The 72,089-nt window shown below is 43.0% G+C and overlaps 1 protein-coding gene and 1 pseudogene across 4 annotated transcripts in view; one reads left to right on the forward strand and one right to left on the reverse strand.

Annotated features, from left to right (window-relative positions):
• The first annotated feature begins 917 nt into the window (after positions 1-917).
• Positions 918-35,999, forward strand: LOC311146989 (NPC intracellular cholesterol transporter 1-like; annotated as a pseudogene). The gene is made up of 23 exons (XR_014615610.1): positions 918-930; positions 1,076-1,155; positions 22,604-22,710; positions 22,937-23,097; positions 23,346-23,513; positions 24,064-24,486; positions 24,636-25,006; positions 25,332-25,559; positions 25,828-25,928; positions 26,351-26,450; positions 26,659-26,848; positions 27,355-27,469; positions 27,709-27,836; positions 28,340-28,473; positions 28,560-28,677; positions 28,803-28,993; positions 30,428-30,546; positions 30,870-30,999; positions 31,255-31,433; positions 33,985-34,207; positions 34,405-34,518; positions 35,282-35,423; positions 35,918-35,999. The product of XR_014615610.1 is annotated as an NPC intracellular cholesterol transporter 1-like (transcript).
• Positions 36,000-49,586: 13,587 nt separating this feature from the next.
• Positions 49,587-72,089, reverse strand: part of LOC311146728 (CDK5 and ABL1 enzyme substrate 1-like) — a gene marked incomplete at both ends in the record, with an annotated part of 32,555 nt that continues 10,052 nt past the window's right edge. For 2 of the 3 annotated variants that reach the window (XM_084183290.1, XM_084183288.1), the window contains 9 exons: positions 49,587-49,727; positions 51,512-51,719; positions 52,526-52,632; positions 55,675-55,781; positions 56,440-56,599; positions 56,782-56,887; positions 63,403-63,480; positions 64,949-65,041; positions 65,406-65,477. In XM_084183290.1, the coding sequence (XP_084039416.1) occupies positions 49,587-49,727; positions 51,512-51,719; positions 52,526-52,632; positions 55,675-55,781; positions 56,440-56,599; positions 56,782-56,887; positions 63,403-63,480; positions 64,949-65,041; positions 65,406-65,477 (1,072 nt within the window). The remainder of the gene's footprint in view (positions 49,728-51,511; positions 51,720-52,525; positions 52,633-55,674; positions 55,782-56,439; positions 56,600-56,781; positions 56,888-63,402; positions 63,481-64,948; positions 65,042-65,405; positions 65,478-72,089) is intronic. The other variant, XM_084183289.1, reaches the window with a different exon arrangement.

Here is a 72,089-nt window from a genome sequence, read left to right on the forward strand (position 1 = left end):
TGTTTTTCAGCGGTAGGAACTGGGAGATTAGTCAGGATCGAGGTAAAGATGAACGGAGCAAAGTACAGAGAGATCCTTGATGAAAACCTGCTCCAGAGCGCTCAGGACCTCAGACTGGGGCGAAGGTTCACCTTCCAACAGTACAACGACCCTAAGCACACAGCCAAGACAACGCAGGAGTGGCTTCTGGACAAGTCTCTGAATGTCCTTGAGTGGCCCAGCCAGAGGCCGGACTTGAACCCGATCGAATATCTCTGGAAAGACCTGAAAATAGCTGTGCAGCATCCAACCTGACAGAGCTTGAGAGGATCTGCAGAGAAGAATGGGAGAAACTCCCCAAATATAGGTGTTCCAAGCTTGTAGCGTCATACCCAAGAAGACTCAAGGCTGTAATCGCTGCAAAAGGTGCTTCAACAAAGTACTTAGTAAAGGGTCTGAATACTTATTTAAATGTGATATTTCATTTTTATTTTATTTATAAATTAGCAAAAATGTCTAAAAAACTGTTTTTGCTTTGTCATTATAGGGTATTGTGCGTAGATTGATGAGCGGGAAAAACAATTTAATCAATTTTAGAATAAGGCTGTAACCTAACAAAATGTGGAAAAAGTCAAGGGGTCTGAATACTTTCAGAAGGCACTGTATATATCACAGAAGGTTGGCAGTACCTTAATTGAGGAGGACGGGCTCGTGGTAATGGCTGGACCGGAATGAGTGGAATAGTATCAAATATATCAAACACATGGTTTCCCTGTGCAGAAACCAATGGGATGCTCGAGGGGGTGTGTTCATGAAGGAACCAATGGGATGCTCGAGCGGGGGCGTTCAAACTTCGCAGGAATGTCCACATGCAGGAACGCCCCGAATTGCAGGATGCATATGCAAGCTGTTGGTCAAAGTCAAGAAAACGTTGCACAATGTTACTAGCTGGTGCTCGCACTATTAAATCCTGGCTGTGGCAGCAATGTGCCAAACGGTTGTTCTCCAGTCACCAATGCCATAACGAAGAACACCGAACACTGACGGCGAAATGCCGAAGCTTGTTATGGAATGCCAGTAAAGTATTTTTGAGTAGAGGATAGGCTCTTATCAGAAAGAAGCTATTTATTTTTGTTTTACCTCTTCATAATTTTGACAGAGGAACATTATAAATGGGTAAGTCAACCTACGTGTTAAATAACTTTCTGGACAGGAGACTTTTAGCTAGTTGAGCTAACTAATCTCTTCTTGTTGTGTATCTTTAGCTTGCTGTCAATCACCGGTAGGTAACGTTAGCTAGCTAAAGTGTGTCAAGCGAGCTAAATCAGTATCAAAAAGCTAAGCCAGTCCTGTTCATTTTTAGCCAGTGCGGGTGGTGTTTGTTCAGCGTAAAGTTGGCTTGATAGGTAGTGTAGTGTTAGTTAGATAACATCTATCAACCAGCATCATTTGGCCAGTTAACTATCTTGCCAGCTAACGTTAGCTACACCTAATTTGCATAATTGGCCATGTGCATGTAATTGCGATGGAGCTGTAGGAGAGAGGAATAACGTTGTGGGAGAGACAAAAAGTGAGTAAAAAACACCCTACATTTACATCCCGCCCTGAATGTAAGCTAGGGCGAGATCAGCCAGCGGCGGCTTCCCGCATGCGCAATTCATTTGCAGTCTGGACGCGGAGGGGTGAACATCTCCTGCTCTGACTGCAGCTGGGAGGGACTGCCGCGCGAGGACTGGGCCGCCTGTGGGTGCTTTGGGCCCACGGGTGGGGCCCACGGCAGTACCCGCTGCTCATTGAGAAGAGTAAGAACGATACGTGCTTTCACGTCAGTCTCCAATAACACCAGAAAAAGTTGCTAGATTTGTCGCTAGACGCTTTTTTGAAAATGTGTCGCTAGAGGGGTCTGAATACTCGCTAAATATAGTGACAAAGTCGCTAATTTGGCAACTCTGGTTCTAGCTAGTTAACCCATACATTGCGAAATATTTAGCGTCACTGTCTCACGAAACTGCAGCAAGATAAAGGAAATTACCACTTTTGTTCTTCACAATCACAAATCTAATATTTGCGTGACATGGGCTTACATGTAAAATATTCGGACTCGAGAAGTGAGGTAAGATCTTTAAAGCCACAGATATGCATCCTCCATCTCCTGCTCCAATAAAACACTTTTATTGCTAAAAAAAATACAATACAATCCACACTAAAACAAACCCAACCCCAAGCAATTGTATGTCATGTTTTGATCAGATTTGCTCTCGTGGAATGGAATTCAATAGCCTATTGTCAAAATTGTCAACTGCTGTCTTTGTACTCGCGTATTAATTTGCATCCCCGAGATAAGCAAGGGGTGTATTCATTAGTCAGATTCCGTTGCAAAACGTTTGGTCTGTTCAAAACGTTTTGCAACAGAAACCTTTTACCGTTCATTCTAGGAAGAACAAAACGGAAAGAAACTGGAGGAACCTAGCTACATTTGTCCAATAGAAACTCTTGATTTCATTGCAAAACGTTTTCCATTTGGAGTAAACGGTTTCTGTTGCAAAACGTTTTACATTTACATTTACATTTACATTTTAGTCATTTAGCAGACGCTCTTATCCAGAGCGACTTACAGGAGCAATTAGGGTTAAGTGCCTTGCTCAAGGGCACATTTACGTCATTTAGCAGACGCTCTTATCCAGAGCGACTCACAAATTGGTGCATTCACCCTATAGCCAGTGGGATAACCACTTTACAATTTTTTTTTTGGGGGGGGGGGGTAGAAGGATTACTTTATCCTATCCCAGGTATTCCTTAAAGAGGTGGGGTTTCAAATGTCTCCGGAAGGTGGTGAGTGACTCCGCTGTCCTGGCGTCGTGAGGGAGCTTGTTCCACCATTGGGGTGCCAGAGCAGCGAACAGTTTTGACTGGGCTGAGCGGGAACTATGCTTCCGCAGAGGAAGGGGAGCCAGCAGGCCAGAGGTGGATGAACGCAATGCCCTCGTTTGGGTGTAGGGACTGATCAGAGCCCGAAGGTACAGAGGTGCCGTTCCCCTCACTGCTCCATAGGCAAGCACCATGGTCTTGTAACGGATGCGAGCTTCAACTGGAAGCCAGTGGAGTGTGCGGAGGAGGGGGGTGACGTGAGAGAACTTGGGAAGGTTGAACACCAGACGGGCTGCGGCATTCTGGATGAGTTGTAGGGGTTTAATGGCACAGGCAGGGAGGCCAGCCAACAGCGAGTTGCAGTAATCCAGACGGGAGATGACAAGTGCCTGGATTAGGACCTGTGCCGCTTCCTGTGTAAGGCAGGGTCGTACTCTCCGAATGTTGTAGAGCATGAACCTGCAGGAGCGGGTCACCGCCTTGATGTTAGCGGAGAACGACAGGGTGTTGTCCAGGGTCACGCCAAGGCTCTTCGCACTCTGGGAGGAGGACACAACGGAGTTGTCAACCGTGATGGCGAGATCATGGAACGGGCAGTCCTTCCCCGGGAGGAAGAGCAGCTCCGTCTTGCCAGGGTTCAGCTTGAGGTGGTGATCCGTCATCCATACTGATATGTCTGCCAGACATGCAGAGATGCGATTCGCCACCTGGTTATCAGAAGGGGGAAAGGAGAAGATTAGTTGTGTATCGTCAGCGTAGCAATGATAGGAGAGGCCATGTGAGGATATGACAGAGCCAAGTGACTTGGTGTATAGGGAGAAAAGGAGAGGGCCTAGAACTGAGCCCTGGGGGACACCAGTGGTGAGAGCACGTGGTGCGGAGACAGCTTCTCGCCACGCCACTTGGTAGGAGCGGCCGGTCAGGTAGGACACAATCCAGGAGTGAGCCGCGCCGGAGATGCCCAGCTCGGAGAGGGTGGAGAGGAGGATCTGATGGTTCACAGTATCAAAGGCAGCAGACAGGTCTAGAAGGACAAGAGCAGAGGAGAGAGAGTTAGCTTTAGCAGTGCGGAGAGCCTCCGTGACACAGAGAAGAGCAGTCTCAGTTGAATGACCAGTCCTGAAACCTGACTGGTTTGGATCAAGAAGGTCATTCTGAGAGAGATAGCAAGAGAGTTGGCTAAAGACGGCACGCTCAATAGTTTTGGAAAGAAAAGAAAGAAGGGATACTGGTCTGTAGTTGTTGACATCAGTGGGATCGAGTGTTGGTTTTTTGAGAAGGGGAGCAACTCTCGCTCTCTTGAAGACGGAAGGGACATGGCCAGCGGTCAAGGATGAGTTGATCAGCGAGGTGAGGTAGGGGAGAAGGTCACCGGAGATGGTCTGGAGAAGAGAGGAGGGGATGGGGTCAAGCGGGCAGGTTGTTGGGCGGCCTGCAGTCACAAGTCGCAGGATTTTATCTGGAGAGAGAGGGGAGAAAGAAGTCAAAGCATAGGGTAGGGCAGTGTGAGTAGGACCAGCAGTGTCATTAGACTTAACAAACGAGGATCGGATGTCGTCAACCTTCTTTTCAAAGTGGTTGACAAAGTCATCCACAGAGAGAGAGGGGGGGGGGGGGGGGGATTCAGGAGGGAGGAAAATGTGGCAAAGAGCTTCCTAGGGTTAGAGGCAGATGCTTGGAATTTAGAGTGGTAGAAAGTGGCCTTAGCAGCAGAAACAGATGAAGAAAATGTAGAGAGGAGGGAGTGAAAAGATGCCAGGTCGGCAGGGAGTTTAGTTTTCTTCCATTTCCGCTCCGCTGCCCGGAGCTCTGTTCTGTGAGCTCGCAATGAGTCATCAAGCCACGGAGCTGGAGGGGAGGACCGAGCCGGCCGGGAGGATAGGGGACACAGAGAGTCAAAGGATGCAGAAAGGGAGGAGAGGAGGGTTGAGGAGGCAGAATCAGGAGATTGGAGGGAGAAGGATTGAGCAGAGGGAAGAGATGATAGGATGGAAGAGGAGAGAGTAGTGGGAGAGAGAGAGCGAAGGTTGCGGCGGCGCATTACCATCTGTGTAGGGGCAGAGTGAGTAGTGTTGGAGGAGAGCGAGAGAGAAAAGGAAACAAAGTAGTGGTCGGAGACATGGAGGGGAGTTGCAGTGAGATTAGTAGAAGAGCAGCATCTAGTAAAGATGAGGTCAAGCGTATTGCCTGCCTTGTGAGTAGGGGGGGACGGTGAGAGGGTGAGGTCAAAAGAGGAGAGGAGTGGAAAGAAGGAGGCAGAGAGAAATGAGTCAAATGTGGACATAGGGAGGTTGAAATCCCCCAAAACTGTGAGGGGTGAGCCATCCTCAGGAAAGGAACTTATCAAGGCGTCAAGCTCATTGATGAACTCTCCAAGGGAACCTGGAGGGCGATAGATGACAAGGATATTAAGCTTAAATGGGCTAGTGACTGTGACAGCATGGAATTCAAATGAGGAGATAGACAGGTGGGTTAGGGGAAAAATTGAGAATGTCCACTTGGGAGAGATGAGGATTCCTGTGCCGCCACCCCTCTGACCAGATGCTCTCGGGGTATGCGAGAACACATGGTCAGACGAGGAGAGAGCAGTAGGAGTAGCAGTGTTTTCAGTGGTAATCCATGTTTCCGTCAGCGCCAGGAAGTCGAGGGACTGGAGGTTAGCATAGGCGGGGATGAAGTCAGCTTTGTTGGCAGCAGAACGGCAGTTCCAGAGGCTGCCTGAGACCTGGAACTCCAGGTGTGGGGTGCGTGCAGGGACCACCAGGTTAGAGAGGCAGCAGCCACGCGGTGTGAGGCGTTTGTGTAGCCTGTGCAGAGAGGAGAGAACAGGGATAGGCAGAGGCATAGTTGACAGGCTGTAGCAAATGGCTACAATAATGCAGAGGAGATCGGAATGAAATGAACTAAACATCTGGGAGAGGAGAGAGCAGGGCCTCCCTCACCAAAACTTCCACCTCAGAAACTATAATTGTTTCACTGAACCACCCGAACAAAAACTCTCCCAACTTCCACCTTTAGAAATCAGAATTGTTGTGAACCACAGCGGTCCAATGTTTAAAGGAATAGACTCAACCCACTTTATTCAGCTAGCTAACTATGACACCATAGCTAACTAGCATGCTAGCATCCAATAACACACAGTTTAGCACCAACACTTGGTCACAACAAACCACCAATAGTGTGTTAACACACTAAGCAGATAATTCGTGTCCGTGTCTAGTTCCTTTCAAAACGCAGCAATAATTAAACGATGGCTAGCTTAGCACAAATATATTGTATTTAGCTGCCACAGTACAGCACACAATGGCTACTGTGTTGACTCTGTTCGAAAAACGGCTAGCTAGCTAGCTTCGTGCTACACCCGGCACCGCCGAAGACAATGCCAACCTACAGTAACTACCCACAACAGCCCACGATGCCTAACTATGACACCATAGCTAACTAGCATGCTAGCATCCAATAACACACAGTTTAGCACCAATACTTGGTTACAACAAACTACCTATAGTGTGTTAACACACTAAACAGATCATTCGTGTCCGTGTCTAGTTCCTTTCATAACGCAGCAATGATTAGACGTTGGCTAGCTAGCACAAGTATATTGTATTTAGCTACTACAGTACAGTTAGCTGGTCGTGTTGGCTAGCTAGCAATGGCCACTGTGTTGACTTTGTTTGAAGAACGGCTAGCTAGCTAGCTTCGTGCTACACCTGGCACCGCCGTAAACAATACTTACCTACAATAATTACCTACAGAAACCTACAATAACTACCTAAATAACTACCTAAATAAACTACCTACAATACCTAACTACAACTACCTACCTACGATCTAAATACATGGTTTAAGCTTTACTCAACACCATATCCCCTCATTAGTACGTGTATAAGTGTTCCCTCTGCCCCCTTGTCTTTTGCTACAGAATCAGCTTAATGAATACACCCCAGGACTCCACATTCCTACAGTCAAATAATTTCCCATACACTTCACAACACACGCAGCAAAAGGGCAATTAAGTTTAAGATGTGGAAACAGTGCTTAATGGGGTAGCAATAGAAACATTTTGGATACTGAAAATGAAAACTACTGGAGTTTCTCTTCTGAATTCCCCTCTTCAACCAGACATTTTAATGACATTAGTCAGCCTGCTAAGTGTCTGGCCATCCTCCTCAAAGTGGTTTGTGGCGGATGGCGGTGGCCTTCAACTTCATCCCACATTGAAACACAAGGCCTATGTGTCAGAACAGACAGAGGCTAGGAGGAGGACGGCCAACATCTGGTCACAGAAAAGGCAGAAAATAAGTGGATTAAAGTCCACAAACACACCCCAAAAGCATGTGCAATAACTTATGATACATGTTGGAAGTCATTTGACAGTAGCTTACACATAGTAAGTTCAGTCTGGTTTGTCTTAGAATTAATCTTACTGAGATTCACTTGAAACCCCTGACAGTGAAAATTAGGGAACCAACCAAGTCTCATTCAGGTGAGATGAGACACATTCAAAAGAACAGGGCACCAAAGGGCACATGGTGTATTGTGCATTATCAGTCAGTACAACAAAGAGACAAACTTGTGCTAGGAAGTCAACCATCAAAATGGTAAATCAAATTTGCAAGAGAGACCACAGCACATGATTTCCAGATGTTAAGGTTTTATTTTGGGACCTGAAACACAGAGGGCCTCGCGAGGTGCATAGTAGACTAATATTACATTCAGATGTGGTACAGAGAAAATAGTAAAATTAACACAAAGGTGCAGTATATGTCGGCTCACTTCTGCTTTAATTTAGCAAGAATATCATTTGGGTTTCAGCTGTCTTTAGCATTGAAAAAAAAGCACAGAGTGCCTCCGTGATATTCCTTGACTTTTACACAGTAGGGCAATTCCACAGAAACAGAATTCCCCTGAACGCAAATAGTCCGGGTGGCCATTTGATTAATTGTTAAGCAGTCTTATGGCTTGGGGGTAGAAGCTGTTAAGGAGCCTTTTGGACCTAGACTTGGCGCTCCGGTACCGCTTGCCGTGCGGTAGCAGAGAGAACAGTCTATGACTTGGAATTACGATGAAATCAGTTTGTTTTTATGTGACCATGTTTTCTAAAATCTCTGTTAAATATCTGCTTCAAATTATAATGATTCAAAGATGTCTGCAGAATAATCAGGAGTCAGCTATGACATGATACCTTGAGTTTGAAATAATCTATTTTGGTTATTGAACTACAGTACATTATACTGTACTCTACTCTAGTGTGATGTACTGAAATATACTCCACTTTTTACTGTTTTGTACTCTACTGTGCTTCACTATACTGTACTGTGCTGACCTGTGAAACATACACTACCGGTCAAAAGTTTTAGAACACCTACTCATTCAAGGGTTTTTCTTTATTTTTACTATTTTCTACATTGTAGAATAATAGTGAAGACATCAAAACTATGAAATAACACATATGGAATCATGTAGTAACTAAAAAAGTGTTCAAAATATATATTTATATTTGAGATTCTTCAAATAGCCACCCTTTGCCTTGATGACAGCTTTCACACTTTTGGCATTCTCTCAACCAGTTTCACCTGGAATGTTTTTCCAACGGTCTTGAAGGAGTTCCCACATATGCTGAGCACTTGTTGACTGCTTTTCCTTTACTATGTGGTCCGACTCATCCCAAACCATCTCAATTCGGTTGAGGTCGGCTGATTGTGGAGGCCAGGTCATCTGATGCAGCACTCCATCACTCTCCTTCTTGGTAAAATAGCCCTTACACAGCCTAGAGGTGTGTTGGGTCATTGTCCTGTTGAAAAGCAAATGATAGTCCCACTAAGCCCAAACCAGATGGGATGGCGAATCGCTGCAGAATGCTGTGGTAGCCATGCTGGTTAAGTGTGCCTTGAATTCTAAATAAATCACAGACAGTGTTACCATCAAAGCACCCCCACGCCATAACACCTCCTCCTGGTGGGAAATACACATGCAGAGGTCAGCCGTTCACCCACGCCACATCACGTCTAATGCCCATTGCTCTTGTTTCTTGGCCCAAGCAAGTCTCTTCTTTTTGGTGTCCTTTAGTAGTGCTTTCTTTGCAGCAATTCAACCATGAAGGCCTGATTTCAAGCAGTCTCTTCTGAACAGTTGCTGTTGAGATGTGTCTATTACTTGAACTCTGTGAAGCATTTATTTGGGCTGTAATCTGAGGTGCAGTTAACTCTAATGAACTTATCCTCTGCAGCAGAGGTAACTCTGGTTCTTCCTTTCCTGTGGCGGTCCTTATGAGAGCCAGTTTCACCATTGCTCTTGATGGTTTTTGCAACTGCATTTAAAGAAACTTTCAAAGTTCTTGACAGTTTCCAGATTGACTGACCTTCACGTTTTACAGTAATGATGGACTGTCATTTCTCTTTGCTTATTTGAACTGTTCTTGCCATAATATGGACTTGGTCTTTTACCAAATAGGGCTATCTTCTGTATACCACCCCTACCTTGTCACAACACAACTGATTGGCTCAAATGCATTAAGTAAATTTAACTTTTAACAAGGCACACCTGTTAATTGAAATGCATTCCAGCTGGTTGAGAGAATGCCAAGAGTGTGCAAAGCTTGCAAGGCAAAGGGTGGCTACTTTGAAGAATCTCAAATAGAAAATATATTTTGATTTGTTTAACACCTTTTTTGATTACTACATTATTTAATATGTGTTATTATTTAATATGTGTTATTTCATAGTTTTGATGTCTTCACTATTATTCTATTGTAGAAAATAGTAAAAATAAAGAAAAACCCTTGAATGAGTAGGTGTGTCCAAACTTTTGACTGGTACTGTATGTCACTCAGTTCAGTGCTTCTTAGTTCCATGTATCAAACAGTTATTTCAGTTATATTCAAACCAGGAAAAGCTGGAGCATCCCTTCTTTATTACAGACCCATAGATTTAATAAATTGTGACAATAAAATAATAACAAAGCTCATAAGCAATAGAATGGCAAAAGTCTTACCAGACCTGATACATATTAAAACATAGACACTTACAAAAAATACAAGAACATGTTTCAGTTTAATACACACAAAAAAACAAGATATAGATTTTTAAATAACGGCTGTTGATGCCGAAAAGGCTTTTGACCATCTTGAATGGCCTTTTCTATTCAACATTTTGGAATCTTTCAACTTTCCAGCTGAAAATAATACATTTAATAAAAATATTATATAAATGTCCTAAAGCAAAAATATACACGAATAATACATTATTTGATGAAATTGCTTTAGAAAGGGGCACAGACATGGATGTCCTCTCTCCCCCCTCCTGTTTGCACTGGCAATTGAATCACTTGCAAAAATAATTAGACAGGACTCGAACGTAACAGGTGTCAGTATTGGTAAACATGAATATAAACCTATTTGCAGATCTCCTGATATACCTGACCAATCTTGGAAACTGAAAAAAATATCTGAATACTCTCAAGATAATCTCAGGATATAAAATGAATGTGAAAAAAAAAGGAATGAATGGCGATAAGAAAAACCATAACCCGATCCTTTAAATGGACCACAAAAATATTAAATACTTACACTAAAGAGGAACAATGGGTACATATTGAAGATGCGCAAGCTCATCCCCAGAATCTTTTTACATGTCTATTTTCTAAGAATAAAGCTAAGAACTAGTGTTGTCACGATACCAACATTTTACTAACAATACTATACCAGGCCAAGTATCACAATACAGAGTAGTATCGCGATACCACAAAAAAAAACAGTTGCCTAGCGTCCTGTTCGCCCCATCCCCCGGACGCTTGTTCCCGTTTTCTAAACGTTCTGCATATGTGCTACTCAAAAACTGGTCACTGAAATTCACACTTCTACTCAATACAACACATTGAATTTAACTTCACACTGTTGTGTGTGTGTGTGTGTGTGTGTGTGTGTGTGAGAGAGAGAGAGAGAATCTGCATGTCATTGTGGCAGTAAGGGGATAACACTTCTTTACCCTTCAGTTAACACAGACATACACTCTCTCTCTTCCTCACACACTCCCTCTTCCTCTCTCTCAAACAAACACACCTCTCTCTCGCTCCCACAAACACATACACACACTGCTCCCAACTTTTAAAACGTTAGGCACCAAACAGAATTTATGGAGCATCAAAAATAAATTGATTTTTTAAATATAATTTAGGCTTACATTAGGCCTATATGAATCCTACCTTTGAAGCACATCTCATGAGTAGCATACCCTTTTCCTTGCTTCCTATACCAAACAAATTTGCCTAGACCTACTGTCAAGTTACCAGGTTGTAACTAGCTAGGTAACATGACTGAACAGCTTTGTTTGTTATCAAACCAATAATTAGCGACCCAGGATTACTGCATTACTGTGGCGTACTGCATTAGCATCGAACAGCCCCCGCGATATGCAACTTTCAGTCAGGAACCAATATACACAATCAGTTAGGAAAGCAAAGGCTAGCTTTTTCAAACAGAAATTTGCAACCTGTATCACTAACTCCAAAACGTTTTGGGACACTGTAAAGTCCATGGAGAATAAGAGCACCTCCTCCCAGCTACCCACTGCACTGAGGCTAGGAAACACTGTCACCACCGATAAATCTACGATAATTGAGAATTTCAATAAGCATTTTGCTACGGCTGGCCATGCTCTCCACCTGGCTACCCCTACCCCGGCCACCAGCTCTGCACCCTCCGCTGCAACTTGCCCATGCCCCCCCCCCCCGCTTCTCCTTCACACAAATTCAGACAGCTGATGTTCTGAAAGAGCTGCACAATCTGGACCCCTACAAATCAGCTGGGCTAGACAATCTGGACCCTTTCTTTCTAAAATTAGCCGCCGAAATTGTTGCAACCCCTATTACTAGCCTGCTCAACGTCTCTTTCGTATCGTCTGAGATCCCCAGAGATTGGAAAGCTGCCACGGTCATCCCCCTCTTCAAAGGGGTTGACACTCTAGATCCAAACTGTTAGAGACCTATATCCATCCTGCCCTGCCTTTCGAAAGTATTTGAAAGCCAAGTTAACAAACAGATCACCGACCATTTCGAATCCCACCGTACCTTCTCCGCTATGCAATCTGGTTTCCGAGCTGGTCATGGGTGCATCACAGCCACGCTCAAGGTCCTAAACGATATAATAACCGCGATCGATAAAAGACAGTACTGTGCAGCCGTCTTCATCGACCTGGCCAAGGCTTTTGACTCTGTCAATCACCGCATTCTTATTGGCAGACTAAATAGCCTTGGTTTCTCAAATGACTGCCTCGCCTGGTTCACCAACTACTTCTCAGATAGAGTTCAATGTGTCAAATCGGAGGGCCTGTTGTCTGGACCTCTGTCAGTCTCTATGGGGGTGCTACAGGGTTCAAATCTCGGGCCGACTCTATTCTCTGTGTATATCAATGATGTCGTTCTTGCTGCTGGTGACTCTCAGATCCACTTCTACGCAGACGACACCATTTTGTATACATCTGGCCCTTCATTGGACACTGTGTTAACAAACCTCCAAACGAGCTTCAATGCCATACAGCACTCCTTCCGTGGCCTCCAACTGTTCTTAAACGCTAGTAAAACTAAATGCATGCTCTTCAATCGAACGCTGCCTGCACCCACCCGCCCGACTAGAATCACTACTCTCGGCGGGTCTGACTTAGAATATGTGGACAACTACAAATACCTAGGTGTCTGGTTAGACCGTAAATTCTCCTTCCAGACTCACATTAAGCATCTCCAATCCAAAGTTAAATCTAGAATCGGCTTCCTATTTCGCAACAAAGCCTTCTTCACTCATGCTGCTAAACATGCCCTCGTAAAACTGACTATCCTACCGATCCTTGACTTCGGCGATGTCATTTACAAAATAGCTTCCAACACTCTACTCAGCAAATTGGATGTAGTCTATCACAGTGCCATCCGTTTTGTCACCAAAGCCCCATATACTACCCACCATTGTGACCTGTACGCTCTCGTTGACTGGCCCTCACTACATATTCGTCGCCAAACCCACTGTGTTGGTGCTGTCATCTTCAGGACAGGAATACCGGCTTACTTAACGGAGGAATAAACACACATGTTCATCGTTGGTGTTTCAACCAGAACGCGGGAAAAATGCCCATTCTTTATTTTCGCACATGCGCAGTTGTACATCTCTCATAGGGCATAACTGTACCAGTGGAAGAACACAATTTATAACATATTAGTCTATATGTTAACACCCCCACTTGCTCTTATACTGTACAAGTCGTATTCAACCTAACTATCAACACATTTAGCTTACAGTTATACATCTCACAAATGTCAGTTTACATTCCAAACATATAACCCAATAATTTTTCAAAACATCCTTCACACAAATTCAGACAGCTGATGTTTTGAAAGCGCTGCAAAATCTGGACCCCTACAAATCAGCTGGGCTAGACAATCTGGACCCTTTCTTTCTAAAACTAGCCGCCGAAATTGTCGCTACCCCTATTACTAGTCTGTTCAACCTCTCTTTCATAACGTCTGAGATCCCCAGAGATTGGAAAGCTGCCGCGGTCATCCCCCTCTTCAAAGGGGGTGACACTAGATCCAAATTGCTACAGACCTATATCCATCCTGCCCTGCCTTTCGAAAGTATTCGAAAGCCAAGTTAACAAACAGATAATCGACCATTTCGAATACCACCGTACCTTCTCCGCTATGCAATCCGGTTTCCGAGCTGGTCACGGGTGCACTTCAGCCACGCTCAAGGTCCTAAACGATATTATAACCGCGATTGATAATAGACAGTACTGTGCAGCCGTCTTCATCGACCTGGCCAAGGCTTTCGACTCTGTCAACCACCGCATTCTTATTGGCAGACTAATTAGCCTTGGTTTCTCAAATGACTGCCTCGCCTGGTTCACCAACTACCAACAACAATCCTTCAGTAGCCTCCAACTGCTCTTAAACACTAGTAAAACTAAATGCATGCTTTTCAATCGAACGCTGCTGGCACCAGCCCACCCGACTAGAATCACCACTCTCGACGGGTCTGACCTAGAGTATGTGGACAACTACAAATACCTAGGTGTCTGGTTAGACTGTAAACTCAACTTCCAGACTAACATAAAGAATCTCCAATCCAAAGTTAAATCTAGAATCGGCTTCCTATTTCGCAACAAAGCCTCCTTCACTCATGCTGCCAAACATGCCCTTGTAAAACTGACTATCCTACCGATCCTTGACTTCGGCGATGTCATTTACAAAATAGCCTCCAACACTCTACTCAGCAAGTTGGATGTAGTCTATCACAGTGCCATCCGTTTTGTCTCCAAAGCCCCATACACTACCCACCACTGTGACCTGTACGCTCTTGTTGGCTGGTCCTCACTACATGTTCGTCGTCAAACCCACTGGCTCCAGGCCATCTATAAATCACTGCTAGGCAAATCCCCGCTTTATCTTAGCTCATTGGTCACCATAGCAGCACCCACCCGTAGTCTGCGCTCCAGCAGGTATATCTCACTGGTCATTCCCATAGCCAACACCTCCTTTGGCCGCCATTCCTTCCAGTTCTCTGCTGCCAATGACTGGAACGAATTGCAAAAATCTCTGAAGCTGGAGACTCTTATCTCCCTCAATAACTTTAAGCATCAGTTGTCAGAGCACCTTACCGATCACTGCACCTGTACACAGCCCATCTGAAATTAGCCCACCCAACTACCTCATCCCTATATTGTTATTTATTTTGCTCTTTTGCACCCCAGTATCTCTATTTGCACATAATCTCTTGCACATCTAGCATTCCAGTGTTAATACTATTGTAATTATTCTGCACTATAGCCTATTTACTGCCTTACCTCCATAACTTGCTACATTTGCACACACTGTATATATATTTTCTGTTGTATTTCTGACTTGTTTTTTACCCCATATGTAACTCTGTGTTGTTTTTTTATTGCACTACTATGCTTTATCTTGGCCAGGTCGCAGTTGTAAATGAGAACCTGTTCTCAACTGGCTTACCTGGTTAAATAAAGGTGAAATAAAAATAAAATAAAATAAAATCTGCAACCATGTCTGCCGTTGGACAATATTCAATACTTATTTTGCCATCACTGAGTGCAGATCGAATGAAATGATATCTGATGTCAACATGTTTACATCTCTGACGACATACTGGGTTCTTTGACAGAGCAATTGCACCTTGGTTATCTTCAAAGATTGTTACTGGTGCATATTGGCACTCACTATCCATCTGGCCCAATAACTGTACAAGGTACAAACTTTCTTGTGTAGTAGCAGCCAGTGCCATGTACTCTGCTTCACATGTAGATAAAGCTACTGTTGGCTGCTTCTTAGACCTCCATGAAATAACAGGTCCACATTTAGTTAAACTAAAACAATACCCTGTTATGCTTCGTCTGTCACTTTGATCTGCTGCCCAATCAGCATCACTATATGCTACGAGGTTGAGTTTTTCCACCCCCTTTTTGTAACACAACTCCTGATTCATTGTCCCCTTCAAGTACCTCAACACATGTTTAGCTGTTATCCAGTGTTGCTCTTTTGGTTCTGATAGGTATTGTGACAGCTTGCTGACAATCCAACTGATATCCGGTCTTGTACATGTCATAACATATATCAAGCTGCCTATCACTTCACGATACCTTTTTGAATCAATAGGTTCACCATCACCATCAAAGTTTGTTTTTTGTTCACACGGTGTTGACCTTGTTTTACAGTCTGACATACCAAACCTTTCCAGTATCTTGGTTATGTACCTTGTTTGGCTCATCTTTATTTTCCCTTCACTTTGTGTAAAATCAATGCCTAGGAAATGTCTAAGCCTCCCAAGATCTTTCATCTTAAATTTTTCACTTAACATTTCTTTTACACTTGTGAGTGAGTCACTATCACTAGCAGCGATAATTAGATCATCGACCCAAATTATCAAAATGATCCTTTCTGTTGCAGTTTGTTTGTTGTAAACACAGTGATCAGCTGGGTTCTGTGTAAAACCATTTTCACTAAGGTGATCATGCAACATTTTGTTCCAGTTCCTTCCTGACTGTTTCAGGCCGTACAGTGACTTGTTCAGTTTGCAGACTAGTTGCTCACCTGTATCTGACCTGACTTCAAAACCCTCTGGTTGCTCCATGTACACTTCACAGTCAATAGGAGCATGTAGATATGCTGTTTTGACATCCATCTGATGTAACTCTAAGTCATACTGAGCTGCTAGCTGCATCAAACAACGTACTGATGTCATATTTGCAGATGGAGAAAAAGTCTCCTTATAGTCTATTCCTGCCACTTGACTATATCCCTTTGCAACATATCTTGCCTTGTATGTCTCAGTCTCATCTGAATTGTTTTTGACCGCATAGACCCACCTGCCCCCCACTGCATTTTTACCCTCTGGCAGTGTGGTCAATGTGAATGTATCATTTTCCCTAAGGGAATCCATCTCCTCCTTCATAGCAGTAGCCCAAATCTCTGATTTTGGTGAAATCATTGCTTCTTTGAAGGTTTGTGGTGCATTGCACATTACTCTGTAGCAGTAGTCAACACTAGGTGGTATCTGGTCATCACACTTCACTTTACACTCATAGTCTTTTAAGTACTGGGGCTTCTTCCTCTCTCTGTCTGGATAGCGTGGACTCTGACTATCTGAAGTCTCGATTTGCACATCTTGTGTCTCTTCGGAATTTTGATCTGCCATCTTGGCTTTTGGCATGGGGGATTGAAATCTCTCCCCATGAAGATCATCACTCATTTCCAAATCTGTCTGAGTTTGGCGTTCGACTACACCTTTTGTAACGAACTTGACTAATCTGTTTTTAAGAACTTTTCCAGTGTCTGGGTAGTAGACTAGGTATGCTGGACTATTTTTATCATACCCGACAAAAATACCCTTTTCACATCTTGAGTCCAACTTTTTCTTGTTCTGTCTGTATGCATGCATAGCAAACAGATCCAAATTCTTTCATCTTTGAAAGATCAGGCTTTCTCCCAGTAAACATGTAGTGTGGAGTCTGTCCTACACGCTTATTGTAACACCTATTGCGAATTACTGCAGCAGTCATTACAGCATATGTCCACAATTTCTTTGGTAGGTTGCTCTCAAGTAGCATGCATCTTGCCATTTCAAACAGTGTTCTCCAATTTCTCTCAGCGGTCCCATTTTGATGGGGTGAGTAAGGGGCTGAAGTTTCATGTCTTATGGCATTCTTACTGAGCAGTGACTGGAACTCTTTGGCTGTGTACTCTGTGCCATTATCTGACCTGACAGCAATAAACTTCTCAGTAGCTTTTACAGTATCACTTTTTGCTTTTAGGAAATACACAAAAACTGCCCCTGAATAATCATCCGTAAATGCTAGAGTATATCTGAACCCATCTTTCGCCTCTGGCTCAATAGGGCCAGCCAAATCAGTGTGCACAAGCTCAAGAGCTGCTTTTGCCTTTTCATCAGGCTCTCTGTTTCTGCTCTGAACAAATTTTCCCTGTGTGCAGATTTCACAGTTGAGGGTAGATTTGTCAATCTTACCTGTGATTTTCATTCCCTCTGTCACATTTTCTAACTTTGACACTTTCTCAAAATTACAGTGGCCAAGAATTTTGTGCCATGTGTGAATATCATAGCACCCATGACATCCATCATCATTTTCATCACTTACAGTGTTAAGATAGTAAAGTCTATCGTACTCCTCGATGTCAAAAGTGGTACCGTTCTTGTGGATGAGCTTGTTACACCCCTGTCGAAAGTTGACTGAAGCTCCGTTGGCTGTCGCTGCTTTAACAGAGAAAATGTCCTGTGGAAACGACGACATGTATAGCGCCTTCGTCAGCGTTGTTTTCACCCGACGACCCGTGTTGTCTCTCAGGTAAACCTCCGCTGCACCTCTCCTCTCCGCGACACCATTCGTTCTTGTTCCGTCAGCCAGCTCCACGGAATGTTTTTCCGGTTTGAAAGTCTCGTCAAACTCCTTAAACTTCCCGATGTCCGTGACTATATGTGACGTTGCTCCCGTATCAACCATCAGCCCTTTTTGTTTCAGTCCACGAACCTGACAGTCACTTATTTTGAATGCAAATGTGTGGCCTTCAGCATCTTTTGCTTGTTTCACATTGTCTCTTCTTTTTTGTCTGCAATTTGCGTCAGTATGAGTGGAGCTCTTGCAAAAACTACACCACTGTCTCCGTTCTCTGCGCTCTCCAGTAACGGTACATTCCCGGGCCTTGTGCCCTTTCTGGCCACAGTTGAAGCAGGTTATCTCGGTCCCTTTATCTCTTCCTCTTGGCCAGCTAACTTTAATGTTACTTGCCTTCATCACGTTGTCGTCAGTGGAAATGGCGCTAAACTTCTCGGTGCTTTCATAGCTCCTCAACTTGGTTTTGAACTTGCCATAAGTTGTCGGCTCGTCACTCTACGTTATGTGGATGGCAAACGGCTTAAATGATTCGGGCAAACCTTTCAGAATCATTGCAATCAACAGCCCGTCACTTAAAGTCTCTTCAGCATTCCTCAGTGCTGTAATAGCCGTCTCAGCACGAATGATATAATCCGTAACACTTTCGTCAGCAGCTTTCTGAAGAGAAGTTAGCTCAGTGTAGAGGCTAATCACACGTGGCTTCCCTTTACCTGCATAATGTTCCCTCAATATCTTCAACGCTTTTCTCCCATCATCTGCTGCTTCTCTCATTATCAGGGAAAGACTTTTATCATCCAAAACCTGTATCAATTCGGCGTAGGCTTCTTCATTTTTCTCTCCGTCTTCTTCATCTTCATCCACGCTCAATATGGTGGCCTTTAGCCCTAGCAAACGCAAGTGTCCCAAACACTTCCTCTCCCATAACTCGTAGTTTTTTTCATCTCCGTCGAAACATAATCTATTCCATCGGCTTCCATGTTCCCTCCTGGGCCCATAACCTGTTGGTGCTGTCATCTTCAGGACAGGAATACCGGCTTACTTAACGGAGGAATAAACACACATGTTCATCGTTGGTGTTTCAACCAGAACGCGGGAAAAATGCCCATTCTTTATTTTCGCACATGCGCAGTTGTACATCTCTCATAGGGCATAACTGTACCAGTGGAAGAACACAATTTATAACATATTAGTCTATATGTTAACACACTGGCTCCAGGTCATCTATAAATCACTTCTAGGCAAATCCCCGCCTTATCTTAGATCATTGGTCACCATAGCAACACCCACCCCCAAAGCCAACACATCCTTTGGCTGCCATTCCTTCCAATTCTCTGCTGCAAATGACTGGAACGAACTGCAAAAATCTCTGAAGAATGAGACACTTATCTCCCTCACTAACTTTAAGCATCAGTTGTCAGAGCAGCTTACCGATCACTGCACCTGTACACAGCCCATCTGTAATTAGCCCACCCAACTACCTCATCCCCATATTGTTATTTATTTTGCTCATTTGCACCCCAGTATCTCTATTTGCACATCATCTTCTGCACATCTATCACTCCAGTGTTAATACTAAATTGTAATTATTTTGCACTATGGCCTATTTATTGCCTTACATCCATAACTTACTACATTTGCAGACACTGTATATAGATTTTCTATTGTGTTATTGACTGTACGTTTTGTTTATTCCATATGTAACTCTGTGTTGTTGTTTTTATCGCACTGCTTTGCTTTATCTTGGCCAGGTGGCAGTTGTAAATGAGAACTTGTTCTCAACTGGCTTACCTGGTTAAATAAAGGTTAAATAAAATTAAAAATTAAAAATTAAAAAATGATTAATTTAAAATGGCCCGCGACATGGTTTGTGAAATTATATACGCTGAACAAAAATATAAACGCAACATGTAACAATTTCAAAGATTTTACTGAGTTACAGTTCATATAAGGAAATCTGTCAATTGAAATCTATTCATTAGTTGTACATCTATGGATTTCACGACTGAGTGGCGCAGTGGTTTAAGGCACTGCATCGCAGTGCTAGCTGTGCCACTAGAGATCCTGGTTCGAATCCAGGCTCTGTCGTGGCCGGCTGCGACCGGGAGACCCACGGGGCGGCACACAATTGGCCTAGCGTCGTCCAGGGTAGGGGAGGGAATGGCCGGCAGGGATGTAGAGCATGGCGTTTGCAACGCCAGGGTTGTGGGTTTGATTCCCACAGGGGGCCAGTATGAAAAATACAAAAAATTATGTATGCACTCACTAACTGTAAGTTGCTCTGGATAAGAGCTTCTGCTAAATGACTAAAATGTAAATATATATGCATCTGTTGGTCACAGATACCTGAAAGGAAGGGGCGTGGATCAGAAAACCAGTCAGTATCTGGTGTGACCACCATTTGCCTCATGCAGCATGACAACTCACCTTCACATAGAGTTGATTGTTATCTGTGTAATGTTGTCCCACTCCTTTTCAATGGCTTTGTGAAGTTGCTGGATATTGGCGGGAACTGGAACACGCTGTCGTACATGTCAATCCAGAGCAACCCAACACGCTCAATGGGTAACATGTCTGGTGAGTATGCAGGCCATGGAAGAACTGGGACATTTTCAGCTTCCAGGAATGTTTTCCAGATCCTTGCGAGATGGGGCTGTGCATTATCATGCTGAAACATGAGGTGATAGTGGCGGATAAATGGCACAACAATGGGCCTCAGGATCTCGTCAACGTATCTGTGCATTTAAATTGCCATCAATAAAATGCAGTTGTGTTCGTTGTCCGTAGCTTATGCCTGCCCATACCATAACCCCACCGCCACCACAACGTTGACATCAGCGAACCGCTTGCCCACATGACGCCATACACGTTGTCTGCCATCTGCCCGGTACAGTTGAAACCGGTATCCGTGAGGAGTACACTTCTCCAGCGTGCCAGTGGCCATCGAAGGTGAGTATTTGCCCACTGAAGTCGGTTACAACGCCAAACTGTAGTCAGTTCAAAACCCTGGTGAGGATGACAAGCACGCAGATGACTTTCCCCGAGAATGTTTCTGACATTTGGTTCTGCAAACCCACAGTTTCATCAGCTGTCCAGGTGGCTGGTCTCAGATGATCCCACAGGTGAAGAAGCTGGATGTGGAGGTCCTGGGTTGGCGTGGTTAAACGTGGTCTGCGGTTGAGGCAGGTTGGACTTACTGCCAAATTCTCAAAAACGACGTTGGAGGCGGCTTATGGTAGAACATAAATTAACATACAATTCTCTGGCAACAGCTCTGGTAGACATTCCTGCAGTCAGCATGCCAATTGCATGCTCCTTCAAAACTTTACGTGCTCCTTCAAAACTTGAGACATCTATGGCATCTATCCCCAGCACAAGGTGCACCTGTGCAATGATCATGCTGTTTAATCAGCTTCTTGATATGCCAAACCTGTCAGGTGGATGGATTATTTTGGCAAAGGAGAAATGCTCTCTAACAGGGATGTAAACAAATTTGTGCATAACATTTTAGAGAAATATGCTTTTTGTGCGTCTGGATATTTTGAGATCTCGCAGGGGAATACCCCCTCTAGGGACCTATCCTACACGGAACCCACCCTACACTGTACTGTAGGCCTCTCCTGTCATTGCTACGCAGACGACACACAACTAATCTTCTTCTTTCCCTCTTCTGATAACCAGGTGGCGAATCGCATCTCTGCATGTCTGGCAGACATATCAGTGTGGATGACGGATCACCACCTCAAGCTGAACCTCGGCAAGACGGAACTGCTCTTCCTCCCGGGGAAGGACTGCCCGTTCCATGATCTCGCCATCACGGTTGACAACTCCGTTGTGTCCTCCTCCCAGAGTGCGAAGAGCCTTGGCGTGACCCTGGACAACACACTGTCGTTCTCCGCTAACATCAAGGCGGTGACCCGATCCTGTAGGTTCATGCTCTACAACATTCGGAGAGTACGACCCTGCCTTACACAGGAAGCGGCACAGGTCCTAATCCAGGCACTTGTCATCTCCCGTCTGGATTACTGCAACTCGCTGTTGGCTGGGCTCCCTGCCTGTGCCATTAAACCCCTACAACTCATCCAGAATGCCGCAGCCCGTCTGGTGTTCAACCTTCCCAAGTTCTCTCACGTCACCCCGCTCCTCCGCACACTCCACTGGCTTCCAGTTGAAGCTCGCATCTGCTACAAGACCATGGTGCTTGCCTACGGAGCTGTGAGGGGAACGGCACCTCCGTACCTTCAGGCTCTGATCAGTCCCTACACCCAAACGAGGGCATTGCGTTCATCCACCTCTGGCCTGCTGGCCCCCCTACCTCTGCGGAAGCACAGTTCCCGCTCAGCCCAGTCAAAACTGTTCGCTGCTCTGGCACCCCAATGGTGGAACAAGCTCCCTCACGACGCCAGGACAGCGGAGTCATTCACCACCTTCCAGAGACACTTGAAACCCCACCTCTTTAAGGAATACCTGGGATAGGATAAAGTAATCCTTCTACCCCCCCTTACCCCACCCCCCCAATAAATAAATAAAATACATATTGTAAAGTGGTTATCCCACTGGCTATAAGGTGAATGCACCAATTTGTAAGTCGCTCTGGATAAGAGCGTCTGCTAAATGACGTAAATGTAAATGTAAATGTGTCACTCATAGATCTCGCAGAGAACTAGCTCCACTCGGGACCTATCCTTATACACCATATATTTACAACCGGTCATACACAATGGGCCTACTGAATAAACTCAGGCTTTCAAATTACACTTGACTCCTATTTTAATGTTCTCACATTTTTTACTTTAACAAAACCAGGTTAGGTCATGTAAATGATAGTCCCAGTTCTTGTTTTGTGTGTGTAGGAGCTGTGTCCAGGCTATGACTATGGGAACCAGAGTCTGTGCTGCGATGTCCAGCAGCTCCTGACTCTTCAAGGGAGCCTTCAGTTGCCCCTACAGTTCCTCTCTCGGTACGTACCATAGTCTTTATGATAGGTGGCTTTACAAAAATAACTTTGTCATTACATGTGCCATACTTGGACAGACTCTCGTAATAGCTATGATTTAGTTTAGCAAGATGCCTTGGCAGTAAGGTAGCTTTGTTGATATGTTGGCATTGTCATCTCTATCCTTCTAAAGTTCTCTTTTTTTTATAAGCACATTTACCCTGACTGTCTCTGTGTTCTCTGTCTCCAGATGCCCAGCCTGTTTCTTCAACCTGATGAACCTGTTCTGTGAGCTGACCTGCAGCCCCCACCAGAGTATGTTTGTGAACGGCACCCAGTTCACTAATGACACTGCTGCCAACAAGACCAACGTGGTGGAAGTGCAGTACTACATTGGACAGACTGCCAATGGTGAGGGGAGGGGGCACATTGCCTGGTCCCCTAGATCTGTTAATGCTTTCTTGCCAACTCCTATGGCCATTGTCCATAGGAGTTGGCAAGACTGCAAACAGATCTGGCTAGTGGGCAGATGATCAGGTCACAGTTTGAAGAGTGGAAATATGCAATCACTTCCATTGGCTAGCACTATTGTTGACATAATGCTACAGATATCAGTCAGTCCCAAGGTGTATAATGTAATTTTGGTCCTCTGTCGGCAGCCATGTACAATGCTTGACAGGATGTCCAGGCCCCCTCCAGTAAGGTGAAGGCCTTGTCACTGCTCTGTGGGAAGGATGCCAGTGACTGCAACGCCACCAACTGGATCGAGTACATGTTCAACATCAACAATGGACAGACTCCCTTCCCCATCATTCCTATATTCTCAGGTAAGATGCACAATACATAATATGTGCCATTTACAATGAAAGGGCATCTGTCTCAACCCCCCGTACTCCTGAGTGGCGCAGTGGTCTAAGGCACTGCATCGCAGTGCTAACTGTGCCACTAGAGATCCTGGTTCGAATCCAGGCTCTGTCGCCGCCGGCCGCGACCGGGAGACTCATGGGCGGCGCACAATTGGCCCAGCGTCGTCCAGGGTAGGGGAGGGAATGGCCGGCAGGGATGTAGCTCAGTTGATAGAGCATGGCGTTTGCAACGCCAGGGTTGTGGGTTCGATTCCCACGGGGGGCCAGTATAAAAAAAATAAAATAAAATAAAAATGTATTCACTAACTGTAAGTCGCTCTGGATAAGAGCGTCTGCTAAATGACTAAAATGTAAAATGTAAATGTCAACAAGGATCCATACTTATTTCAGTTAAGGATAACATTGGTCTCAGTTAAAAACAGCACAATAACATTTATCAGGAGTCAAATTGGTACAACTCACATTTATTTTTCAATAACTCATCATCCTCAGACTGCCCCCACCTCTCCAGACATGCCAGTGTCAGGTAGGACCCCCATGAACAACAAGACATACGGCTCTACGGAGGGTCTGGAGGATGGCTGTGGGCCATGCTCCTGCCAGGACTGTAGCCAAGCCTGTGGCCCCCAGCCTGTCCCTACACCCCTGGTTCCGCCATGGACTATTCTGGGCATTGACGCCATGGTGGTCATCATGTGGATCTCTTATGTGGCCTTCCTCCTCATCTTCATCGGAGCCGTGATCAGAGCCTGGTGTTACAGGACTGAAGCATATTATGAACTGACTGGCACTTTGAAGTCTGAAGCAGTGTTTTCCCAGATGTATCTAATGGTGGTGTGCTTCTCATTCAGAAAAAGGACAATCGAGTCGGAGTATGGTCCCATTTTGGACAGCAATAACCCTCACTGTCTGAACAATGACAACATTGACCAAGGTACGGTGCTGCATGTCAATAAGTCTTTGTGCAGCACTTACTTGTTTTACTTGATAACTTTCTGGACTCCAAGCTATTAATCAGCACAAAATGCAGTAATATTCTAAAAAAAAAACATAAACTCCTTCCCTCCTCTCGCTCTGTCACAGTGGACGCGTCGTGTGGTGAGACGCTGGGCAAGCGCTTTGAGAGCGCCCTGCGTTCCCTCTTCACCCGCTGGGGCTCGTTCTGCGTACGGCAGCCCCTCATGCTCATCCTGGGGAACCTGGTCGTAGTGGCTGCCTGCTCAGCGGGCCTGGCCTACATGAAGATTACCACGAACCCTGTGGAGCTGTGGTGCTCTCCCAGCAGCCAGGCCAGGCAGGAGAAAGACTACTTTGACAGCCACTTCGGACCCTTCTTCAGGGCAGAGCAGCTCATCATCACCACCACGTTGCATTCAGAATCTGTCTACTCCCTAAACCCCAGTGGGGCTGACATGCCCTTCGGAGCCCCCCTGGACAAGGACGTCCTCCACCAGGTGGGTTAGTTGGAGGAACTGGGCTTGGGGGGTGATGGATTGATGTGTGATTGATATGTTCAGATGGAATTGTTGTAGCATTTAGAATGGGATTATGGGTTGTGGACATTTGGTTCACGCTATCTGAGCAGTGTTTCCTGTAGGATTTCTTTCAGCAGCTAAAACCCTGGATCAATGACCTTTAATTACAATCTGTGGCCCCCACCGCTGCTAAATTAGTAGGTCAATTGTGGAGGCTCTTCTCTTCAGGAAGACATACAGTGTTTGGTCTTTGCCTTAGTTCTGATGTGATATTTTTAGTTTTACAAAATCTCTTATCTCTCAGGTGTTGGATCTCCAGACGGACATAGAAAACATAGTTGCTTCATACGGGGACTAGAAGGTGACCTTAAACGATATCTGCTTGGCCCCACTGTGGCCCCTACAACAACAACTGCACCATCCTCAGTGTTCTCAACTACTTCCAGAACAGCCACGAACAGCTGGACCGTAGCATAGGAGATGAGTTCTACGTCTACGCAGACTACCACACACACTTCCTGTACTACGTCATATGAGTGGCCCTCAGAACACTTTCTCTAGTGACATTTGCACCTGGGGAATGCTACTGAACTCATGAGGTTATACTAGTTGCATTTCCTTTCCCACTCTCAAATCATTATATTGAAAGATTGGTTCTGATAATGCACATTGAGAAATTTAATTAAATTTCCCTTCAGCAATTATATACTCATAGCTGTGTATGGTGAATAGTTAGTCTTATATTTGTTTATATTACCTCAGAGTTATTAAATCATTCTCTCTATCTCTTCTGTGTGTAGTGCCCCAGCATCCCTCAACGACACCAGCGTGCTCCATGATCCCTGCCTGGGCACCTACGGAGGCCCTGTCTTCCCCTGGCTGGTCCTGGGAGGCTATAATGGTGAGTGGGGATACGTTAACGTAATCACACAAAGAAATATAATCTATTAGTCAGTGGGCAGTATACCAATATATAGCGTTTGAGTGTATTGTACGTGATGTTTAATTGGGAAAACTTATCAGTGCTACAAAAGGCTCAACTTTATTGCATAACACCTGTATATAATCGCAAATGTTTTTATTTTGCAGAGATAGTTATTTGGTCATTGACCTTGTAGAGTCGGGTTTAATGAGCTAACCTGGACTGTTTGCAACTTTGAATCTATCTCTTGGAACATCCTTCAGGCTCTTTGCTATTGATTTACTATTGTTTATTGTAGTTGGATTTTATGTTGTTTACTGTAGTTTTGTATTGAACTTTGTCTACTGTCAACACAAATTCCCTGACCATGGCACTTTTTGCATCTTGTTCTCCCACTGCAGCCACCAACTACAACGCCACAGCTCTAGTGATCACGTTTCCTGTCAACAACTACCATAACGACAACGTCAATCTGGGAAAAGCTCTGGCCTGGGAGAAGGAGTGAGCAAAACAAATGTTTCAGTTACTTGCGCTGAACTAAAGTTAGGATTCGACCTACAAAGAATGACCAATCTCATACTTTGCCAGCTATCAACCCTCAGATGCTAGTGTATATACTAAAGGAATTTCATATTTCAGTCAGATATGGTTTGGTTTTGTGCCATGAGTTGCCATTGCAGTAACACAACCCTCATGTCTCTGTTTCCAGATTCATCAGTTTCCTGAAGAACTACAGCAACCCCAATCTGACCATCTCCTTCAATTCTGAGAAGAGCATCGAGGACGAGATCAACCGCGAGAGTGAAAGTGACCTCAGCACCGTTGTGGTCAGCTATGCTATCATGTTCGTCTACATCTCCCTGGCATTAGGACATATCCACAGCTTCAGGAGAGTGCTGGTTAGTAGGAACTAACTTCAGATATTATTATAGTTTACTTTATTTAATAACATGTTTGTTGACATCTCCCTGACTCAAGACAATAGTGTAGTTCTTTGTCTAGCTAAAAAGAGGGGGCAGCGGTCTAAGGCACTGCATCTCAGTGCTTGAGGCGTCACTACAGACCCCCTGGTTCGATTCCAGGCTGTATCACAACCGGACGTGATTGGGAGTCCCATAGGGCGGCGCACAATTGGCCCAGCGTTGTCCGGGTTTGGCCGGTGTAGGCTGTCATTGTAAATAAGAATTTGTTCTTAACTGAATTGCCTAGTTAAATAAAGGTTAAATAAAAATTGTCCAAACATACCAGGTACTAAGCTTTATTCTCATCTGACTATACTTTCATTGAACCACAATGTTTCATTATGTGCATGTAATGGCGTGTATATGGTCACTGTCGAACTCAATAATGGCATTGATGAATTCATGAATGTATTGATCACCATGTGTGATGCGTTGTGGTACAGAAGGATGAGCGGATGCCTCAGGAGGAGCTGCACCAGCAAATAGGCCGTATCCATGGAGACGTGGCTCCCAGCATGCTCCTCTCCTCCTTTTCTGAAACTGTGGCTTTCTTCCTGGGTATGAGAATGACCTGTAACCTTCAATCACTTAACACATCTAGTGTTGACACACTACTTGGCTACATTATAGAACAATCAAACATATTGTATTGTATAATGTAGTATGTAAATAATTGAATATGTCAACTTGGTCCTTTGTCACTCCCATGGATTTCCATATTGACTGCAATTTGTGTAATGACAAGCTTGAGTCTGGAGCTCTAATGTCAATGGGTTACCTACTTTTTTCCTCTCCAGGGGCCCTGTCCACTATGCCGGCGGTGCGGACCTTCTCCCTGTTTGCTGGGCTGGCTGTGTTCATTGACTTCCTGCTACAGATCAGCTGCTTCATTAGCCTGCTGGGCCTGGACGCTAAGAGCCAGGTGGTGAGGAGGGCTGGGCTGGTATGGGGGTAGGGTAAGGTAGGGCTGGGTTAAGGGTTGGGGACGACTTCCTGCTACAGATCAGCTGCTTTGTCAGCCTGCTGGGCCTGGACGCTAAGAGGCAGGAGGTAAGGAGGGCTGGGGAATAAAATAAATGCCTACACACTGCATTTGCTTCTCCTGTGAGAGGACTGGTGATGACTCACAGGGGTAGGGTTGGCATGCTAGACAGTATCTGTCAGCATTCTGTGTCACTATTTGCTAACTCCCTGTTTCATTACCATGTCATTCCCAGCTAAGCATGAGTGTCACGGTTACAGCCCACTTCAAGTGAGTAGTGCACTGATGTCACGTTTAATAGAGCGAGACACTGGAGTTATCTAATAAGGAAGTAAAACTGTTTTAAAATGCTTTACTGATTGGGTCCTTGGGGCCTTATTCAGGATTTCTGGGTTAAGTCAACATCGTTCTCTTGTGCTTCAAGAATTTAGACGTTGTTTTTCCAGGAAAATTGTGTGGACATTGTGTGCTGTGTGAAGCTGCCAGATGGCCAGGAGGAGAGGACAGATGGCTTCCTCTTCTACTTCTTCAAGAAGGTCTACGCCCCCTTCATCCTCAAGGAGTGGGTCAGACCCATTGAGTGCTGATACTCAGATTTAAATGTACAATAGAGCCAGCTTTCAAGCCAAAATGTTATGTAAACAGTTAGCCACTAAACTTCCATAGTGTATCTTTAATAACTTCTCTTGGACAGGTGGCTGTGTTTGTGGGGATGTTGTCCTTCAGTATCGCTGTCACCAATTAGGTAGAGATTGGACTGGACCAGAAGCTCTCCATGCCTGATGTAAGTATGTCTAGTACATCTACCCCCACCAGCCTCACTCAGTGTGCTATTGATAATTGGTCTTCTCTTTTGATGCATTGGATCATGTCGGACATTTCTCTCATATTGAATCTCCCATCCAATAGGACTCGTACGTGCTGGACTACTTTAAGAACCTGAGTGAGTACCTCCACACGGGTCCTCCAGTCTACTTCGTGGTGGAGGATGGCTATGACTACTTGAGTCTGGAGGACCAGAACTCTGTGTGTGGAGGGGTGGGCTGCAGCAACAACTCTCTGGTCCAACAGGTCTACACAGCATCTCTCATCAGCAACTAGTGAGTGAAGCAACAGCAACCCCTCCCCACTTCTTTCACCTTTGGACTGCATGTTGAAATCAGGAGTATGATGTGAAATCAGTCAGGGTTAAACAGGGAGACTAGAACTCTGGCTTTAGCTGCAGTTATAGCATTGAACTCACTAACAAACAGTGTTGGGATTCACGACACCTGCAATAACATCTGCTAAATATGTATATGCGACCAATAACATTTGATTTGATTACAAAACCACCCACCACTGGTGTGTGGGGCCCAAGAGCTCTATTTTCATGTCATCCAACAGATGTAAACGCCTGGAGTTTGCTAAACTGCATTGGCACTTGGATTGGAACCGGTACTTTGGTCAGATGACATGAAAATAGAGATCTTAGGCCATGCACACCAGTGGTGGGTTTGGGGTCAAAAGAAGGATGAATATGCAGAAAAGTACCTAATACCTACTGTAAAATATGGTGGGGGCTCTTTGATGTTATGGGGCTATGTTGTTTCCACTGGGGCACATGAACTTTACCCAGTACCAAGATATTTTAGCCAAAAACCTGGTTGCCTCTGACAGGAGGCTGAAACTTGGCCGCAAGTGGATCTTACAGCAAGAGAAGGCAAAGGCCTTCTCAGTCTCTGGCATAAAACCATTAAAAAACCCATTAAAAACCTGTGGTTTGAATTGAAGAGGGCAGTCCAGAAGCCGCAGGTGAAGGATATCAAGTATCTGGAAAGATTCTGTATGGAGCAATGGTCTAAGATCCCTCCCAATGTGTTCTCCAATGTCATAAAACATTTTCGAAAAAGGCTCCGTGACCCCTATATTTTTGAGAGAAAAAAAAAAAGACTTGTTAAACAAAATCACTTTCTGTGAGCAATTGTATTAGTGTAATATCATTTCAACAACAACAAAAAATTGTGCAAATAATATAGCTCAGTATTTGTATTTAGTTTTTGCTCAGCTTTATCAACGGGTGCCAATAATTTTGGAGGTGACTGTGTATAGTTTAATGTTACAGTTATCACTGTCATATATGGGCCTAATTATCCTAATATAGGCTGAGCTAAACCTCTGTACAGAATTCCTTTCTTTTCATTCAAAATCTTTCTCTCCAGCCGCCAGTGCTGGTTAGACCTCTGCACAGAGATGGATAGCTAGATGGCACCCTTGCCACTAGACGGTGAAGCCCTATGGGCTTTATCACAGAAGCGATCAATGGCACAGATCAGAGGTGAAATATTTTCTGAAAGTCACTCGCACATTACTTGAAAAAGTAACTATTACTCACATTTGTAAGTAACATGTTACATTACATAACGTGTTACTTTTATAACGCGTTACCCCAACACTGCTGACAAATACCTTCTTGTTTGAAGGAATTATAAGACTTTCTTGAATGTCTTCCAATAGAAAAGGATCAAGTAATCTCAATGTTATTCTCCCTCCAGCACCACTATAGGATTTAACCCGTTGTCGTGGCTGGATGACTACTTTGACTGGTTGAAGCCTCAGTCCTCCTGCTGTAGATATTACAACTTCTCTGGGGCCTTCTGCATTGCCTCAGGCAGTAATGTTAAACCATTATCCAATGTGTCAATAACACACTGCTCTGCTCTGATCAAGTCACACACTCGCTTTAGTCTCTTCCAACAGCCGCTGGGCAAAACAAGTCTACACGCTCAGGACAACTCTGTTAACATGTCTAACAATGTCTCACTCACATCCTTATTTTGAAGACACAGGCTACATTCCAATATCAAGCTGTTGCAAAACAGTGTCATTCTGAAGTATTGATTTTAGTCAATGTGGCAGGATTTGAAGGGCTTTTTCTTTGTAATTTGATGTTATAAATGTTGTATTAAAGTACCTATATTTGTCTTCTCTCATCAGTGGTGGACACGTCGTGTGTGCACTGCCGCCCCATGACCCCCAGTGGGAAGCTGAGGCCTATAGAGCAGGACTTCATGAAGTTCCTACCCATGTTTCTGTCAGACAACCCCAACATCAAGTGTGGGAAAGGGTAATGGATGTTTCTCTATGGCAATGAAGTCATTGTAGTTCATAATTTATTGTATTGAGACATATGGACTGGTTGCATTTCATGCTTTTACCTTGATGTAGTTTACAGTAAACCATTTGTCTGAATATTTTGCTTTTCACTGTAAGCGTTGAACTCTTCAATTTGCGATTCAATCATTCAGTTTAAGGGAATTATAATTCCTTTGAACTGACTGACTCTGTATTTGCCTCTAACGTGGTGTTGGTGGTCCTGCAGTGGTCACGTGGCCTACAGTTCAGCTGTGGTCCGGGAACGACACATCTGTGGGGGCCACCTACTTCATGACCTACCACACCATCCTCAAGGACTCCTCTGACTTCATAGATGCCATGAAGATGGCCCGCGTCCTGGCTGACAACATCACAAGCGCCATAGGCCACAGTCTTCCCCTACAGGTAGACTAGGCCAACACCTATCTTAGTTTAGGATGCATGTTATCACACTCAGATAGGAGCTATTAACTGTTCCAGTGTTGTTGTTTCCACATCACCCCCACACCAGTGGAGGCTGCTGAGGGGAGGACAGCTCATAATAATGGCTGGAATTGAGTCAATGGAGCAGGGACGGCCTGTTCAATAGGGCGATATGGGCGACGCACTGCCAAACGGGAAAAGGAAGGGATTTTTTTTCTAATCAATTATATCACGGCAACAGTAGTTATCAGTGTTCTAATCTGATCTGACTGCCACTAAATGTCAAATCAGGCTAAAGTCGTGCTTCAAATGGCCCCGCCCGTTTTTGGGGCGATTTCAGTCAGGTTGAAAATCGCCCAGAAGTCTCTCATAGCCTGTCATGTAAAATCTATTTTTTTCAAATTTCAAAGCTTTCAATACAATCTCTATGGGTGTCTGTGGGCTTGCACTTACGCGCTTTCGTCATACGTGACGTAACCATGAACGTAACTAAGAAAATAGCGGCTAGCAGCGTCTCTGTTGCGACCTGCAGTACTGTGTGGCGTTATCTTATGTTTTTAATTTGTACACTTAGTGGCGTTATTTTATGTTTTTAATTTGTAGACTTAGTTTACAAACATTCTGCCAACCATGGATTTCCAGTGGTGGGTTTTGGACTGATCTTGTTGATCGTGTACATACCCGCTACGAACGGACTAAATAATGAAAACGCTGCTGGCAGCGGAATCCAATACAGCTGGGAGACTTGGCTGGATGACAGAGTCCCGGACAGAGAAGTGGAGCCGGCCGGCTTCACCCTGGTCAGAGCGGACCGCGATCCTGGTAAGAGAGCGACTCTGTACCCCCGACATTGAACTGCTTTCTGTGTCACTGCGACCTTACTATCTGCCCCGTGAGTTCCCCCAATTGTTTGTTACCGTTGTGTACTGTTGATAATCACAAGTTTACTGGAGAACTGAGACCAAGTAGAGACTTTGGACAGGGTGGATATGGTATAATAAAGGCAGTTTATTCAGAGGTAAAGATATCTGGAATCGCGTGCACGGACTCGTTCGTCAAACTCTTAGGGAGCTATCTGAAGAGAGCCCCGAAAACATTGTGTGCAGACATTTTATACAATAAATGATGTAGGTTGAATCTAGTAGTTCTGATCTTCTGATTGGTCCTGATGAGTTGGGCGAGGTCCCCTCCACTGTTGCATTGGCTCTGAGTCGGGTTCTCTGTCTTCAAATGTTCAGCCTAAAGAGAGGGGATTTTTGTGTGTGTGTGTGTGTGTGTGTTTAACAGTGATGATGTGTGTGTGTGTGTGTGTGTTATCAGTGATGATGTGTGTGTGTGTGTGTGTGTGTGTGTGTGTGTGTCCTCAGAGCAAGAACTCGTGAGTTGGAAGAACTGAGAGACCTATGGCGTGGGTGTTGTCCTTGGCCACCTGCTGACAAGGCTGACAAGATAGGACTCTTTTGTCCATTGTTATAGGATAGGAACAGCATTGATTGAAAACAAACGCCCAACACAAAATGGGTCATGCACAAGATTTTAGTCAGACCAAGCTATAACATTATATATTTACTACGACAGTACATTCAACCAAAAGCTAATATAACAAAGGCATCAGAGATTATTTATAATCTGTCACAGAAACTGGAATCCATCTCCCCAGATCAGTCAATAAATGCTTCTGGTATTGACTTATATGCTGCCCCTGTCTTCATGTTGTTGCTGGACATATCTTTTTTAAAATGTGTGTAGGTCACCTAAATCATCAGAAAAATTGCCCCTCCTGAGAATTTTTTCAGGAGCCGCCACTGCAATGGAGTGGTATCAAACACATCAAAGATGTGGTTTCCATGTGGTAGATACCACTCGATTAACTCCATTCCAGCCATTTTTATGAACCGCCCTCCCTTCAGCAGCCTCCACTGCCTCACATGTTATGAAAAAAGCATGAGGCTTTTCCCGCAAAGGGTTAGTGTTACTGGGTTAGCTGGTGATATAACAGTCACTGGTTATTTTTGCCCTCATGAGAAGAGAAAATAGTCACAACTCACTAGTGGGATAGATACGCCCTGAACTCACTGTTTCTGAGTTCCTGGTTTTCTGGCTAAATAGAACAGCTCTGAAAGCTTTCCAGGGTCTTTGTTCCTCAAAATAACCATAAAAGGTGGAGAAGAAAGTTGGTCATAGATAAACACACACTCATAACGTTGTTTTAGCCCCTATTTACCACACATCCTGTTTTAAGGGTTAGAGAGGGGTTGAATAGTACATTTAAACACTGCATGTAAGATAACGGCCAACCAACACTGAAAGATGCCATCTGTACGTATTCTGTCCTGTCAAAAATACTGCCCTTCTTGGTTTTCGTTTTGTTTCTTGGTCAAAGTACCTTCAGTTGCCACACTAGGGACATTTTAAGTTGTACCTTTTTTAAGTACATAATTCACGTGTCATTTTCTACATACTGTAATACAATTATGTTGCAGAGGTTGAATTTGTTGAAACTTAAATTCGAACTGTTCTTTTCCCTCTCCAGTGTGTTCTACGAGCAGTACCTGACCATTGCCTACGACACGGTCTTCCAGCTGGGCGTGTAGCTGGCGGCCATCTTTGTGGTGACCACGGTGCTGCTGGGCTTTGAGCTGGGGTCAGGAGTGCTGGTCAGCATCACCATCGCCATGATCCTGGTCAACATGTTCGGGGTCATGTGGCTCTGGGACATCAGCCTCAACGCTTTGTCCCTCGTCAACCTCGTCATGGTGAGAGAAGGAACAGGCTTATAACGGTTTATTAAAAAATCTCATAAATCCAAAACTATGTCTTCCTATAATTTGACATTTCTGGGTAGTTTTGGTAGTTATTTCTAAGTGCCATATTTTGACAACAAAGGAGGATGCAGAACACTCCTTGTTGTGAGCACAGCCCAGTATCCCGGTGTATTGTGTGTGTGTTGCAGCGCTGTGGTATCTCTGTGGAGTTCTGCAGTCACATAGTGAGGGCTTTCTCCATCAGTATGAAGAGTACCAGGGTGGAAAGGGCTGAAGAGGCTCTGGCCCACATGGGCAGCTCAGTAAGTACATCTCTACTCTTGTAGTTCACCCCAGACTAGCACACTGTGTGTTATGTTCATGGAAAGGCACACTGTCTGAATATGTATTTAAAAAAGCATGTAGTTCATCCTTTGCCCAAGGATTGTCTGTTATATCAGTATCTGACATGTAAAAATACTACGGAGTGGCTGCGGATCCAACTTTTTCAGGCTACTTTGAAACTACACCGTATAACTCAAGAAGATCGAAATGCATATCCCCATGAAACCAAACGAGATCAAATGGTTACTATGCAGAATGATGCTGCATGGATGTTTCACCGGTAAAACTTGAACAATTATCATGCACGACAGAATGTGGTGGTGTTTTTCTCTTAAAGTAACGTATTATATTCGATTCTGCTATGTAGAATACTGTGAACATTATGTGATCTTGCAGACACGGATTCAGCTTTGATCTAACTTTATTAAACGAGCACCGTTCACCTGAGTAGCCTGTTCTCTGTGAGTAAAGTAGAGAATGTAGGCTACACATGTGCAAAAGCTTCCGGAAGGATCTTTGTGTGCAGAAGACTAAAGATCCCGAAAAGATTGCTCCGCAGCAATGCAAAAAAAAAGAAACCTGTGTGAAGTTGAATTCTTGGCTTGAATGGAATATCTAGGAAAGTAGAAATGACTTGATTGTTTTGCTCCGGTTTTTAGAACCTGTTTATTGTATTAATTTTTGACTGGAGGGAATGCTGAGCACCAGAACATAACTAAACCATGGCTCCTCTTCTCCCAAGTGTTCAGTGGGATCACTCTGACTAAGTTTGGAGGCATCCTGTCAAAGTCCCAGATCTTCTACTTCTGCATGTACCTGGCCATGGTGCTGCTGGGGGCAACACACGGACTCATCTTCCTCCCTGTGCTGCTTAACTACGCAGGTATGCATAGGGAAAAAGTCCATCTTCTCCTCGACTCGCCATATGTAGGAGAGTGCCACTTCGATAATATAGCGAACGTAGGAGATTGCTCCTCTCCTCGATTGCCTCTTCCCGCCAAGGAACCTCATGTATCGTACCGGCTCCCTATCGCGGAAGAGTTTTGAAATTCGCTACATCCTCTTTGAATCAGCTGTTGTTTTCTTGGAGAAGAAAAGCATGCACACGTTTAAAAACTGTATGCTACTTATCTAAATGTCTGGGACAACAAGCTACATTTCCTTTTACCACCACAAGCCCCAAAAGGAAACTTGCCTTGAAATTCACATTTGACTAACACCTGAGTATTTTGTGTAGTGCCTCATCTTAGTTAGTACCAGTTTGTCTGTATGTCAATGTTTACACTGCATGGAATAGGGGGAAAAGGTTGCCTCCCAAAAGTCAAACGATTTCACCATTGGGAAATTGAGAGAATCTGTCGGTCTCTCTTCCGTCAGGTCCTTCGGTAAACAAAGCCACGGTGTTTGCAGCCAACAAGCGCTAAGCCGGCACAGAAAGGGACGCCTCCTCAACTTCTAGAGACTCTGTGGGGCAAAGAGCAGGACAATGATGATTTGAACGAACTAACCAGTCTGTCTGTCCTGGTCTGGAAGAGACTGTGTGGGTGTGGGGTGACGCAGTGTGACGGAGGCAGCGGTTTCTATGATTACTGACACACTCACCAACCACTCACTATGCAGCGCAACACAGGGATGCAACTCAGGAATAACAGTCTGGTGTGTCTGTCAGAGACCTTGTCCAATGCTTCCGTTCTCTTGCCCCTTATTGGACTTCACACTTTTATTTAAATATCAAGGGCAATTCTGGGTAGTGTTCATTAGGGCACACAGTGGCAAAATGTTTTGCAATGGAAAATGAAAAAATAGCATTTCCTATTGGACGAGTAGTCCCTCCCTATTTTTGTCTGTTTTCTTCTGTTTGGTGCCTAATGAACACAACTGATTTCAGTAACCTAGAATAGCCCCCTAAAGTAACATTAGCAGCAATAGGATGATATTTACTGTTTCCCCTCTCAACACAGCAAGTCAGCAATGTGAATGTAGGAAAAAGTTAAACCCCCATAACCTTCTAGTTTACATTTTATGACCCTACTCTTTATTTTCTCTTGGGGGTCTCAAAAGGGTAACAATTATTCTCAAACCAGCCAGTGTTTGAAAAATAAGTTTGATATGACAAATCATTTATGTATACTGTACCGATTACACTGTAATGTAACTAATAATGAAACCGAATCATATTTAAAGATACAATTAACCTGGTATGTATTGGATGTGTTCCACACATAGAAAAATAATTGCTATAATTCTGTAATTATATTTCTATGGTTCCACAGTTACTGACAAACTTGACCAGTTTGAGGCAACTTTATTCATGTTATAATAAGAATATTGTGTGACAATATGTATTCCTATATAGCCAAGAGTCTGTATTCACAAAGCGACTCAGAGTAAGAGTGCTGATCTAGGACCAGGGCCACCTTGTCCATATCATTATAAATAAAAAGGCAAAACTGATCCAAGATCAGTGAATAAGAGCTCAGTCTGTAAGTACTGAGATATTCTAGGGAGTACAGTAGTTACATTATACTAGGCTTGGTCTGGCTCCACATTTTGCAGTAATGTTTTTGCTTACAGTTAGGGTTGTGCCCAGTTGTCTGTAGTACCTCAGAATGTAGGGTTGAGCCTAGATATTAAAGTAATGTTAATATTGTTATTATGGGCCAACCAAGGGCTCTAGATGTTTGTTACAGACATGCTTGTTGACAATGCTGCACATTGGCACTGAAAATATGCACAATGTTGTAATATGGTAACCATGTGTTGAATGAAAATCTTAGTTTTTGTACATTTTAATGTGTGGACTGCATTGCAACTCGGTATTGACAGATTGAAATGTGATTTGCAGTAGAATCTCCTATTGGTATTCCGGAACAGGGACACCACTATAGATTTCCATTCGTTTTGGGAAAATAAATCACTAACTAATATCTCATGTGTGCCTTATTTTGAGTAACCTAAATACACTGAACAAAAATATAAACGCAACATGTAAAGTGTTGGTCCCATGTTTCATGAGCTGAAATAAAAATATCCCAGACATTTTCCATACGCACAAAAAAGCTTATTTCGCTCAAATTTTGTGCACAGATTTGTTTACATCCCTGTTAGTGATGTACTTTGCCAAAATCATCCATCCACCTGACAGGTGTGGCATATCAAGAAGCTGATGAAACATCATGATCATTACACAGGTGCACCTTGTGCTGGGGACAAAAGGCTACTCTAAAATATGCAGTTTTGTCACACAACACAATGCCACATATGCCTCAAGCTTTGAAGGAGCGTGCAATTGGCATGCTGAGTGCAGGAATGTCCACCAGAGCTGTTGCCAGAGATATGAATGTTCATTTCTCTACCATGTGGTCTTACAGAATTTGGTAGTACATCCAACCGGTCTCACAACCTCATACCACGTGTATGGCGTCGTGTGGGCGAGCGGTTAGCTGATGTCAACGTTGTGAACAGAGTGCCCCATGGTGGTGGTGGTGTGATTATGGTATGGGCAGGCATAAGCTACGGACAATGAACACAATTGCATTTTATTGATGGCAATTTGAATGCACACAGATACCGTGACGAGATCCTGAGGCCCGTCATTCATCCGAATATCCAGCAACTTCGCACAGCCATTGAAGAGGAGTGGGACAACATTCCACAGGCCACAATCAACAGCCTGATCAATTCTATGAGAAGGAGATGTCGCGCTGCATGAGGCAAATGGTGGTCACACCAGATACTGACTGGTTTTCTGTTCCACGCCCCTACCTTTTTTTAAGCCATCTTTGACCTACTGATGCATATCTGTATTCCCAGTCATCTGAAGTCCATAGATTAGGCCTAATTTGTTTATTTCAATTGACTGATTTCCTTATATGAACTGTAACTCAGTAAAATCTTTGAAATTGTTGCATGTTGCGTTTATATGTTTGTTCAGTATACATGTTCAGAAGGAACCGCCTGGTTGATGGTGGTTATGTAAGAAGAGACCACATTGTGGCGCCAGAGACCATAGTGGAGCTAGCTGTTTGTTGTCTAAAACTACCTCTCCTGACTGTTTTTACTTATTTTTCATAAATCTGTAGGGCTATTGTCGCTGTTATACAATATTTCCTCACTTCAGATGGATGTGGTCTGACTTGGTAGTTTCAATACCTTACATTTACTGCCAATTTGAAGGCTCACGTTTGTTTTTACTGTCTTGTGTTTTTTTTTGGTGCTTTTTAAAACCAACAACATGAACTTCAAACTTCACCCACAGTGTGTGCACTTCCTCATCGAACATGATATCCTAACAAAAATCGTCTGCAAAACCGTGGAGGACTGACGGTCAGTAACAGTGTCAACTTCCTGTCTGGCCGAGTCTCGCAGCCTTGTTGTCACACGAAATGCCACTTCATAATTTATTCATCCGTTTTCTCTTTCAGTGTTTGGGCTGTTCTTTGAATCTGTCAAAGAGATTAAAATATTAATTTCCCCCTGGTTGGGGCTGTGTAGGGAGCAGGACAGAGGAGGAGAGGGGAACACACGAGGGGAGAACGGGGGAGGAGGAGAAGGGAGGTTCTGGTGTTACGTAAGCCCTGTGTGGCTCACCTCTCCCTGGACCCCGCACCTGACCCAGCTCACACACATCTAAGCCCCAGTACAGCTGAACCCCAGACTGGCTACAGCTTAGCACAGAGGACACCGCTGTCACTGTAGCAGACAATGCTGTTAAATTAATAATATGGCTGTCATGTACAGCTGATTTGCCATTGCTGATATTTCGTCAGCTGGTTTTCTCTAGGTTGCAAATCACATACCAGACATTAGGCTTTGCATTAATTTATTTCAATCCTTTATTTGAATAGAGACAGATACACTGAATTATTGAAATTAATTTACACCATGCTTTAGCTTGTTTTGTGAGAATGTGAATATAGCCGTGAAACAAAGTAATATGTTTATGAATAGCAACCATACAGTATACTGTATCTCTCAGGTGCAAGGTTGCTGTGTCCTGTGGGTATTCAAGTACAACATTTTCCATCCATTCAGTTTGTGGGTAATACCTCCAGATTTACACAGTTATCAAAACGTCATGCCAGGTAAGCCTACACGAAACACAGCCTTTATTTTAAGGGTTTCTAACATCCCTATGGGGAAAATGAATGGTGAAAAACTATCGGAACCATTTCTCTGTTTGACTGCTAGGTTTTATGACTCATACTGTGGTACTCTGAGGTACACCACTGTTTTCAACAGCACAAAATGGTCACTAAAAGGCAATGTAGAAATGTGGGATGAAAAGGCAGCAGCTCACTTAACTAAAGCAAGTTATGTAAATGTTCTACAGGTACAGAGAGGGATAAGGCTTATTGTACAGTACCAGTTACCATACAAGCTGTAGACATGGTACATTATTACATTCATCAAGTTGAATAGGCTATTAGGGATTTAAAAACACCTCAGAGGAAGTATTTAATGTGAAAGAATGTAGAGAGAAAAGTAATACTGTGAAATCACACATCATTCCTCTCTTTCTGCTATGTGAGGTCACTTTGCTTGACGTGCATTGCCATGACATCTTACGGTCACAATGACATACTGTATACTTACCAAAACCTTTACTCAAGCAAAACACATCACATGAGTATAATAAGGGCATACAGAGGACGATCTCCTGCTGTCTCTCGCTAGTTGCCTACCAGGAATCCAAAGCAAATTCTGCAACACCTCCACATCTCTCAAAGCTGGTTCATGAAAGTACACATACAGTGGGGAAAAAAAGTATTTAGTCAGCCACCAATTGTGCAAGTTCTCCCACTTAAAAAGATGAAAGAGGCCTGTAATTTTCATCATAGGTACACGTCAACTATGACAGACAAAATGAGAAAAAAAAATCCAGAAAATTCACATTGTAGGATTTTTAATGAATTTATTTGCAAATTATGGTGGAAAATAAGTATTTGGTCAATAACAAAAGTTTCTCAATACTTTGTTATTTACCCTTTGTTGGCAATGACACAGGTCAAACGTTTTCTGTAAGTCTTCACAAGGTTTTCACACACTGTTGCTGGTATTTTGGCCCATTCCTCCATGCAGATCTCCTCTAGAGCAGTGATGTTTTGGGGCTGTCGCTGGGCAACACGGACTTTCAACTCCCTACAAAGATTTTCTATGGGGTTGAGATCTGGAAACTGGCTAGGCCACTCCAGGACCTTGAAATGCTTCTTACGAAGCCACTCCTTCGTTGCCCGGGCGGTGTGTTTGGGATCATTGTCATGCTGAAAGACCCAGCCACGTTTCATCTTCAATGCCCTTGCTGATGGAAGGAGGTTTTCACTCAAAATCTCACGATACATGGCCCCATTCATTCTTTCCTTTACACGGATCAGTCGTCCTGGTCCCTTTGCAGAAAAACAGCCCCAAAGCATGATGTTTCCACCCCCATGCTTCACAGTAGGTATGGTGTTCTTTGGATGCAACTCAGCATTCTTTGTCCTCCAAACACGACGAGTTGAGTTTTTACCAAAAAGTTATATTTTGGTTTCATCTGACCATATGACATTCTCCCAATCCTCTTCTGGATCATCCAAATGCACTCTAGCAAACTTCAGACGGGCCTGGACATGTACTGGCTTAAGCAGGGGGACACGTCTGGCACTGCAGGATTTGAGTCCCTGGTGGCGTAGTGTGTTACTGATGGTAGGCTTTGTTACTTTGGTCCCAGCTCTCTGCAGGTCATTCACTAGGTCCCCCCGTGTGGTTGTGGGATTTTTGCTCACCGTTCTTGTGATCATTTTGACCCCACGGGGTGAGATCTTGCGTGGAGCCCCAGATCGAGGGAGATTATCAGTGGTCTTGTATGTCTTACATTTCCTAATAATTGCTCCCACAGTTGATTTCTTCAAACCAAGCTGCTTACCTATTGCAGATTCAGTCTTCCCAGCCTGGTGCAGGTCTACAATTTTGTTTCTGGTGTCCTTTGACAGCTCTTTGGTCTTGGCCATAGTGGAGTTTGGAGTGTGACTGTTTGAGGTTGTGGACAGGTGTCTTTTATACTGATAACAAGTTCAAACAGGTGCCATTAATACAGGTAACGAGTGGAGGACAGAGGAGCCTCTTAAAGAAGAAGTTACAGGTCTGTGAGAGCCAGAAATATTGCTTGTTTGTAGGTGACCAAATACTTATTTCCCACCATAATTTGCAAATAAATTGATAAAAAATCCTACAATGTGATTTTCTGGATTTTTTTTCCTCAATTTGTCTGTCATAGTTGACGTGTACCGATGATGAAAATTACAGGCCTCTCTCATCTTTTTAAGTGGGAGAACTTGCACAATTGGTGGCTGACTAAATACTTTTTTCCCCCACTGTACTTCTTGTCAACACCTAACCCTAACAAGTCATTGAGTTGCCTTATTTGCTGCCAACACTATGCTTGGGGTTCAAATTCAGGCCACTGGCTGTATTTTCCACTTGAGACACTGGACTGAATCACTTTAAAGGGTCCGTTAATAAGTAAGGTGAGAGAGGCATTTAATGCACTGTTGTTTTGAGACACTGGTTATCTGTTACAGCCGGGCTCAGTTGACGGCAAAATAGACTGAGTGGTAAAAAAAAAAAAAAGTAATTTAGCAGAAGCTCTTATCCAGAGCAATTTAAAGGAGCAATTAGGGTTAAGTGCTTTGCTGAAGGGCACAGACAGATTTTTCACCTAGTGGGCTCAGAGATTCAAGCCAGCAACCTTTCGGTTACTGGCCCAACACTCTTACCTGCTAGGCTACCTGCCGCCCAGTGGAACTAGAGAATCATCTCAGACATGCGGAGGCTGCCTGGGGCCTGTTCAGGGAGATGTAAAGTTACAGAACGTTTACATAGAAATGTATTTGTAGACTATATAAAATAATGTCTGTCAGATAGATAGGAAATCATTTCAGCTCTATTCATTCTGTCTATCTGTAACATTCAGAACATTTCACATCACTAATTGAATACGTCCCTGTGTGCCCCACTCCCCGCTGACCAGACAAACAGCCAACCAGGGAGTCCCTCTCCCACTGACAGCCACAACACGCCACAAAGCACCCACCATTCAGTTCCCACCATTCCCTTCCTTGTTTACAAACGTGGTGGGCCCAGCAGCGACCAGGGTCTGACCTGGGGTGAAAAGCCCTTAGTCACTGCATCACACAGCATCAGGAGGAGGTAGGAAAGGCCTGGGGGGCAAACTGCCGTTTCAGCCAAATGTTGTTATTTTAAAAAGAGGGAAGGGCAATAGACTAGGCCAGGGGGCTTTCCCCCCAAACGATGGAACACATATTTGGTACAATGGAGGTGGCTGACATGTGAGCTGACCCCAGGGAGAGCAGTCAATAGCCCCCTTTATGAGGCGCTGAGAGGGGTATTAGGGGTATCAATGGAGAGGACTAAGCCATGTGGCCGTGGCCAGGCCTGGAACTGTTTGTTTTGATGGCAGCAAGAGACTGGGACTGGCGTGACCGCCCGCCTTGTTTACCTTGGATATGTGTTCCCTCCCTTTCTCTATCTCGCTCACTCTCTCCCTCCCGTTCGCTCTATTTTCCTTTTCCCCCTCACCATGAGAAACTTTCCTCTCAGATTGCATCAGAGCCACAGCCGGGCACAACAAAATGATCACTGAGCTCAATGTAGGACAGAGCCAGGCACTCACTAGCACTGGCAGGCCTTCTTATGCAGTGTTCACTTGCTAGTCTGAAATTTCCGACTTGATAACTGGTTGAACCCGGCACGTGTATAACCACAGAGTTTCTAAACCCAGAAGCGCAACAACGCAAGACTTCCCGGGAACACTTACGAAGCAGACCAGGCTAGGGTTTGGGGTTTGAGAAGTCAATGAGAGATGTGAAAAATTATTCCTTAGTTGTTAATTTTCTCGAAATCTAAAGGCACAACCTAGATTCGAGCCAATGTCTTAACATGTTGAACATGTTATTACTCCAACTTCATAAAACTACTTTATATCGAAGGAGTACATGTGATTTGACGGCCTGCACATGCATAGTTCGGTGCGAGATGACCGTTAGACCCGATGACGTGTTTCTGAACTTAGATAGCCAACGTCGCCATCACCTAAAAGCCTGATCGGGGATTTCTATTGGCCTATCTTCATACTGTACTGTCTTTGGTATAACTACATCCACTTAGCATGTCGGACATTTCAGAGTTGCCTAGTTCCGACTAGCACGTGAACGCGGCATTAGTCACTCTGACTTGGAGTATTTTTGTTTGATGCTCTACAGCCAAGGGATATGTGGGATATACAGTTGAAGTTGGAAGTTTACATACACCTTAGCCAAATACATTTAAACTCAGTTTTTCACAATTCCTGACATTTAATCCTAGTAAAAATTCCCTGTTTTAGGTCCGTTAGGATCACCACTTTATTTTATGTGAAATGTCAGAATAATAGTAGAGAGTGATTCATTTCAGCTTTTATTTCTTTCATCACATTCCCAGTGGGTCAGAAGTTTACATAGACTCAATTAGTATTTGGTAGCATTGCCTTTAAATTGTTTAACTTGGATCAAACGTTTCGGGTAGCCTTCCATAAGCTTCCCACAATAAATTGGGTGAATTTTGGCCCATTCCTCCTGAGACAGCTGGTGTAACTGAGTCAGGTTTGTAGGCCTCCTTGCTCGCACACACTTTTTCAGTTCTGCCCACACATTTTCTATAGGATTGAGGTCAGGGCTTTGTGATGGCCACTCCAATACCTTGACTTTATTGTCCTTAAGCCATTTTGCCACAACTTTGGAAGTATGCTTGGGGTCATTGTCCATTTGGAAGACCCATTTGCGACCAAGCTTTAACTTCCTGACTGATGTCTTGAGATGTTGCTTCAATATATCCACATAATTTTCCTTCCTCATGATGCCATCTATTTTGTGAAGTGCACCAGTCCCTCCTGCAGCAAAGCACCCCCACAGCATGATGCTGCCACCCCCGTGCTTCACGGTTGGGATGGTGTTCTTCGGCTTGCAAGCAACCCCATTTATCCTCCAAACATAACGATGGTCATTATGGCCAAACAGTTATATTTCTGTTTAATCAGACCAGAGGACATTTCTCCAAAAAGTACGATCTTTGTCCCCATGTGCAGTTGCAAACCGTAGTCTGGCTTTTCTATGGCGGTTTTGGAGCAGTGGCTTCTTCCATGCAGAGTGGCCTTTCAGGTTATGTCGATATAGGACTCATTTTACTGTGGATATAGATACTTTTGTACCCGTTTCCTCCAGCATCTTCACAAGGTCCTTTGCTGTTGTTCTGGGATTGATTTGCACTTTTCGCACCAAAATACGTTCATCTGTAGGAGACAGAACGCGTCTCCTTCCTGAACGGTATGACGGCTGCGTGGTCCCATGGTGTTTATACATGCATACTACTGTTTGTACAGATGAACGTGGTACCTTCAGGCGTTTGAAAATTGCTCCCAAGGATGAACCAGACTTGTGGAGGTCTACAATTTTCTTCTGAGGTCTTGGCTGATTTCTTTAGATTTTCCCATGATGTCAAGCAAAGAGGCACTGAGTTTGAAGGTAGGCCTTGAAATACATCCACAGGTACACCTTCAATTGACTCAAATTATGTCAATTAGCCTATCAGAAGCTTCTAAAGCCATGACATCATTTTCTGGAATTTTCCAAGCTGTTTAAAAGGCACAGTCAACTTAGTGTATGTAAACTTCTGACCCACTGGAATTGTGATACAGTGAATGATCAGTGAAATAATCTGTCTGTAAACAATTGTTGGAAAAATTACTTGTCATGCACAAAGTAATGTCCTAACCGACTTGCCAAAACTATAGTTTGTTAACAAGAAATTTGTGGAGTGGTTGAAAAACGAGTTTTAATGACTCCAACCTAAGTGTATGTAAACCTCCGACTTCAACTGTACTTTAATATTCATTGTCTAATTCACAACTTATTCATAGTATCCCCTTGTAGGTGACAGACTCAATGTCACAGTGCAGATGTGTAATGTGTTTTAACACTTGGGGCTAAGCCTCCTTACTTAAGTTGTCAAGGGGGAAGGATTTAATGAGAAACATGCACTGCCTTATCATGCATGTTTGAATTGTAATAGATGATATTGGTTCTCTGCAATAAATATTAAGAGTGGAACCAGATGATATCTTATGTTATGGCAGTAAATCAATTCACCAACATCAGCAGCCAGCAGAATATAGTAACACAAAATGAAGAGAAACCAATCACATTTCAGGAATCTTGTTTTTATTGAACAAGCAAGGCAGTACATTTACAAACATACAAACGTGTATTTTGGTGTTGTTGACCATGAGCTTTCTGCCAAAGCGTAAAAGTGTGTTCAACAGTGTTCAAAAGACAAAACAATTTTGACTGATAAAATAAACAATTTTCTATTTTTCAAGATAAAATCTTGGTAACACTGCTATGATGTCACAACAATAGCATTAGCATACTCCGAGTCAGTATTCATGTCATAAGAAGGAATTCCTCTCGACCACGCCCACAAATTGTGGAAACCAAACATTCTTTCCTATTGACCCCCATTGTAAAAGAGCCAACTTTGTCGTCGATTTTTTGTTATACAGAAATAACAAACATGCCGAAAAGCTGCTGTGTTGTTCAATCAAATCAAATCAAATTGTATTGGTCGCGTACACATATTTTGCAGATGTTATCGCGGGTGTAGCGAAACTTATGTACAGTGCATTTGGAAAGTATTCAGAGCCCTTGGACTTTTTCCACATTTTGTTACGTTACAGCCTTATTCTAAAACAGATTAAATAAATTAAAAAAACTCAATCTATACACAATACCCCATAATGACAAAGTGAAAAACGGTATTTTATAAATGTTTGCAAATTTATTAAAAAAAAACTAAAACAGAAATACGTTATTTACATAAGAATTCAGACCCTTTGCTATGCGACTTGAAATCGATCTCAGGTGCATCCTATTTCCATTGATCATCCTTGAGATGTTTCTACAACTTGACTGGAGTCCACCTGTTGTAAATTCAATTGATTGGACATGATTTGGAAAGGCATACACCTGTCTATATAAGGTCCCACAGTTGACAGTGCATGTCAGAGCAAAAACCAAGCCATGAGGTCGAAGGAATTTTCCGTAGAGCTCAGAGACAGGATTGTGTCGAGGCACAGATCTGGGGAAGCGTACCAAAACATTTCTGCAGCATTGAAGGTCCCGAAGAACACAGTAGCCTCCATCATTCTTAAAAAGAAGAAGTTTGGAACCACCAAGACTCTTCCTAGAGCTGGCCGCACTGCCAAACTGAGCAATTGGGGGAGAAGGGCCTTGGTCAGGGAGGTTACCCAGAACCTGATGGTCACTCTGACAGAGCTCTAGAGTTCCTCTGTGGAGATGGGAGAACCTTCCAGAAGGACAACCATCTCTGCAGCACTCCACCAATCAGGCCTTTATGGTAGAGTGGCCAGACGGAAGCCACTCCTCAGTAAAAGGCACATGACAGCCCTCTTGGAGTTTGCCAAAAGGCACCTCAAGACTCTCAGGCCATGAGCAACAAGATTCTCTGGTCTGATGAAACCAAGAATGAACTCTTTGGCCTGAATGCCAAGCGTCACGTCTGGAGGAAACCTGGCACCATACCTATGGTGAAGCATGGTGGTGGCAGCATCATGCTGTGGGGATGTTTTTCAGCGGCAGGGACTGGGAGACTAGTCAGGATTGAGGGAAAGATGAACTGAGAAAAGTACAGAGATCCTTGATGAAAACCTGCTCCAGAGCGCTCAGAACCGCAGACTGGAGCGAAGGTTCACCTTCCAACAGTACAACGACCCTAAGCACACAGCCAAGACAATGCAGGAGTGGCTTCGGGACATGTCTCTGAATGTCCTTGAGTGGCCCAGCCAGAGCCCGGACTTGAACCCGATCGAACATCTCTGGAGAGACCTGAAGATAGCTGTGCAGCAACGCTCCCCATCCAACCTGACAGAGCTTGAGAGGATCTGCAGAGAAGAATGGGAGAAACTCCCCAAACACAGGTGTGCCAAGCTTGTAGCATCATAACCAAGAAGACTTGAGGATGTAATCGCTGCCAAAGGTGCTTCAACAAAGTACTGAGTAAAGGGTCTGAATACTTATGTAAATTAGATAAACATTTCTAAAAACCTGTTTTTGCTTTGTCATTATGGGGTATTGTGTGTAGGGGGAAAAAAAACAATTTAATCAATTTTAGAATACGGCTGTAACGTAACAAAATTTGCAAATGCACTGTACATGCTTATGTACATGTAACCAGGTAAAAAATCCTGACATACAGTTCGCAATGCACCCACGTAGGGAAATCGAGCCTGCGAGAAGAGCCCTGTGGCTTCAGACTATTCGGTGTGGAAGAGTGGGAAATTGTGGGAACCCAGTGTCCAAGTAGGCTACACGTAACTATTTGTTTGGAAAACATTTCATCACAGGTAAGACATTTAACTAATTTAGTACAGTCCGTTTGGAACTCCACTCACTACTTGTAGCTTTATAGTCCGTTTGTTTGTGTTGTTGGTCTTGGCTAGCTTAATGTTCTGGTTGGTAGCTAGCTAGCACTCACGTGGCTAACGTTAGCGCCGTCATGAAAAGGGGCATGAGGGAAGCCCTACAATGTTACGATTTTCTAAGTAGTGAACGGTTCGGAGCAGGCAATGTTGAAAAGTAATCCTTAGACATGTTTTATTTTTCTTAAATGTCATTTTGTAATTGACTAAAACAAGCAGACAACAAGAAAATAGTGTTTGAAAAAGGTCAAGTTTTTTGCTGTGAGCCAAGGTAACCACAGGTTGTTTTCTCTACAGGCGGGCAGGGCCACAACATTCTATTTAATACCGACTGGGACTATAACATAACATTCCAAAGGGGACCTTCGAACTGGAACCACTCATCATAAATGATAGATGGCACAATCATATTGTGACTATGACAAATTGATCACCTGCCATATCAAACACTTAGTCTGGTCAAGACAGATATTGTGATTATGATGCTAATTCAAGTTCAGTTTCAATATCAGTGCTGTATCATTGGTAACATCATGCCCTACTTCCAATACCTTTCCACCCACTCCAGTAAAGCACTAGAAACGTGCCGATAATACACTCTAACGTAGAGCACAGGAGACTACACACTGATTGATAAGAGTGGGCCCATTCACATAAAGTAAACTCAACTTGATCAGAAATAGTTTGTTTCAAAACCCTCACCCAGCAAGAGTCTCTGAAAATGGCCTCCATCCATGTCTGCAATATTCAAAAAGTGCACTTCTAGTGAGGAGAGACTCAAAAACGTTTTTCAAAAAGATAACAGTCCTGTCAAAATCGGCCACACGACAGGTTTGCTTCGTTCTTCATGACAATCATAAGGCAACCAAAACATGCCGAGCAAGGATAAAATAAAATAAAAATGGTTATGAACAACTTTAGCCAACTTTTAGCTACCAAGTTCAATTTAGGAACGAGGGACCAAGGAAATCCATGATCTCTCTTTCAAAAAAGTATTAGTGAAAACTTTTAGTCACAAAGCAGTTGTTTGCCTTCACAAGAAAAAGTTTTAATCCACCGATTCTAACAAAAATGCTCTTTTGCGGCAGTAATTTGCAACCCTCTTTAACCAGAAAGTTGACATGAAACCTCACAGAAAAAAAGAAAAGCAGAGGATTTAAAAAGAGATTGAGAAACAAACAAACTCTAAAAATAATCAACAAAGTGGAAGATCGGATACTCCCTTTCATAAGTTTTTGAAGGTGTAAATAGTGTTGAAGAATGTAGAAGTAAAGGTCTGAGAAGAATGTCGAAGTAAGAATACGTGTATGGTAATACAAGTCTCGATCTGAAAATATACATATGAATGTGGCAGTAGAGTGTAGTAGAGATCCAACACCATGGTCCATGATGGATCTCCAGGCTGCAGGGAGAAGACCTGGTTGTGGTACTCTGAGGTGGGGAGTCCAGCAGGGTTGGTCTCCTGGTTCTGGATCAGGAGGGCGTGGTGTGAGTACTCCTCCTGATGGGTCACTAATGCTAGGAGGTCTGGACGAGGCGTCTGTAGTGGGGCATTACCTCGTGCTCGGGCAGGTGCAGGTTGAACTCCAGGGCCACCAACACAGGGAACTCAAAGGCTATCAGCTCCCTCCTGTTCACACGAAACCTCTCCTCCAGTTTCTACACATCAGGAAAAAAAGGGAGACGAGAGATGTACTAACTAACCCACTTTATTACGTCCTATATTCTGTAATATACACTGAGTGTACAAAGCATTATGAACACCTTCCTAATATTGAGTTGCGCCCCCCCTCCCCTACCCCCTTTGCCCTCAGATTAGCCTCAATTCGTCGGGGCATGGACGCTACAAGGTGTCAAAAGCGTTCACAGGATTGCTGGCCCATGTTGACTCCAATGCTTCCCACAGTTGTATCAAGTTGGCTGGATGTCCTTTGGGTGGTGGACCAATCTTGATACACAAGGGAAACTGTTGAGTGTGAAAAACCCAGCAATGTTGCAGTTCTTGACACAAACCGGTGCGCCTGGCAATTATACCCCGTTCAAAGGCACTTAAATCGTTTGTCTTGCCAATTCACCCTCTGAATGACACACATACACAATCCATGTCTCAACGGTCTCAAGGCTTAAAAATCCTTCTTTAACCTGTCTCCTCCCCTTCATCTACACTGATTGAAGTGGATTTAACAAGTGACATCAATAAGAGATCATACAGTGCCGTGAAAAAGTATTTGCCCCCTTTCTAATTTTCTATACTTTTGCATATTTGTGATACTGAATGTTATCAGATCTTCAACCAAAACCTAATATTACATAAAGGGAACCTGAGTGAACAAATAACACATCAATTACATACTTACTTCATAAACAAAGTGATGCAACACCCAGTGCCCCTGTGTGAAAGGTAATTGCCCCCTTACACTCAATAACTCGTTGTGCCACCTTTAGCTGCAATGACTCCAACCAAACGCTTCCTGTAGTTGTAAATCAGTCTCTCACGTCAATGTGGAGGAATTTTGGCCCACTCTTCCATGCAGAACTGCTGTAACTCAGCAACGACATTTGTGGATTTTCAAGCATGACCTGCTCGTTTCAAGTCCTGCCACAACATCTCAATTGGGATTAGGTCTGGACTTTGACTAGGCCAATCCAAAACTTCAGATTTGTTGCTTTTGGTAGTGTGATGGTACGCACTTCTGTACGCAAGAATGGGCCAAAATTCCTCGACAGCGATGTGAGAGACTGATCAACAACTACAGGAAGCGTTTGTTTGCAGTCATTGCAGCTAAAGGGGCACAACCAGTTATTGAGTGTAAGGGGGCAATTACTTTTTCACACAGGGAAATTGGGTGTTGTATAACTTTGTTAATTAAATAAATAAAATAAGTATCAAATTGTTGTTATTGTTATTTGTAAACTCAGGTTCCATTTAGCTAATATTAGGTTTTGGTTGAAGATCTGACAACATTCTGTATCAAAAATATGCAAAAATAGAGAAAATCAGAAAGGGGGCAAATGCTTTTTCACGACACTGTAGCTTTCACCTGGTCAGTCTCATGGAAAGAGCCGGTGTTCATAATTTTTTGTAAACAGTGTAAAAATATTATTTTGTCTATGATCCCTATGCTAGCCATTTTGCTATCTGTCATGTGGTGCTTTTCTCTCACGCAGATAAATGCAGATTCTACACAGACTACATCCGATATTTATAATGCTTGGAAAAGGATCACATCAATATTATATAATGATCCTATCATCAGATCTTTATAATGTCTCAAAAAGTGTGGAACTTCAAAGGAACCACGTCTAAGAAATTCATATGATATAACAATCCTGTATTCTGTGCAGAATCGCTGTTTGTCGGCGTGACAGGAAAGCACCCATGGTTTCCACGAGGCTGCTCAGAGCCGAAGCCAAGTGCACTAAGAGATGAGGACGACACTTACGTCTATGAGCTGCTTGACCTCGTGCTTCTTGAGGTCTCCGCCGATCTTTGCGGCGAGCAGGATGCAGGCGCCGGCACAGAGTTTGCGGTTCTGCTTGTTGAGTTTCCCCTGGAGGACCAGCTTCTCAAAGTAGACGAAGGCCATAGCTACGGTGGGTTCCTCATAGCCACACTCTTCCTGGGCCAACTTACGGATCTCTCTCTTCAGACTGGTGAAGGGAGGGGGTGGAAGGTGGTGAAGGCAGGGCGATAACAGACAAATGCAAAGAGGTCAATGCAACAACAACAAAAAAGAACCCAAAAGTACCATAGTGTGCCCAATGTCTGTCAGGAACTATTGTTGATACGATTAACCACAAGGGGTTAAATAAGGCTGACACAAAATGATCATTTCAACAACATACTCAAATGTACACTACCGATCAAAAGTTTTAGAACACCTACTCATTCAAGGGATTTTCTTAAATGTTACTATTTTCTACATTGTAGAATAATAGTGAAGACATCAAAACTATGAAATAACACATACGGAATCATGTAGTAACCAAAAAGTGTTAAACAAATCAAAATATATTTTATATTTGAGATTCTTCAAATAGCCACCCTTTGCCTTGATGACAGCTTTGCACACTCTTGGAATTCTCTCAACCAGCTTCATGAGGTAGTCACCTGGAATGCATTTCAATTAACAGGTGTGCCTTCTTAAAAGTTAATTTGTGGAATTTATTTCCTTCGTTTGAGCCAATCAGTTGGGTTGTGACAAGGTGGGGGGGGGGGGGGTATACAGAAGATAGCCCTATATGGTAAAAGACCAAGTCCAATGGAAGAACAGCTCAAATAAGCAAAGAGAAACAACAGTCCATCATTACTTTAAGACATGAAGGTCAGTCAATACGGTTTTGATGTTTTCACTATTATTCTACAATGTAGAAAATAGTCAAAATAAAGAAAAACCCTTGAATGAGTGTTCTAAAACTTTTGACCGGTAGTGTATGTTTCGTATAGACGTCCCTACCTCCTGACTTTGCTGAGGGTCAGCCGTATGTGGGGGAACTTCTCCTTGAATGTCTCGTTCATGTCCTTCTTGAGGTCAGAAGGCTTGACGTACTCTATGACTGTAGTCTGAAAGGGAGATGAAAGTATTGGTGTCAGACAGACAGGCTCTGATGTTAAGCTCTGTTGTTGGCAAAATTGTGCAAGTGTTACGTTATTGTATATGTGGAAGAGGACACAGAGAGGCATCAATCTCACTATGGAAGGTGATGTGACCTTTAGATTCAGTGTTAGGTTCCATTTGGTCATTGAGGAGGTGGTTGAGTATCAGCGACGGAGCATGAGATATTGGAGTCAGGCAGAGGAGGCTGGTGGGAGGAGCATTTGGAATTGAATTAATGGAACGAAGTGAAACGTGGATTCCATATGTTTGATACCGTTCCATTCATTCCGTTCCAGCCATTACAATGAGCCCTTCCTCCTATTGCTCCTCCCACCAGCCTCCTCTGGAGTCAGGTGACATTGGGTGGCACGACATACACGTTCCACGATAAAACAGAATCATATTCTAGAACGTTTACGACGCTTTACATTTCCAAGCTCTGTATGTTCGGTTGATGTACTTTAACTGAGCCATTTAATTTTATTTCAGGTCAGAGGCTCATACCTGTTATCTAGGAAGATAGAAGGAGCACTGAAGTTGACCCACTGAATCTAGGTATGTGATAAGAGAGCAATAATCCAAACAGCATATTGCCCAAATTGGCTCATGGCAAGTCATTTGCTTTGTTCAAACAACTTTATCAAACTAGTATTTGTAACTTGGTATTTTTGGTCCTGGATAGCATTCCTCCATGCAGCTCCATATCTGAATTCAAAATATACCAAACTATTTGTACCAACCAAAATATTTCTAAGTATACTTTGACTACTGCAGCAAATCTGTGGCTACTGTGGGCCCTGGGAAACCTAGAGAGCGCATTTCTAAACGAAAGGAATGTCATTTATAGATATATCCTTGATCGCAAAGGAAACTAAATGTACTAAATTGATTTCTATCCCATGCTACAGTTAGTAGCAGAACTTGAAAGATCAGTTCAAGAAAGATAAAAGGCATGGGTACTTAGATTAGCACAGTGACTGATCGTGCAGTGAAACGTTCAGCAAGTATAAACACAATAGCTATTGTTGTAAGGCGCTGGGGTTTCGCAATGGGAGGAAAATAAGAAACAAAAAGACAGTCTAGCCTTAACTGAATACTTCACGTCTGGTCTGTGTATTCTACCAGCCCAGATAACATCAACAGAGCCAACTGAGAAATGAACTGGGAGTCGGTTGTTGTTGCTTTTATATGAACACAAAACTATCGTTCCCTTGCCAAGTTCTGGACATGGGAAAGTGATTAAGTAACAGTGTGGTATGGCCACAGGAAAAGGAGTGGACCGGATAAACGACACTAGAGGTGAGAGTCTGAAATGGCACCCTATTCCATACTTAGTGCACTACTTTTGACCATCTCCCTATGGGCCCTGGTCAAAAGTAGTGCACTATACAGGGAATAGGGTGCCATTTCTAACACACCCTAGCTGTTAAAGCGCTACTGTATAGAGAGACAGGGAGTGTATTCACACACCTGAACCAGGGATTGGGCCAATTACCTTTCTGATTAGAATGGTCAGACAGACTCTTTGGACTTAGTGAGTTCAGTTGATACAGTATGAGGCAGAGCCACCCGCAAACGTGTGGCAAGCTGGCATTTGCCCGAGGACTTTTCAAAAAAATAAAAAGTGTAATAAAGAATATTGACGCAAAAGCGTTCAAAAGAGGGACAAAGTACTGTTTTTTAGGCTGATTTGCCTCATAATTTGTCAACTCGTGCAAAATTGATGTGTCCTACACATCGGAGTGCTGTAGGTTCTGTGCGTGTCTTGACCAATCAGATTACGGTATGTCCAAGTCAAGAAAACTTACCAGCAGCACTTGCAACACTGCAGGTGCGTGAGTGTAATTGGCTCCAATGAGGGTAATTTTCTTAATATTAGGAGTTAAGAAATAAAGTTGACATCATTAGAAATAAGATATTCTCCTCTTTTCTACTGTAAGTATGTAATTCAAAATTAGTTTATTCTGTTGTTGCTAGCGATATTCATAAAAACATTGAAATAAAACAAATATCTTTTCACTTTCTTTCCCCTGCAATATTTCCGTGGACCCCTGCAGTACCCCCAGTTGAATACCTCTGCTGTAGGCTACTAACAGCCGCTGTATATAGCTTACTATGCTCTATGTTCCTCTGGGCAGGGTAAACTTAGCGGTAACGTTTTGTATTTATAGCCCATCTGTTTGTGATAGGAGAAAATGTGAATGTGATCAAATTTGGTTTAGATTCAAATTTGGGCTGGCTAGGCTACCTAGACCTTTTTAATCCAAAAGTATTTACTGGAAATAACCACATCAACACAATAGTGATGACATGGAACAAGTTCATTTTGAATTAGGCCTACAGTTGGATAAGCATACACGATGCAAACCTGCATAAAGCAAACTCAGCCCTGTCAGTTATACTGCAACTCTTGTCTCCGTGTCGAGGAAACCCCCATTAGTCTTGTTTTAAAATATAATTAATATGAACAAGTACAAGGTTGCTGCAGTTTGACAGGGTTTACATCCTCCCCAGGGCCAGGAGTTTTTTCAGCAGTTCTTTTTTAAACCATGTGGCCTGATTAAAAAACTCTGGAGCTTCATAGCCCATATAAACCTTTTTACAACTGATTAATCACTGTCATAGGGTCCAGAGTATTTATCTGGTTAGATTACCAGATCAGGAAAAACTCTGGGCCCCAGGGAAAAAAACTGGGACCTGTGGTGCCACCTCTGGTCTGTGATTATAAATAGAAGCTGGTTGGTTGTTTCTCTTAGGTTGTGTCTCTGACAACTGTTTTTGGAAAAAATTATAATAATCTGAAAAACAAGTTAGATAGGCTCCAAATCTTTCAAATACTTTAGCTTTGCTTGATTGAACTTGTCTGGCACAATGGAACCAATATAATTGCCCAAAGTACAAACCCTGTCCATGTGGCACTAAAGGCAGGCTCAATCAAACTCTCAAAGTATTTTTAAGAAAACAAATGCTGTTTGAACCCATGTCTGGTAAGTAGAGTGGTGTCTCACCATGTATGAGGGGAAGATTAGGACTCTCTTGTGCTTCCCACACGGCCACTGGGGATCGTCCAGCAGATTAGGGTCGTACTCCTGGATCAAGTCCCCCAGATCATTCCCTGTAGGGGACAAAATGACACAGTCACACAATGAACCAAGGATAAACAAACATTGGGGACAAGAAAGAAAAATAGTGTTTTTCCACTTCTTCTAACACAGTCAAATTAAAATCTAATTTTATTTGTCACATGTGCCGAATACAACAGGTGTAGTAGACCTTACCGAGAAACGCTTATTGACAAGCCCTTAACCAACCATGCAGTTTTAAGAAAATAGAGTTAAGTAAAAAATGTATAAAAAGTAACACAATAAAATAACAATAACGAGGCTATATACAGGGGGTACCGGTACCGAGTCAATGTGCGGGGGTACAGGTTAGTCGAGGTAATTTGTACATGTAGGTAGGGGTAAAGTGACTATGCATAGAAGCCCTCAATGTTGAACATGTAATTGTTCAACTAAAACGTCACACTGTGGAAGGTTATGTCTGGGAGAAAGTGATATGTATCATTACCCACTCTGACACAGGCCTACTCCTATTCAGGGGCTCTCTCCAGAATGGAGGCTCCACACATTGACCTGTATGAATGCTACAACTACTCCAGAGGATCCACACATTGACCTGTATGAATGCTACAACTACTCCAGAGGATCCACACACTGAATTGTATGAATGCTACAACTACTCCAGAGGATCCACACACTCATTTGCCTGACCTGTGTCGATGCTGCTCTGGTTGCTGTTGGCCCGGCCCAGGCTGAGGCTGCGGTGGCTGATGTTACGAGACTGAGAGAAGAATGACATGGAGTCTATGGTGTTCCTGCGACCACTGCCCAGGGCGTTGGTGGGGTACAGGAACTGGGTGTACGACACAGTCTATGGAGCAAGAGAGACATACTCACATTTTAACAGCATGTTATTGTTAAGGCGCTCATGTTCAGGCTCTCACACATGGTCTGGACCCCTGTTTACTTTCTCTTCCTCGATGTGATAACTGATCTGTAACTGAACGCAAGGAGGACAGGATGCGTTTGTCTCCATCTCCAGTCCTCTCTCACCTTTCCGTCGGCCCCCAGCTCCACTCCCTCCAGCCCGATCACCATCTCCTTGGCACTGACCCCGCCCGAGGGGTGCCGTTGCCGCCCGCTTTCCAGTTTCACATCCCTGTCGGGGCACAACACCTTTAGACATCCACACCCACTGCCAAACAGTCTGCTGTCTAGACTCCACCTCAGCGTCTCTAACTCTATCGATCTAGTTCTATCTTTTACGCACAGTTAAATGTGCGTGTTATTGATTTGTAGAGCACCGCACTAACCAATCAGATTCTCTGATTACCTGTATGTGATCTCTGATTGGGTGGGTGATCTTTGTTAGAATTTGGAATATTAAGAAGCACACAGCGAGGGGTGAAATGAGAGTGTGTGGATTCATACAGACATACTGTAGCATTCTGCCAAGAACGGTTAAAGGAATGCAGGCGGTTGCAGCTCAGACGTTGCATCACCAGTACTCTACATTTCATATCAGTGTGTTAGATTTCTAAATAAAGGGGGTCATATGCTTGACTAAATAAGGAAATGTAGTACTGCACTGAGTTGAAACTGTGTCAGTGGTACATAGTCGTTGAAAATAACCTGTCAGGTTACAGTCTTGAGCAGATGTTCTAGAAAAACACTTCACGGTTCCAGTGTTGCTGTAAAACCATCTACCAACTAAAGGTGTCACCTTCAAATGTTGTGGGGGTTCTGCATTGACTCATACCAAATAACAATGCATTATTGTTAAACTTTCATCATTTCATGGACTTTCACCAGACTGATTTGACTAAAGGGTATATGGTGGTTACAGTTTCCTGTCAGAAAGGCCAGTAGCAATAGCAGGATAAGGCCACTGGACAAGCATGACTGCTTTACAATGACACAGAGGGCCATCACATGACCATTGTTATTAGGAGTAGATGGCAGACTGTCTGAGGTGGAGCTGTGATGAAAATAGCGTTATACGGCACATGGGAAAATCTTGTTGACAGATGCATCACACACACATACAAAGATCCCAAGGCAGCAAACTTTAAGGAAGGGAGATGAGATAAGAAGGGAGGAAACTAAGCAACAACGCTTTCCAGGACAAAGCTTTTCCTTTTGCAAGCCAGGAAAGACAGTTGTTGCAGTCTGTCAAAGGATGAAACGGAGAGGGAAATCAAAGAACGCAGTAGTGGAAGAAAATAAAAAGTATATTGTCAAGTGGCTGACGTATCAATTAATAAGAAATGAGGGGCAAATGTGGTGAAAAAAAAACAGATCTGCCTTTTCACAGAGATAAAACAACAATATCTAAACTATCAGAATCAAACCTAAATGTATTCACATTTAAAAAATGTTTTATTAACAATTAGCAAGGTTAGCAAGAGACCTCCAATTTAGGACTGAGCAATGAAAACTATGTGCTTTTTAATATTAACAACATGAGATGGCTCTAAAAAAAGGAATGTGGAATTGGACCAGATAGAGAACCTAAGAGAAGCCAACCGCATTCTAGGTTCCCAGAATTCTACGGTGCCATTATGTCCCAGAGAGGACTGAGCTAATTAGCAAGGTAATTGAATATTCTAGTTATTATGAACACTGTGGTAAATCAATAAAAACTCTAATTGGGGCAAGAAAGGGAGAAAATGCAGGAGAAAGTCATAACAGACAGAAGCTTGGACTTGTTCACTGTCTAGTTCTACAGTGCCTTCGGAAAGTATTCAGACCCCTTGACTTTTTCCACATTTTGTTACATTACAGCCTTATTCTAAAATTGATTAAAAATAAAAATCCTCATCAAATCTACACACAATACCCCATAATGACAAAGCGAAAACAGGTTTTTAGAAATGTTTGCAAATGTATTAAAAATAAAAAACTGAAATACCTTATTTACATGCATATTCAGACCCTTTGCTATGAGACTTGAAATTGACCTCAGGTGCATCCTGTTTCCATTGATCAACCTTGAGATGTTTCTACAACTTGATTGGAGTCCACCTGTGGTAAATTCAGTTAATTGGACATGATTTGGAAAGGAAAACACCTGTCTATATAAGGTCCTACAGTTGACAGTGCATGTCAGAGCAGAAACCAAGCCATGAGGTTGAAGGAATTGTCCATAGAGCTCCGAGACAGGATTGTGTGGAGCCACAGATCTGGGGAAGGGTACCAAAAAATGTCTGCAGCATTGAAGGTCCCCAAGAACACAGTGGGCTCTATCATTATTAAACCCCTACAACTCATCCAGAATGCCGCAGCCCGTCTGGTGTTCAACCTTCCCAAGTTCTCTCACGTCACCCCGCTCCTCCGCACACTCCACTGGCTTCCAGTTGAAGCTCGCATCTGTTACAAGACCATGGTGCTTGCCTATGGAGCTGTGAGGGGATCGGCACCTCTGTACCTTCAGGCTCTGATCAGTCCCTACACCCAAACGAGGGCATTGCGTTCATCCACCTCTGGCCTGCTGGCTCCCCTTCCTCTGCAGAAGCATAGTTCCCGCTCAGCCCAGTCAAAACTGTTCGCTGCTCTGGCACCCCAATGGTGGAACAAGCTCCCTCACGACGCCAGGACAGCGGAGTCACTCACCACCTTCCGGAGACATTTGAAACCCCACCTCTTTAAGGAATACCTGGGATAGGATAAAGTAATCCTTCTACCCCCCCCCCCCCCCCCCAAAAAAAGAAACAACAACAAAAAAAACATATTGTAAAGTGGTTATCCCACTGGCTATAGGGTGAATGCACCAATTTGTAAGTCGCTCTGGATAAGAGCGTCTGCTAAATGACATAAATGTAAATGTAATTCTTAAATGGAAGAAGTTTGGAACCACCAAGACTCTTCCTAGAGCTGGCCGCCCGGCCAAACTGAGAAATCGGGGGGAGAAGGGCCTTGGTCAGGGAGGTTACCAAGAACCCGATGGCCACTCTGACAGACCTCCAGAGTTCCTCTGTGGAGATGGGAGATCCTTCCAGAAGGCCAGCCATCTCTGCAGCACTCCACCAATCAGGTCTTTATGGTAGAGCGGCCAGACGGAAACCACTCCTCAGTAAAAGGCACATGACAGCCCGCTTGGAGTTTGCCAAAAGGCACCTAAAGACTCTCAGACCATGAGAAACTAGATTCTCTGGTCTGATGAAACCAAGATTGAACTCTTTGGCCTGAATGCCAAGCGTCACGTCTGGAGGAAACCTGGCACCATCCCTACGGTGAAGCATGGTGGTGGCAGCATCATACTGTGGGGATATTTTTCAGCGTCAGGGACTGGGAGACTTGGCAGGATAGACGGAAAGATGAACGGAGCAAAGAACAGAGAGATCCTTGATGAAATCCTGCTCCAGAGTACTCAGGACCTCAGACCTGGGCAAAGGTTCACCTTCCAACAGGACAATGACCCTAAGCACACAGCCAAGACAATGCAGGAGTGGCCTCAGGACAAGTCTCTGAATGTACTTGAGTGGCCCAGCCAGAGGCCGGACTTGAACCCGATCGAACATCTCTGGAGAGACCTGAATATAGCTGTGCAGCGATGCTCCCCATCCAACCTGACAGAGCTTGAGAGGATCTGCAGAGATGAATGGGAGAAACTCCCCAAATACAGGTGTGCCAAGCTTGTAGCGCCATACCCAAGAAGACTCGAGGCTGTAATCACTTCCAAAGGTGCTTCAACAAAGTACTGAGTAAAGGGTCTGAATACTTATGTAAATAAAAAAAATAAAAACTGTTTTTGCTTTGTCATTATGGGGTATTGTGTGTGTAGATTGATGAGGCGGAAAAAACAATTTAATCAATTTTAGAATAAGTCTGTAATGTAATTAAATGTGGAAAAAGTCAAGGGGTCTGAATACTTTCCGAATGCACTGTATGTCTCATGGACATAATGTCAGTGATCCTTATTTTACATGGCACTGAGTATTTACATTTTAGGACAGGCATGGGATTTTCACTTGGTCAGTTCTTTACATAGTCAGTCAAGGGTATTTTGCTGCAGCGACACTCCCAAGACCCATCCAAAAACGTTATTTAACTTTCAACAATCAATTACAGGTGTAGGATTCTAATTTGATCACCCTGTTGTAGGAGAACATTCCTGCAATGCAGCAAATGTAAAACTTGTGTATTTGAGGTTTAAAAAGTATTCTGAAGTTTGTAATTCCCACTTTGAATTTTCAGACTTGATTATCCTTTACAAAAAATGTATCAACCTCAACAAAAATGGCTATTCATTATAATCCACATAATTCACATTTCCTTTTGCTGCTGTAGCAAACATCTGTAGCAGCATTGGGCATTCAGGGCTGAGGCTATTGGATATCACTAGGGGCTTCACTAGCTCTTTAAAACATATTGATGTATGGCTAGGTTTACTAAGCCCCTGGAATGGTGCCTTCTTTCTCTCTGTCCATTTTATTCTCTGTGTTGATCAGTTATTTTTCTCTTACACTTCCTCCAACACAAGCTCTTTCGTGAGGAGCACCAGGACCAAGGTCACAACAACACTGCCACATTCCCCATACACAGGCAGGCAGGCCAGGTGGGAGGCTACCAGGCCGGAGAGTGTTCAGGACTACTATGGTTTCCCATAACATGTAGGAGTCTGAACCTCGTGTTGGAATAAGAAAGATGACTACTGATAAGCCAGGCTTTCTCTTCCAAGGGCCAAAAAATATCACCTCTAACCACACAGGGAGGATAAACAAGATGACCAACAACAAACTGGGATATCATGTGTAAACTCCAAACAGAAACTCCAAAATGCTCTATTATGGATGGATCATTGGGTCCACACCGAAATGTTGTAATGTGTGTTATGCAATTGCAACAAAGCGCATGCAAAGTTATCAGTGAATGCTGAGATAAAAGCATGCTACGGAATCTTTGATGGCAGCAATGACTTGAGGAAAGGTGCAGCCTACATGATAACAGCAAAGCCACAAACGTTTGCAACGGGCAAAACAGTGTCGTATTAGAACAAAAAAAAAACAACTTCATGACATCTTCCAAAGAGATATAGCGACACAGCCAATAGCAACCTATAGGCCAGAGGACTGGTGGGAGGAGCTATAGGAGTACGGGCTCATTGTAATGGCTGGAATGGAATTAATGGAACGTATCAAACACAAACATATAGAAACCACGCTTGACTCCCGTCCATTCATTCCATTCCAGCCATTACAATGAGCCTGTCCTCCTATAGCTCCTCCCACCAGCCTCCTCTGCTATAGGCCTATATGAAAACATAGGGAAATGGATACAAACCTTAAAGGGAAAATCCACTCAAATACTATCTTTTGGTATTTTTTTCATTAGTCCACTGTTGATACAGTCCCAAAATGTTTTGCATGTCAGCATTCAAGTTTTCAAGATATTGTACTTCATGATGAGGCGAAATGCATCATTTGAGTGGGTTTTCCCTTTAAATGGGTGTGATTAATTACTTGTTCATCTTTCTTACAAAGGTTTTGTTGTTGTAAAAAAAAGTATCTACCAAAACCAACAAGTCCAGGAAATTGTTCAATCTAACAATGTTCAAACCTCCCAATGTAATAAAGTACCAGTTATAGGAGATTATATATGCAGAAACAAAAGGGATGAGGATCGTTCCACGAAAAGAGTGCCTTTTATTTTATGTAGAAATTGTGCACCAAAATATAATTTTAAAAACCTGTTATATTAAATGATGTGCCGTTTAAAATAAGCCACATGGAGAATTCAATAAATCCGATTTTTTAGATGAATAAAGCGATTTGTTGTTATAACAAGGTTGTTAGCAACGTGAAAATCATTGTGGAAAGTCGACTACAAAACCCACAATGCAATGCTCTCTCTCTGGGCTGGCTGGCTAGCTAGCAAGCAAACGTAGCTACACATAATAATACCAAAGTCAAGATCAGCATGTTTAGTGGCTGTAAAAATCGCTTGTTTAGGAATCCATCTCACCGAATTCAACTTAACGGCCCTTTCCCCACGTTTCCCACAGACACAGGTAGCCTAGTGGTTAAGAGCGTTGGGCCAGTAAGGTCGCTGGTTCGAATCCCGAGCCGGCAAGGTGGGAAAATCTGCCGTTCTGCCCTTGAGCAAGGCAGTTTGGGTTAAATGCGGAACACACATTTCGGTTGAATGCATTCAGTTTTGCAACTGACTAGGTTTTCCCTTTACATTGCGAGATGGTATTTAAGGAGAAACTGAGTTTAATAATTTGGTACATGGTTTATATTGAGCACATCTAAGCGAAATATATACTTTGTCATGAAGATATACTGTAAACGGATGGATGTGTTCTAGACAAGTATGCCCATATGTTACCATCTATTGGCTGATTTGGCGATCTGGAGTGCAGGTAATTGTTTTAAAAGCGTGTAGCTATGACACGTTCCTACATGATTTCCTGAATTCATAGACGGACCACTTAGAAGTTAAATCATGGGGGGAAATAATTACCTCGAGATGGGAAACAGTGTTTTTTTTATTAAGTTGAACATGTGCTCTTATGACAGAATGTTAAAATTAGGTGAAATTAAACGTTTTTTTTTTACCAAGTTACACTTCTCAAAAGGCACCGAATTGGTGGAATGAACCATGAGAGAATGGAGGGAAAGCATGGAACGAAGGAACAAAGGTTGGGAGGATGGCATGCTGTAGGATACATACCCTGCTTGGCTACAATCTCGATAGGGCAGGACAGAAAATACACTATAAAGGGATCTTCTGCCACTGATTAGGACTATCCTATAAAACAAAAATGATAAATATGCTAATTAGGAATTAACTCTGAAAAATACATTCAGATCTACAGGTAAAGATGGAGAAAAAAAGTGCGCAGTAAAACAATCTAGATTTAGAAAACTAAATGAAATACTGTATTTTTTTATATGTGTTGTGTGAGTGTTATGTAGTCAGAGGTTTGGGGACAAAATGATGCATTTTTTTATAGAGATCTTTTAAAATGAGGCTACTAGCCATGTCTTGAGTTGGAGACTAAAAAATACCAAACTTGTTTATCTTACAATATTAGAATATCAGCTGCACATGAGGTAAAAAAATTGAACAATAAAGTTGCATAACTAACACTTAATAAACTGTCACTGATTTATACCTTCTGAGTTATGACATCCAATAAGAGGCCTACTCACTGACTACTATCAATGTCACAGGCAGAATGTGACTTATGGCAATTTATTACTACTGTATATGGCACACTGATAAGCTAGATACGAGTAAATACAAACAACAACAGCATAGATGTACTCCTTTTTCTTCCTGGGACAAAAGAAAGACCCGTACAAATACCTGTCAAGAATGATATTTCAAAAACAATTAATAAAAAAAAATGGGTCCAGTACACCCAAGTGTAAAAGAAGCTTGAGGTTTGTAGCAAAAAAATGCCAGAATAAAATGCTAGTTGAATGATCTGTATAATACAAAATTAAGTGCCATGGAAATAGTTTAACCGTCTATTTCCTTTTAGATTCCAGAAAATAGTCATAAAAGGTGATAATATTCATTACTGAGAGAAGCTGCTGAACAATAGCTACATATAACAGTGTGAATATATAAAATAAATCAGTGTGCTAAAATGTCTTCAGTGCTCTGGAATTTCTAAGTGAACATGCATGCACCATTGTATATAAAAGTGAGAGAGTGATGTGTTGCATGACTCATTTGTAATTCAAATGGTGTGATCCTTACTGTATAGCTTTAACAAAATATACAAAACAAGATCTAAACTCGATTTGAGATGATTTCAGTGAAAACTAACCAGACTCCCAATGAACTGCTGAGCAGTCTGATACATTTATCAATCGATAAGACAATTTATCAATCAATAGTACATTCATTGATACAGTACTTCTAAGCTATAAGGAATAACCTTCAATTAAGGTTATTGGTCCTCTGTAGCTCAATTGGTAGAGCATGGCGCTTGTAACACCAGGGTAGTGGGTTCGATCCCCGGGACCACCAAACGTAAAAATGTATGCGCACATGACTGTAAGTCGCTTTGGATAAAAGCGTCTGCTAAATGGCATATTATTTATATGATATTATAATTAATAACCTACATCTCTTGTCCAAGATTTAGGCTAAAGTTGGGTAACCTGATAGATGTTCAAACTGCTGAGTGTTCATTGGGGGGCATCCTGCCATTTTCCATTGAAACTTTGTACGGAATTAGGGCTGGGGTTGTTGTCATTCATACCTTCCATTGCGCATATCATGTTGCCTCATGTTTTTGATGAAGTGAACCTTCTTGAAGCTCTTTGGTCGGGGTGAACCTGAGAGGGTTCTGCATCTAAAAAACACACCAAATAAATAAGACCGATCAAAACAAAATGTGATTCATTGGGATCCATTTTGAGCCGTAAAGACAACATATATTTTTACAACTCTAAACAGAGAGACGGAGCCAGACCAATACATTACCGCAGCAGCATGACGTTCCCACCATCACTACCCCACAGCACATAAAAGTACTCCACAAATCAAACTGAAGTGAAATTACAGTTCCCCCAATGTCATTATCTACCAAAATACTTCCCTGGCTAAAGCTGTTATTGACTTGTCAAGTACAGCTCTAAAATAAGAGCAAACCAAACGTATGTTTCTGAGTGGTGTGCTGAGTTGTGCGGAACGTGACAGTTGTTGCTATACAGTACCTGCGTAGAGGGGCGTTCTCCTCAATGTCTTCCAGTGTCTCCAAGGAGGAACGCTGAGAGATGAGCCTCCGTCTGTGGAGAAAAGGATGGAGGAAGAGAGGGAGAAGGAGAGGGAAATAAGAAGCAGTTGTTAGAATAAATGCTGGTTAAAGGTATGGAGTTTACAAGCAACTTGCGGTGCTGCTAAACAGCTCTTACCTGGCCCTGGAAGAGGAAGGACTGGACACAATAAGCATTAGGCCTATTTATAATATTTTATTCTGCGCTGCAAGATTTTTGTGAAATATGATTGCTAAATTTGGTCATTCATTTGGTAATGATTATGCATATTAAAGTCATGGGCTTACCATAACAAAATGTGGTGATGTAATAAATAAATAATAAAATGGGCATAGCACTCTTAACCATGGGATTTCACATGTAAATAGAGTGAGGTTGCTTGTTCATGATAAACCCTGAACACATTTCTTCATAATTCATGGTATAAACCAAGTCATCCCTTATTTTACAGCAACCAAGGCAATTCTACCCAAATACAATGGTAGACCTCCATTATATCAGCATTGGATAACCTTCCAGAAATCGTCAACATTGTACTGTTTCGAACACAAATCTTCAAATCATTGAAGATCTAAAAGCAACAATGATCATCAATAACAATCATTTTCATAGTTCTTTAACAGTCTGGAGAATGAATGAGTAGCCTAAACTAACTTGACCTCATAGTCTGGCCCATGTGCCTCCCAAGTCAGATTTGAAGCATAGCTAAAGCTTCTATGGCTGTGTGCTGTGCTGTCTCTTACTAAGCAGAGCTGTAATCATGGAATCAAGTAAATCACTGACATCAACACTGCCTGGCTGCCGTCGTCAATGACCACTGTTGTGTTCTAAATTCTGACCAGCAGCCTCTTTGTGAGATCATGTAGAATGGTTAGAACAATCTAGAGACAGGCACTGGTTTAGTTGGTAACTAAGAGGATAAAGCCAGGGGAGGCATAGCTCTGCAAATCTTAATTGCAAAAAACCTATTATTTGGCAGGGAATACTATTTGTAGATCAGTGATTCGACACCTCAATTTGCTCCTCTCCACCAAACTCGGTTTGGAAGAAGTTGCTAACTAGCGCTAGCGTAATTGTCAACTAGCGTTAGCATATACTTCCAGTCATTGCGCTATCTGCTAGCAGATATGCTAGTAGATACCATAGACTTCGACAAAGATTATGGATATACTGACAAGATACTTGTCTCTCCGCCCTAACAATGGGAGTCATTGTCCACAAAGCAGCATGGCAGGCTGTCTAGCTCCCACCTATCCTTTCTTTAGAATGGTGGACACATGTAATTATATTAATACTTGTTTGAATATTTGATGAGGGTTGTTGACATCAACTGCCTGTATTCAAATGGAGAGATGCTATGCTACTAGCCTCTGATATAAAGTGTTTTTTCTCAAAGTGTAGGGGATGTCACGTCCTACTTATATCAGTACACTCGTAACAACCTAAGCATTATGAAACTTCTATTCAATCAAATAAACCATTCATTTTTTTTGCTGACCACAATCGACACTCGTTGACCTCCATATAAAAACTCCTTATTGGTGGCCGAAAAATGCCCCCTGCTGGAGTGAGACAGATTTTCTGCCGAGGTGGGCCTCTCTCTTTAACTGTCCCAGACAGGTTTATGAGATCGGCGACAAAATCCCAGTGTCGTTGCCTACTTGGGGCACGCGGCCGTCACCGACGCTCGTTTAATGTGAGCGGGTCAGAGACGCAATCATCAATGCCGGGCGTACACTACACGACTTTCAAAATCCTAACATCGTGTAACGGTTAAGGTGTTGGCTTGTAATCGCTGGACCTGGGTTCGAGTCCAGCTTAAGCAAATTGAGGTGTAGAATCACTGATGTACAAAAAGTATTCCCTGCCAAATAATAGGCTTCTGCTTTCAATATACTTTGTAACCATAATTTACTCAAGTGTTTCCTTTACTTTGGCAGTTACCTGTATGTCTCTCCACCTTCTCCCTGGAGAACATATTAACACAAACAGCTAGGCTATAGCAGTCAGCTGAACAAATACAGGCCTCTCACTCTGTTACAAACACTCTGTTACAAATTATTAGGTTCACTCACTTACAGATGGCCTACTACGCCGTCTTTGTTTTTGAGTAGAGGACGAAAGTCTTATTACTCGGAAGCAACTTTCCTTTTTTAAAATGTTTTTGGACAGAATACAATTTTTCCTTTGACTACTAGGTTTTTCTTTCACAGCTCGTACAGTACACATTTGATGAACTGAACCCTCTGAAAATCCAGCTGGCATGGAAACTAGTTTCCACAGTTCAGCGGGAGACTAGGATTTTGATCCAGCCATATTAGATGAGCAATGGCAGGCCAGCCATGACATGGTTTTTGGCAAAGGACAGTTTCCACACCAGTGTAAACTGTGGACACAATAACACATGGACCAGACCAGACCACTCATTCACTTCAGACAAAACTGTGACACAACCAGCTATTGATGTTTAACTGAGGGTAAGGTTGAATTCTGGATCAATAGAATCCAATCCAATGGTCTGACATTAACAAGGACTGGTCAGACTCAGAAGCTTCAAAGCAGAGCACAGGCTACTTCGGATTCTTGCCTCCTTCAACGTTGAAAGAACAACAAAGGCATCTGTTAGAAGAGCTGCCAATGAAAGACCCTGTTTGTCTGTGTCTTTGTTGCCTTAAGTGGTTGTTTTCAAGCCCTGTTCACAATGACAATGAATCATTTCAAGCAAGGTCAATGATCAATCTTTACAATAAACGTCAAAACAAAATCCATATGTAACCTGTCTGCTATGCTTGCCATTTTTAGGTTACGGAGCTGTAGTGCTCTAGAATATTAAATTGTTTCACACGCACACCCATTGGCAGCATGCCATGGACATTGTCTTCCCGCTCCACTGTCGGGTGACAGAGTGGAATTAAATGGGTCGTTCCACCAATTCGGTGCCTTTTGAAACGTGTAACTTGGTCAATAAAACGTTTGATTTCACCTAATTGTAACATTCTGTCATAAAGAGCACATGTTCAACTTCATAAAAAACACCAAAAAGAAAGGTGGACCAAGGCACTGTTCATATAATTAATTAAAATGCCTTTATTTGTATGGCATGTTCAATGGAACAAAGATTTTAAAAACTCGTTTCGGTTGCATGGCCTTAGTCAGGGAGTACGAAAACATTTTCCCATCAAGAGGTTAAATTAAAACGTTACTATAGTAAGTGCCTATTAAAGGCCCAGTGCAGTCCCCAAAAATATTTTACTGTGTTTTATATATATTTCCACACTATGAGGTTGGAATAATACTGTGAAATTATAAAATTGATGATAATGGCCTTTAAGTGTAAGAGCTGTTTGAAAAGAACGCCTGATATTTCAGCGGGCTTAGGTAGGATGGTGTTGTGGCCTGCCTGGTGACGTCACCTCTTTGCCAATAACAGCAAATGTTCAGTTTTCCCCTCCCCACTCAGACCACTCCCAGGCAGTCCTATCAAAACTCTTGTTTGAGAAATTGCTCTTTGCTAAGAGCAGTAAGGTAATTCATTGTTACCCAGAAATGATTTGATACTGAGATAAAAACGTCTGCATTGGACATTTAAGTGCCAAATAAAGTAACAGGGTTGACCATAAGAGGGTTGATGATTTCATCTTAAAATCAGCTATAAATCCCCTTGTGACAGGGGGAATGGAAGCTTGTTGTGTGCAACCGGGAGGAGCAATTGAATGCAAGCTTCACGAAAATGTTTAATTTAAGAATTTCTAGCCTGTCTATCTATGGGTAACAGGGTTGACGTGTTATGCACGGCCCGCTCAGTTTACTAACACAAAACACCAGAAAATGGCCAGATATCTTCACCATATTAAAACGAGAGTTCAGTTCACGTAATAGGGTTGACCTTAAAACGAGGGGCATACTCACTAATCACATGAAATAAATAATCCTCAGAAATGACTGTCAAACCAACAAAATAACTACGGCTTTACAATGGTAGTGAGAAATGTTGGGGTTAACTAGCTAGTAGTGCATAAGTAACAGACCTTCTCAAAGACGATAAGCTAGCTAGCTAACTTTAGCTAGCTATATGCCTTACTGTAACCTAACGTTACAACGTTACAGACAGTATTGGACATTATGAAGACTTCTGTTTGAAAGTCCATAACTATGGATGTTATTGTTATACTTTCTGATCTAGACTCTTATGTTGGATCTTATTTTCTTTCAACCAGGGGAGAGTGTGCAAAAGGGGAGCCAGCCTTCAGAGAGAGCTTTGCGAAGTTGGGAAAACTCAGATCCATTGCCAAAGAGGGTGAGTAAACATTGTCACCGAATATAACCAGTGCCAGTTAATGTCCTAGGCCCATATTCATAAAGCGTCTTAGAGTAGAAGTGCTGATAAAGGATCAGATCCCTCCTGGTTGTAACTTCCTAAATATGGGCTCTGATCATTTTCACTTCCTTCTCAACCCTATCATGTAGCAATCAAATTCAAGAGGAAGCCAGCTGATTTTCCATCATTTAACAAGACAATATCTCCATGTCATGCTGGGTTAAGAGCCTCTAGGTCTGTGTAAGGGACATGAAAGAACACAGTCATGTGCACTTTTAATATGAATAGTGTTATCTAAGATGGATAAAACAATTTTGTACACCCCTGTTGAAAAAATATTACATCTGGAAACACAGCAGTGCGTCTATAATATTTTCAAAAACATCCGATATGATGCAGGTTTTCCTTTGATAACTTTAGGCTATTATAATGGCTATTATTCCTGATGCATTGGTCCATGTATTTGTCTTTTAGGTGCACCTGTGTTGGTGCTGTCAGCATCAGTGCCTACGCTGTCAACAACCTTCCAGTATTCAGATTACAACATGCAAGAGAAATTCTGCACATCATCATCATCAGACTTTCTTGTTCTATAGTGGTTAGTTGAATGACTGCTCAGAAATTAGACTGTGTTACTATCGGAATGTTGTTCCTTGTCCAAATGCAACTGATTAAAACTGTCATTACTGTTGCACAAAACTGTCGGTGGTGTAGTTTAATTTCAACTGTTAACATTTTGGATTTTTTCAAAATGATGAATTAATCAAGAAGCATAAATCAAAGTTAGATTTGTACTTTGTTACAGTAGACAACAGAACAATGATACATGGAAAGTTCTACAGGTAAAAGCAGATAAAAAGCTGTACTGATAAATACAAATACAGTTCAATAAGCAATATCTACAGTGACAACATTAGTTGATTTAGCCTACTCCTGCTCCTTAACTCCCAAATCACTGTTTACCTCTTAGACAGGGTTTGATGGTCAGGCTGAGCTAACCACATCCCCAGCTAGCCTGGCACCCAAGTTGTTTCAAATCAAACGGGAACATTTCTCCACTCCTCAAACCAGGGAATGCTGTGAACTCTGCCTGAATGTATACAGCTCTGCCTCCCTGACAACCACCACAAGGGCTAGAATGTCCCCAGTCTAGCGAGAAGCATGATGGATGCCACTAGATTTTGAAGCCTGTCCATCAAGTCCTTGAGGACGCCAATGGACTTTCTAATCTTGTCTGCTGTTTTCTCAGTCATGTTTGGATGCAGGCCCTTCAAAAAATGACTTCAATAAATTGAGATGTTCCAGGTGTAAATCAAGGGGGATATTCTTTCCCTTCCCATTACAGAACCTGTTCCAAGTAAGACTTTGTGCCACCGAGGGGAAAGAGTGGCACCGACTTGCAAAGTCAGTAGAATGGTACTGTAGGCATATTGGCTATGACCATAGGCCTTGTAGAACAACAGAGCTACAGTGTATAACCTCAACAATATCTCTCCATCACCCTCCTTCACTGCATCCTGCATGTTGGACAGGAAGAAGCCAAAGCTGAGTCTTGCCTCAGTATGTTGGTTTTGTGGCCCCAACCGTTTACCATTTAAGAATCAAACGGAAGCAAACAAAGCAAATGAAACAGGGAGGGCCATACCTGAATTTGTCCAATTGAAACCATCATTTGTGTTTTCCGTTTGGAGTAAATGCTTTCTGTTGCAAAACGTTTTGCAACAGAATCGGCGTAATGCATCTGGCACTGAATCTACTTCAAATATGTGATGTTTTTTTCTCATGGTTCTCTCTTGCTTTGCTGTATGTGTAGACATGTCTACAACCTGGCAAACGGCATGGGAGATGCTTCCTCTGTAGAGGTTTCCCCTGGACGTACACTACCAGTCAAAAGTTTGGACACACCTACTCATTCAAGGGTTGTTCTTTATTTTTACATTGTAGAATAATAGTGAAGACATCAAAACTATGAAATAACACAAAAAAGTGTTAAACAAATCAAAACAGATGATAACCCTATTTGGTAAAAGACCAAGTCCATATTATGGCAAGAACAGCTCAAATAAGCAAAGAGAAACAACAGTCCATCATTACTTTAAGACATGAAGGTCAGTCAATACCGAAAATGTCAAGAACTTTGAAAGTTTCTTCTAGTGCAGTCGCAAAAACCATCAAGCGCTATGATGAAACTGGCTCTCATGAGGACTGCCACAGGAATGGAAGACCCAGAGTTACCTCTGCTGTAGAGGATAAGTTCATTAGAGTTACCAGCCTCAGAAATTGCAGCCCAAATAAATGCTTCACAG

This window comes from Coregonus lavaretus (genome assembly GCF_964263955.1).
Source record: "Coregonus lavaretus genome assembly, chromosome: 19".
Taxonomy (NCBI): domain Eukaryota; kingdom Metazoa; phylum Chordata; class Actinopteri; order Salmoniformes; family Salmonidae; genus Coregonus; species Coregonus lavaretus.